Raw genomic sequence first — 63,976 nt, forward strand, 5'->3', positions numbered from 1 at the left:
GGCCAGGCTCAGCTTTCCACCTGGTTCTTTGACTTTGTCTCCATCACTTTAACTCAGCCCAAGGCACACCTCGCCTATCTCTCCCATCCTAGGCCTCCCCCGTTCTGGCGCCACCCTATGGCTAGACTCCACTCTCACCCACAGGTAAATTCTTCCAGTGTACCACCGCGGTGTTCTTTGATCCACATTTCAATTCCACTGGTTCTTTTTCCCCTTTCTTGGGCCCGCCTACCTCCAATCTTCTAACCTAGTAGCCTCACGGGTTTCCTAGGGTCCTACCTCATTTAATTGGCCACGCCCAGACCCGCCCAGTATGGGAGTTGTCCCAGGTCGTCCCACCACCTTTGAGACCTCGCCCCCAGGCCCTACTTACTCCGAGATGTTGTAGTAGAAGTGGCCCTTAGCGCCATGCAAGTCTGGGATGGTGATGGTCTCCAACTCTTGTTCCAGAAAGCGCAGCCCCTCCTGCTTCACTGAGAAACCACGGAGACACTCAGGTCCCGCGCCTGCGGCCAGGACACCGCACCCGGTCCACGGCTCCCGCCGCGCGCCTTACCCAGCTCCAGAGCCGCGGAGGTGACCCGGATCTTGCAGCCCGGGAGCTCGGCGTGGGCACCTGCGAGGAGCGCTAGGAAGAGGGCCTGGAGCAGGGCCATGGCGACCAAGCCTAGGGGCAGGGTGGGGTCAGGTCGCAGGTGTCATCTGGGCTGCTCAAAACCACTCTTTGGACGTGCAACTAGAACCGGGTGCTGGCCCGGACCGTTACTCCCCATAAAACTGTTTGGGACACTCAGAACTAATCATCTTGTCTGTTTGCCTGATGCAAAGCCGAGGATCCGAAGCACGATAAGACTTGCGTTCTGCCTCCAAAGGATTTGGGGCTCGGTTCCCCCCGTGAAACTGACGCGTGACGAGTTTGGATCTCAAGAGGATGAGCTCCCCCCATCCCGCCCCCACCACTTTCCCTTTCTCTTCAGAGGAGGGCGTGTGCTGGCTTGTACGTTGGTATGGCGACGACCACAAGCGCATTCCTACGGAGTGGCTTGAGGTCTCCCAGGCCGCGCGCCGGGATGGCTCCTCTGAGCGCTGTCGCCTGGGTCCCCCGGCTCCCCCAGCTCCTAAGACTCAGTTTTAAGGCATTCGATCTGGTGTCCCATCCCAGCGCCCTCCTTCGTCCACTCTCCTCCCCGCCTGGGTTTAGTGAGCCACGCGGCTCAGGAGGGTCTGGGGATGCCATGGGGACGCGCCCCAACTCACTTAGTAGCGCGGTCACGTGGGGCGACAGGCAGAGCCGGGGATCCGGGCGGCGGGGTCTGGCGGGTAGCGCGGGTCCAGCAGCCTTTATAAGTCTGGGCCTCCGACCCCCCTCCTCGCCGCTGTTCTCCCCTCCTCCCCGGGGGCTGGGAGGGGACGGGGCGGGACGCTGGCAGTCAGGAGGGTGGAGGGGCAGTACCGAGCCTGTGACAAGCCTGGCTGCTGTCTGGACAAGTGGGGGACTCGCTCCTGAAAGAGCGAGAAAAGTGTAGAAAGCGGCTTGCCCGGCCACTGCGGTCGAAGTCCGATCACACAGCTTTTCCTGCACGCTCTTTCAGCAAACTCCTTCACGTGGCTGCGGAGCCTCAGTTTCCTCATCCAGCGCAGAGTGCCTCCTTATGGGACCTCTCACTCGGCTTCCATGCTAGTCCAGCGGAAGCCGATGCCCAAGCCTAATTTCCCTTTTTTTTCCTCTCACAACCATCTCCCACAGACTTTGTTATGAGGCCCCAACCTACTTGAGGATTTTATTTTATTTTATATTTATTTATTTATTTATTTATTTATTTATTTATTTATTTATTTATTTATTTTTGGTTTTTTGGATTTGGGTTTTTCGAGACAGGGTTTCTCTATAGCCCTGGCTGTCCTGGAACTCACTCTGTAGACCAGGATGGCCTCGAACTCAGAAATCCTCCTGCCTCTGCCTCCCAAGTGCTGGGATTACAGGCATGCGCCACCACTGCCCTACTACTTGAGGATTTTAGAGCCCTAGGGACCTTCTTCCCCTGTTGGAGAAGCAATCATTCCAGAGAGAAGTTTGGCTTTCCTAGGGGACTCTGAATTCTTCAGTGAAGCATTGGGGCTGGCTGCTCTGCACAGAGATTTCCCCCCCCCCCATCCCACGCACCGCCCGCCCAGTTTCGAGCATCACTGGAGAAAACCAGACAGTAGACGCTAGCTATCTTCTCGTAGCCATGCAGGCGAAATAGAAAGGGGAAACTGATAAAGATGTTTACTGAGCATATACTTACCACTCAACACTCAGCCAGCTCAGCTTAACCAATAGTCTTGTTTAGTTCTGGACCTTCCCAGATTCAGAACTGCGCACGGAATCCACTCAGTCCCAGGCGAACCTTCAGAATGGCTAATCACTCTAGATCTGGTTTTACCTTCTTATAGTCTGTGAGGCTGGCTCTCTTAAGAAATTCTCTCTGGCAGGAAACTGGAGGTTGAGACAATTCTGTGACTGTTACTGGAGAATTCAAGGATTGCTCCTAAACAGTGCGAGGTAGGGTTGGTAGCCCAGGAAGATAGCTAGACTCTTCTCTCTGAGGGACCAGAGAGACATCCTAGGATGTCAGCCTTAGGACTCTTATTAGCTCAGGGGATTTTCCCCTTCTAAAACTTACCTAAAGTTTTACCTAAACATTAAAGGTGTTTGGGGGGGAAAGGGGGCCTGGAGAGATGGCTCAGCAGTTAAGAGCACTGACTGCTCTTCCAAAGGTCCTGAGTTCAATTAAATTCTATTTTTTTAAGATTTATTTATTTATTATGTTTAAGTACACTGTAGCTGTCTTCAGACACCCCAGAAGAGGATGTCAGATTTCATTATGGATGGTTGTGAACTACCATATGGTTGCTGGGATTTGAACTCAGGACCTTTGGAAGAGCAGACAGTGCTCTTAAGAGCTGAGCCATCTCACCAGTCCAGGTCCTGAGTTCAAATCCCAGCAACCACATGGTGGCTCACAACCATCCATAATGAGATCTGATGCCCTCTTTTGGGGTGTCTGCAGACAGCTACTGTGTACTTACATATGATGAAGGTTTGGGGGAAGGAGTGGGGTTTTCTTTTTCTTTGTGTGTGGAGGGGAACAGGTCCTCATGTAGCCCAGGCTGGCCCTGAATTCTCTATGCAACTAAGGATGGTCTTAAACTTTGGTTTCTCCTGCCTCTATCGTCAGAGGACTGGGATTACAGATGCACACAGCATCACTCCTGGTCTGTCTGGTGCTGGGATACTGCGCACAGGACCTTGTGCATGCTAGGCACTCTACCAAGTGAGCTACATCCCCAGGCTTAGTGTAAGGTTATTGTAAATGAAGATGGCTCCACTCAAGTGCTGTGTATATTCTCTGCCATATCCTTATCAATACTTAAAAATACATATAAAATATTATATGATAGATATTATGTATAATATATTATCTATGTTTTCTTTCTTTTTTACATCCTGACCACAGTTCCCCCTCCTTCCTCTCCTCCCAGCCCCTCCCCCATCTTCCCTCTGCCCACTCCCTATCCACTCCTCCATTTCCCTTCAGAAAGGGGCAGGCCTCCCAGGGAGAGTCTTCAACCATATCAGGTTGCAGTAAGACTAGGTACTTGTATTGAGGCTCTAGGAGGCTAACCAGTAGAAGGAAAAGGTCCCTAAAGCAGGCACAAGAGTCAGAGGCAGCCCTGCTCCCACTGTTAGGAGTCCCACAAGAAGGCCAAGCTACACAACCACAGCACCCACAGCACGGATGCGGAGGACCCAGGTCAGCGTCATTCGGCTCCCTGTCGTCCGCGCAGTCTCTTCTCTGTGAGCCCCTATGCGCACAGGCTGATTGATTTGATTCTGTGGGTTTTCTTGTGGTGTCCTCGACTTTTCTGGCTCCTACAATCCTTTCTCTCCTCTTCCATAGGACTTCCCCATGCTCCACCTAATGTCCGACTGTGGGTCTCTGCAGTGGGAAGTAGTTATTAATAAGTCCGCCCCGCCAGGCCTTCGCACCAAGTCACGGCGGGTCCAGCTCAGGGCAACTCTCACGGTCGCCACTGAACCAATCTTTCAATTTGCTCTCACAGCATCCCAGCTGTGTTTCCTCTCCTCCATAGACTCTGTAAACCGTGGGAGTCCCACGCTTGTGGCCAGCACCCACTCCTTCCGAGTATCCGGTAAAGCGTAACTCTTGCCGGGCGTGGTGGCACACTCCTGTAATCCCAGCACTCGGGAGGCAGAGGCAGGTGGATTTCTGAGTTCGAGGCTAGCCTGGTCTCCAGAGAGAGTTCCAGGACAGCCAGGACTACACAGAGAAACCCTGTCTCAAAAAACAAAAACAAAAAAAAAAAAAAAAAAAAAAAAAAAAAAAAAAAAAAAAAAAAAAAAGCGTAACTCTTAAACTTGAATAGTTAACCAAATATATTTATGTATAAGAAACTCCCAATTTCATAATGCCAGTTTACAATGATAAAGTCTTATCCCGATATTTCTAACCTCTCCAAAACACTAGAAGTAAGTCTGAAGCCATCTGGATATCTACATCACTTTCTCCACTCGGCTCGTGCGGACCTCTCCTCCCTCCCCTCCCCCCACCCCCCACCCCCCCACCCCACCCCCACCCCCGCCTCTCCGTCCCTCACTTCTCTTAGCCCCTCCTCCTCTCTCCTCCAATCACTGGCCTCTCACTGCCTCAATGTGAATGGATAGGAAATGGGTCTCTGTAACAGTTTCCATCGGTTGCTGAAGCGTCTCTGATAGACACCAGTCTATGAGTAGAGCAGAGCCTCAATAGGAAGCCTTTCTTCTGTGTCCCCAGGCTATCTGGTTCCCGGCCCTCCAGGCGTTGTTACGTTGATACGGGTGGAAAGCTGGGCCAGTCTTTGGCTGGCCACTCCTACAATTTCTGTGCTACCTTTACCCCAGAACATCTTGTAGGCAGGACAAACTGTAGGCCAAAGGTTTTGTAGCTGAGTTGGTGTCCCAGTCCCTCCACTGGAAGCCTTGCCTGGTTCCAGGAGACGGCCCGTTCAAGTCTCACGTCCCCCACTGCCAGGAGTCTTAGTCACTCTCATAGATTCCTGGGAGTTTACATTGCACTAGGTTTCTAACTTGTTCCAGAGATGCCCCGCCCGCAATCCAGTTCTCCCAACGTGCTGCTTCGACCTGATCCCTCCGGTTCCCGTACCCGCCCCCTACCCAGACACTCCCGCCCAGATACACCCACCCCCAAGGTCTATTCTATGTCCTTATCATGGGGAGATCCATGTGTTCCCTCCCCCGCCCCTCCTTCTTAGTTTGTCTGGGTCTGTGGATTGTAACACGGTTATTCTTTTTGTTTGTTTGTGTTTTGTTTTGTTTTTTGAAACAGAGTTTCTTTGTGTAGCCCTGGCTGTACTGGAACTCATTCTGTAGACCAGGCTCGTCTCAAACTCAGAAATCCACCTGCCTCCGCAGCCCAAGTGCTGGGATTAAAGGCGTGCGCCACCACTGCTCGGCTGATATCACTGTTTTTAACAGCTGAGTAGTACTCCGTTGTGTAGATGCACCACATTTTCTTTATCCATTCTTTTTGTTGTTGTTGTTGTTGTTGTTTGGATTTGTTTTTTTTTTGTTTTTTTTTTTTGTTTTGTTTTGTTTTGTTTTGTTTTTTTGAGACAGGGTTTCTCTGTGTAGCCCTGGCTGTCCTGGAACTCACTCTGTAGACCAGACTGGCCTTGAACTCAGAAATCTGCCTGCCTCTGCTTCCCAGAGTGCTGGGATTACAGATGTGCGCCACCACCGCCCAGCTTCTTTATCCATTCTTTAGCTGAGGGACATCTAGGCTGGAAGTCACTATCATAACTCAGGCACAGGTGTGACCTGGCAGAGACAAGAGAAGGTGCCTTCCCTCAGCCTGACTCCAGGGGCTCAGCCTCTCTTTTCCTTTGTGTCTCCTTTCCCTCACAGTGTGCTGTGATCTCCCCCTCAGTGACAGAGTGCAGCCCAGGGAGGATTTGGAAATCTCCCTGAATGTCAGAAGCCCCTGCCAAAGCCCTTCATGTTTGCCCATGGCTCTGAGGAAACTGGGGACCTCCTGGAACTCAAAGGGACTCCTCTGTATATCTAGACCAGCCATGTCACTAACACCAGGCTAGCCCATTAGTCAAGTGCTCTCTGAACACAGATCTGGTTCAAGTGTCATCTGATTTTTCTGGGAGAGAGCCAGAAGAAATGTGCTGTAGGCTTTGCTGGGCTCCACCGCTGCAGCCTGAACAGACATGACCAGTGAGTGGATAGGGGCCACACTGTTCTGGAGGAAATAGCAATTCTGATCCTGAGCCTCAGTTTCCACATCTGCAAAATGAGAGTAATTAAGCAGCAGTGAGGACTTATGGGATAAAGTATACAAAGTGCTAAAAAAATGTATACAATGTATATAAAGTATACAAAGTACATGACTCAGTAGAGTTGATCATTACTATTTACTTGTTTGACAGACTGCACTGAGAATGTTCATTCACACTACACAACTTTCTTAGGGTCTCCTATAAACAGGCAACATTGTTTCCACCTCGGTTAGGCATGAGCCCAACCCAGTGTGATCCAGAGGCCACGCTCGCTCAGGTGACTGGTCTTCTCTTTTCGTTCTTTTGGTGTTGGTGGATGGAACACAGGCCCCTGCACACGCTAGGCAAGCCCTGGGACTCCTGAGTTACAGCTCCAGCCTTCTTTTAAAATATTTAGTGTTGGGGCTGGTGAGATGGCTCAGCGGTTAAGAGCACTGCCTACTCTTCCAAAGGTCTCAAGTTCAAATCCCAGCAACCGCATGGTGGCTCACAACCATCCATAGGACAGGACCAACTATCAAAAGTTGTCACTGACCTCTACACATGTGCTGTGGTGTGTACCTACCTGCCTTCAATACACACAGCATACACACACACATACACACCAACAATAAAAGTTTAAAAATTGTTTGTTTTTTTCTTTGGGGGGGGGAAGCAGTGCATGTCACAGTAGGTGTGTGGGGACTGGAGGACAATTGGCTTGAGCTCCTTTTTCTCCTCCCAATGTCTGGTCCCAGGGATGGAACTCAGGACGTCAGGCTTGGCCACATGGAGACACTGTCACTGCCCCGCCCCCAGAACTCTTCCTACTTTTTATTTTAAGATGGAGTCTTACTAAGTTTTCCAGGTTGAGCTTCCACTTAACGCTGCAATGCAGCCAGGCCTTGAGTTTGTCATCCTCCTGCCTCCAGCCCCCAGAGTAGCTAAGATGACTGGAAAGGGCCACTGTGCCCATCTTAATGTCTCTGTGTTAAACGGACTGAGTGACTGAAGTACAGCCGGAGGAAATATCTGGTCCAAGCAAATAAACAGAAGCTCTCCTGGCCACGGGATGCAAAGCTGGATTACTGCCCAAGATGTCAGCATATATAGTCTTCCCCTGACACCGGCTTCCTTTCATCTCCAGCTGTGTTTTCTTTGGATCCCAGCCCAGCTTGGGGAAGCTGAATCAGCCGCTCCCCTCCTGCCCACCCCCCACTCCAGTGCCCACCCAAGTTGCTCCTCAGGAATTGGCACCACCTCCCCCATGCAGGGAGCTGCTGCTCGAGCGGGTGGAGCCCGTGTGGGTCGTCCTAGGCGGGCCTGGGAGCACAGGACCCGAGAGCTGGGGTGGGGGCACATGAGAAAGGGCAGCTGTCTGACCACAAAGACCATGATTACATCTGTTTCCAGAATGCAGCGGACAAAACAGTCCCCGCAGAGGCTGGACAGTCACCAAATAGGGAAAAGGGAAATACAGGCTAGGGCTTTCTGAGTTCAGCCGGGAAGAACTGTTGACTGCCTCTCCGAGATTACCAATGTTTGAAGATGGAGCCTTCTGTGTTCCTCTTTTCTTTCCCATTTCCTCCTTGAAAACCAGTTCCTTTTTCTGTGGAAGAGCCATCTGACTGGTCCCAGGTGGCCTTTCCAGGTTCGAAACTAGCTGGTTTCAAAGTTTTGTTTAAGGTGCCGTCTCTTCAGGTTCTTCCTAAGGTCGTGTACCCACTGACCTGGAGGTGGGTCCTGAGCAGCCTCTGATGTCATGTTATTTATTGCCATTGCTGTTTTCTTGTGGTGGCCCTGGGCCCGGTCTGTAGTAGGCAAGAGCTCTACTCTGCTTCTATCCCCAGGTTTTCTTCCTCTCATTATTTGTTTGTTTGTTTATATATTTATGTAATGTGTGAGGGTTTTACCTACATGTATATATGTGCATCAATTGTGTGACTGGTGTCCAGAGAGGTCAGAAGAGGATAATGAATCCCCTGAAACTGGAGTTACAGCAGCAAGCTGGGAATTGAACCCGGATCATCTGGGAGAACAATCAGTGCTCTTAACCTCCAGCCCCTTACTCATTTGTTTTTGAGACAGGATCTCTCTATGTAGCCATGGCTAACCTGAAACTTGCTAGGAAGACCAGGCTAATTTCAAACGCACAGAGATCTGTCTGCGATAGCCTTCCCGGCCTCCCGAGTGCTGAGATTTAAGGTGGGATAGGCCACCTGCTCCTGGGTCCTTCCTTCTTTTTCTGTTTTAATGTGTTTGTGTGTGTGAGAGGCGAGAAAGAGATGAATGGATGAGTACAGCCATTGTGCCCATCTTAATGTCTCTCTGTTAAACAGATTGAAGGGCCGGGTGTGGTGGCGCACGCCTGTAATCCCAGCTCTTGGGAGGCAGAGGCAGGCGGATTTCTGAGTTCGAGACCAGCCTGGTCTCCAGAGTGAGTTCCAGGACAGCCAGGGCTATACAGACAAACCCTGTCTCGAAAAAAACCAAAAATCCAAAAAAATTAATAAATAAATAAGCAGATTGAAGGACTGAAGTACAGCTGGAGGAAATATCTGGACCAAGCAAATAAACAATCACACACACACACACACACACACACACACATATGCATATATACAAGTGAGAGAGTCAGAGGTAACCAGACAGACAGACAGACAGACAGCAAGCTTGTGAGTGTGCCTGTGGAAGCCAGGGATCAGCGTCAGGTTTCCTGTATCAGGTGCCGGTCTCTCACTCCACCAGGGTCTCACTACTCTTTCCAGCCTAAAACTGTGAGGAGAAGCGGGTGGGGCATCTGTAGCAGGGCAGTCTAGGTGGATGGTTCCACCAGCTGGGGATAAGATACCTAAACTACCAGAGAAAGAGGCAGCAGAGGGACTCTTGAAGGTTTACAGGATCTTCTAATTTTAACATCTCTGGAGCCAGAGAACTAGGGGGCTTCTTCATCTGATGAAGACCAACTCAGCTTCCAGCCCCCTCCCTTCTCCACTGATCTAGATCTATGTTACCCCCTACCTGACTACCCCTCCTCCCCAAGTAAAGTCCACCATCCTCAGCTCCTGCTGTCTGCCCGCATCCACAAATCCAAGTATTTCCTAAAGATGTTGCAATGTTACATACTCTCTGAGTCCTAGCAATGCCAAGCCACCTAGGAAGCCTGCTGGGCCTCACCTGCCTCCCTACAGTCTAGACTCTCTACCAAGCAAAGATTTCTTTTCTTTTCTTCTTTGTTTTTTTGTTTGTTTTTTGTTTTGTTTTGGGTTTTGGGGGTTTTTTTTTGTTTGTTTGTTTTTGTTTTTGTTTTTTTTTTGGTTTTTTGGATTTGGTTTTTTTGAGACATGGTTTCTCTGTATAGCCCTGGCTGTCCTGGACCTCACTCTGTAGACCAGGCTGGCCTCGAACTCAGAAATCCGCCTGCCTCTGCCTCCCAAGTGCTGGGATTAAAGGGGTGCGCCACCACTGCCCGGCTTTCTTTTCTTTTCTTCTTTGTTTTTTTTTTTTTTTTGTTTGTTTGTTTTGTTTTGTTTTGTTTTGTTTTTTGGTTTTTTGAGACATGGTTTCTCTGTATAGCCCTGGCTGTCACAAAGGTTTCTATTAGAGAGTGGAAGAGAAGCTGAGAATGGTGACAAATGCCGACGGTCCCAGGGGAGCAGAGGCAAGAGGATCAGGAGTTCAAGGTCATCCTTGGCTACTTAGTGAATTTGGGGGCCAGCCTGGGCTTTCTTATATTTTGTTTATTTTGTTTTGTTTTTCCCTAAACGGGGTTTCTCTGTGTAGCCTTGGCTATCCTAGAACTCACCCTGTAGACCTGGCTAGCCTCTAACCCAGAGATTAACCTGTCTCTGCCTCCCCAATACTGGGATTAAAGGTGTAAGCCACCACTGCCTCGCTTTTCTTTTCTTCTTCTTCTTTTTTTTTTTTTTTTTTTTTTTTGAGCTGGTCTCATTTGACCCAGACTGACCTTGAACTCACTGTGTAGCTGGAGATGACTCTGAACTTCCTTCTGCCCCCACCTTCCCCCCTCTCAACCGGGTCACGGGCCTGTGCCACCACACCCAGTTGTTTTCTTGGGCCTTTACATCCTGTGTAGTCCAGCCCACGCCAAGCTCCTCCTCGGGGCTAGGCTAGTACGCAAGTTGACACTAACTCCATAAACATTTGTTGAATTCTAGCACAGGTGGATGTCCCCACGGGTGACCCCTCAATGGGAGGAGATTCCGAGGTGGCTGTGTGGGCCTTGGCCTAATTCCCCTCTGAGCCTCTAAGCCCTTTTCTACTTCCTGCTGGCACATCCCTCTCGGGGTTATGTGGGGTTGGTCTGCAGCCAGGAATGTCATACTTCCCTAATCTCTTCTGAGGCCCTGCAGATCCCTATGGTGGCGGAAGGTGCTCCCTTGGGATCTCCGTTAGTTGTGCAGACATCTGCGCTTCTAAATTAAACCGGCTCCCATCCCTTTCCACAGATACGCTGCCCTGGAGCAGGGGCGTGCGTACCTTTGTGTCCTGGTGTGGGAGAGGTCATGTTAAACTCTCTCACTGTCTCCCAAGACAGAACTTCAGGCCTGAGGTTAGACAAACTTTGATCCCAAACAATTTGTAATCGAGCAGCTTTTCTTTCTTTATAAAGATGTCTTATTTATTTATGTTTGTATATGTGTATCTGTGTGAATAGCCTCATGTGAGTGCAATGCCTGTGGGAGCCACAGGGGGGCAGCAGACACCCCAGACATGGAGTTGCAGGCTGTTGAGCTTCTGAACAAGAGTGCTGGGAACCAAATATCTGCCCCCTGAAAGAACAGTGCATAAGCACTGAGCCATCTTTCTAGATCCAACAGCAGCACCCCCTCCCTTCCACCCTTTCTTTCGTTTTTCAAAGGGAACAGCCAAGGAATCGTTCTTTAGTGTCATTATGTGCGTGCCATGTATAGTGGTCATGCCGGGTCACGCATGTGCAGGTGGCCAGAGGATGACTTTGGGGGGTCTCTTCTTTCACCTCTGTGTGGGTTCCAGGGATCGACTCAGCCAATAAGGCTTGTGCAACCGGCACTTTGACCAGCCATCTCAATGGCTTCTGAAACAGATTTTTTTTTTAAGTTTGGGGTGGGTGGCTTGCATTTGTAGAATCTCGGCACTCAGGAGGCTTGAGGCTGAAAGATTGCCATGCGTTCCACACAACCTACACAACGAGACCTTGTCTCAAAACACAACAAAAACAGATAAACAAACAAAAACAGCGAATAAGAGGCCTGGCAGTGGTGGCACATTCCTTTATTTCCAAACACCTGGAAGCCAGGGGCAGGCAGATCTCTGAGTTCGAGGTCAAGCTGGCCTACAGAGTGAGTTCCAGGACAGCCAGGGCTACACAGAGAAACCCCATCTTGAGAGGAGGAGGAGGAGAAAAAGAGGAAAAACAAGGGCCTGGAGATGACGTTCAGTTGCTAGGAGCAACCCGCAAAGCCACAGATCTGTGCTTCGGTGGCAGAGTAGACAATCTGCAACCCCAGAAGGCTGGAGACAGAGGCTGCAAGGTCAGAAGTTCAAAGCCACCCTAGGCTACACAGTGATTTTTGAGGCCAGGCTGGGTTTCATGACACCCTGTCTTAAGCAACAACAACAACAACAAGGCCCAAACTAAACAAACAAGGAAAGAAGGAAGGGGCATGGTAGACAATTTCATCAAGACCAAGATCCTGTCTTTGCTGGATTAGGACAGAGGTAGGCATTTATTTGAGATGTTCTTTCCTTCTTTCTTTCTTTCTTTCTTTCTTTCTTTCTTTCTTTCTTTCTTTCTTTCTTTCTTTCTTTCTTTTTCTTTCTGTCTTTCTTATATGTAAGTACTATGTAGCTGTCTTCAGACACACAAAAAGAGGGTGTCAGATCTTGTTATGGATGGTTGTGAGCCACCATGTGGTTGCTGGGGTTTGAACTCAGGATCTTCGGAAGAGAAGTTAGTGCTCTTAACTGCTGAGCCATCTCTTCAGCACCCTTAAATAATCAGCTGGCCTTGAATTCATCTTGTGATCAATAAACTTCTGATTCTCCTGCCTCCACCTCTGGAAGTAAAGCTGTATCTCCTACACAAAGTCTCCTACACAGAGTCTCCTACACAGAGTCTCCTACACAGGGTCTCCTACACAGGGACTTCTACACAGGGACTCCTACACAGAGACTCCTACACAGGGACTCCTACACAGACACTCCTACACAGAGTCTCCTACACAGAGACTCCTACACAGACTCTCCTACACAGAGTCTCCTACATAGAGACTCCTACACAGACACTCCTACACAGAGTCTCCTACACAGAAACTCCTACACAGGGACTCCTACACAGAGTCTCCTGCACAGAGTCTCCTACACAGAGACTCCTACACAGAGTCTCCTGCACAGAGTCTCCTACACAGAGACTCCTTCTTACTCCTAGGCACTGCTCAGCAGCCAAGGGAACTGTGTGCTCACACAATCGCTTGTGTGAACATTCGCGGCTGCAGTCATGACGCCAAAGTGGGGAACCTGGGTGTGATGGTACAAACCTGTAATCCCAGACTTGGGAGGCAGAGGTAAGAGGACTTAACAGTGACCTGGTCTATGTGGGGCATTTGAGGGCAGCCAGCGCTACACAGCAAGATTCTGTCTTGAAGAGAGTAGACGGGGAAGGACATGAGGAAACGTGGTAGTTCGTTAGTTGGGGTTTCTGTTGCTGAGATGAAACACCATGACCAAAAAGTAAGTTGGGGAGGAAGGCGTTGTTTACATGTTCATGTTACCGTCCATCATCACAGGAAGTCAGGGCAGGAACTGAAACAGGAGTCAGGAGCTGAAGCAGAGGCTATAGAGGGCGTGGCTTACCACTGCTTCCTGGCTGGCTCTGCGCAGTTTGCTCAGCCGGCTTTCGTACAGACCCACGACCCCCAGCCCAGGGTGGCATCGCAGTACCCCAGCCCAGGGTGGCATCGACCACAGTGTGCTGGGTCCTCTCATGTTAATCACCAAATAAGAAAATGCCTTCCAGGATCCCTGCCCCCACTTTTTGGAGACAGGGTTTCTCTGTGTAGCCCTGGCTGCCCTTGAACTCACAGATCCCATTGCCTCTGCCTCCCAGGTGCTGGGATGAAGGTGTGAGCCACCAGCACCCACATGTCTGCTGGATTTTATGGAGGCATCTTCTCAATTGGGGCTCCCTCTTTTCTGGTGACTCTGACTGTGTCAAGTTTACATAAAACTAGCCAGTGTAGTAATACACTCCTGGCATTTGGGAGGCTGAGGCAGGAGGATAAGAAAATCAAAGTCAGATGCCTGTGGTGGTGCTCAACCTTTCATAAGGGCACTCAGGAGGCAGAGACAAGGCAGATTTCTGTATGAGGCCAGCTTAGTGTATACAGTGAGTTTCAGGCCAGCCAGCACAATATTGTGAGGTCCTATCTCAAGAAACAAGGGGGGCCAGGCGGTGGAGGCGCACGCCTGTGATCCTAGGACTCTGGGAGACAGAGGCAGGCGGATTTCTGAGTTCAAGGCCAGCCTGGTCTACAGAGTGAGTTCCAGGACAGTCAGGCTATACAGAGAAACCCTGTCTCAAAAAAACCAAATCTAAAAAACAAACAAACAAAAAAAGAAACAACAAGGGGTACACACACACACACACACACACACACAGGGACATGGCAGGGACACATAGGCAGGCAGACAAAAGAGAACCTTTACATAGTGTTTTGAACACAACAGGAAGGTCCTTGCACCAACAGACCTCCAGAGAAAACCAGGAATGTTAAGTATACAGGATGGTCTTTCCCATGGAAAAGCTGTAAAACCTGTTTTTACATCCCAAAATCTGGCAATTGGAAGTAATAGGTAGCCCGGTAACCTGCATTATCAGCAGGCCAGGCCATACCAAGCAGGACCCTTAGGGCTCCTCAAGCGTCCCTAACCAGGACCAGAAATACCTGAGTCCAAATGATCCTTACGGTATCTGTATAGCCGCAAGCTCCCACAAGCTCCCCTAATCAGGACCCTAGATGGCTAACGGCCCAAACAGCCTCTACACTATCTGTATGACCAAGACCAGTCCAGACCCTTCCTTAGGCCTTTAAGCTAATACAGGTAGCCTATCTCTAGAACCCACCCTCTTGGAAGAAATAACATGTGCCCCGAGTCCAGTTTCAATGTAATTACGCTCCATGTGTACTGGGGTTTGTATTACACCAGGAACCTTTTTTCCCTTCCAAATCGTATTTAAACTTGTTGGGAATAAACTGCCGGGCCTCAGACTCTCTAGGTGCGAGCCAAGTTGGTGAAGTCAGCCTACCAAGTTCTCGTCCTCTCTTCTTTGCTGTTGGCTTTTCTGTCGGAAGCGTTCCCCTCAATATTGGGCCCCCGGCAAAGCCACTCCTTGGCATGTGCCCTAAGGATTCCAAATCAGCACGTCACAGAGAATATCAATTCTTAGTGTAGCTCTAGTCACAAGAGCTAAGCTCTGGGACTGTGCTCAAACTAGAGTCTCTGGGAAAAGGAGCCTCTGTGGAGGGATTGCTGCCGCCGCCATCAAGCTAACCTGTGAGAGTGTCTGCAGGCATTTTATGGATTTGCTAATTGAGGCAGGAGGATGGCCACTGTGGGTGGTGCCACCCCTGGGTCTGTGGTCCTGAGGCAAGCTGGGGCTGGAGAGATGACTAAGTCTTCGAGGGTACTGGCTGCTCCTGTAGAGGACCTGGGTTCAGTTCCCAGCTTCCACATGGAGGCTACTGGACTGCAATGTCCCGTTCAGGCCTCTCAGGCACCAGGCACACATATGGTGCACATAAATAACTGTAGGCAAAATACTCATACATATAAAGTAATCTTGAGAGAGAGAGAGAGAGCGCGTGCTAAGGGGTTGGGGTTGACCTCAGTTGTAGAGTGTTCATCCAGCAAGCACGAGGCTTTGGATTAGTCCTCAGCCCCAGGAGCTGGGGTGCAAAACCAGGCTGAGCAGGTGTGGAAAGCGAGCGTGGCAGAAGGCAGGGTTCCTGTCACTCCCGCCTTCAGCTCCTGCCGGGCTTCCCTCAGTAACGGACTGGCTTTGTCCAAGCTGTCTGTCACAACAACAGAAAAACAAGCTAGGACAACAGTCTCAGCATCTGTCAACAGAAGAATGTTTGGAGAAAACGGGCAGCTTGTAGAAGAATTTTAGTTCAGGGGCTGGTGAGATGGCTTGGAGAATAAGAGCACTCACTGACTACTCTTCTGAAGGTCCCGAGTTCAAATCCCAGCAACCACATGGTGGCTCACAACCATCCCTAATGAGATCTGACGCCCTCTTCTGGGGTGTCTGAAGACAGCTACAGTGTACTTACATATAATAATAAATAATTCTTTAAAAAAAAAAAAGAAAGTGATGTCTAATTGAGTGGCAGACAAAGTGACGAATCAGAGAGATCTGACAGAATAGGATCTGAGAGGAATGGGAAGCTACTGAAGGGAGCAGCTCAGACTAAGGGAGGAGGAGGCAGTTCTACCTAGCCTGGTCTACTGAGTGAGTTCCAGGACAGCCAGGGTTAAACAGAGAAACCTTGTCTGGAAGCCCCACCCCCCGGGGAGAGGGGGATGGAGAGAGAGAGAGAAAGAGAGAGAGAGAGAGAGAGAAAGAGAGAGAGAGAGAGAGAACAACTCAGTCACAGGTGAAGACAGAGTGAGTAAGCTAGAGAATGAGAAGGAGCCAGAAGATTAGAACACATTGCCAAAGTAAGCACGAGGCTAAGCAGAGAAATTCAGGAGAGGGAGGCCACGAGAGCAAAGCCAGATGAGCTGGAGAGGGGTCAGCTAGTCAGAGCTCAGAGCGAACAGTGAGCGCATTCTAGGCCTAGCGAAGACTGTACAGAGGCTAGATAGAAGCTTCCAGGATTAGGCCTAGGTTGGCAGGCTGAGGCAGTCAGCCTCTGTACATCAGGCAAAAATGACTGACTTTTTTTTTTTTTAAAGATTTATTTATTTATTATATGTAAGTACACTGTAGTTGTCTTCAGACACCAGAACAGGGTGTCAGATCTCTTTACAGATGGTTGTGAGCCACCATGTGGGTGCTAGGATTTGAACTCATGACCTTCGGAAGAGCAGTCGGTGCTCTTACCCACTGAGCCATCTCTCCAGCCCAAAATGAGTGACTTTTACAGCAGTCCATGATAGAATGCTTTGAAGCATAAAGAAGAATCTAAGTTGTTTGCAGGGAAAAGGGTGAAACTAAAGATACCAAGCAGAAATCTTTGCTTTGTCTTAGTTATGTGGAGGTAAACATCTAATTCAGCTCGAGAAACAGAAGTATTTAAGGGAAAGGCCAGCCTGGTTTACATTTTGTACAGCTATATAAAATCATGTTTGTGTTTGTGACATCGAAGTAAAACCTACAGGACAGGTAAGGAATGAAACGACTGGGGTGGGGTAGGGGGTGGAGGGGGGAGGGGAGAGAAAGAAAGTGCACTTGAATCTGCCTCCAAGAACAAACGGCTTCTAAGAGAAGGATTCCAGGTTAGACAAGGGAGCATGGGGAAGGTGCTCAATGTTCAATATATATTTGTGCATGTGTGTGTGTGTGTGATTGTGTGTCTGTGTCCTGAGGAGATGGGCCAGTTGGCAAGGTTGTAAAGTTCTTCCCATAAAGGTATATATTTGGGCTGGAGAGATAGCTCAGAGGTTAAGAGCACTGGGTGTTCTTCCTGAGGCCCTGAGTTCAATTCCCAGCAACTACATGGTGACTCACAACCATGTTCTATAATGAGATCTGGTGCCCTCTTTGCAGGCAGAATGATGTATACATAATAAATAAATCTTTAAAAAAAGAAAAAGAGGCGGGCGGTGGTGGCACACACGCCTTTAATCCCAGCACTTGAGAGGCAGTGGCTGGGCAGATTTCTGAGTTCGAGGCCAGACTTGTCTACAGAGTGAGTTCCAGGACAGCCAGGGCTATACAGAGAAACCCTGTCTCGAAAAACAAACAAATAAACCGAAACAAAAAAAAGAAAAAGAAAAATTAAAAAAAAAAAAAAAGAAGGTATCCCTTTGACCCCTAGAACACATCTGTAATCCCAGCCTTCCGGCCTTGGGGAGCCAGAGACAGGCGGGCCCCTGATGCTCACTGGCTACCAGCCCAACCTAAGTGCTAAGCTGCAGGTGGGCCAGTGAGGGGCCTTGTGACAGGAGCTGAGGAATGAGGAATGCTGACCCAGGAGATTGTCCTCTGGCCTCTGCACACTTCTGTGCACACGTGGGCACACAGCAGTGAACTGCCATGGTTGTATAATGCTGACTTGCTGCTACTGAAAGCACTGATGTTTGTATGTTTGGAACAGATAACTATAACGGTGCCTTGGGATGACCTTGAATGAAGGTGTACCCCACCCACCCCACCCCGTATTTTCAATTGCTGGTTGCTGTGCAAACAGAGCTAAGTGCTGGAGGAATGTTAAGTTTTGTCATCTGCATAGCCCATTACAAGCCTCTTAGACGTAAATGCTGTCCTTCCTCACCTGCCCTAAAGATGGTTCTCTGATATTATCATATTAAAAAGCAAGCTGCCCTCAGAGTCAAAAGGCAACTCTCAGAGATGGGCTTTTTGTATAATAAAGAGCCGGTGGACAACACAGGGGCAGGAAGTACTGGCAGAACTTCTGGATGGGCAGAGATGCAAGAGGGAGGCAAATGGGAGATGAGACACAACCGGAAGCAGGCAGTGAGCACCACGCGGAGGGATGCGATGCAGGCAGTGAGCACCACGCGGAGGGATGCGATGGCAGGCAGTGAGCACCACGCGGAGGGATGCGATGCAGCAGTGAGCACCACGCGGAGGGATGCGATGCAGGCAGTGAGCACCACGCGGAGGGATGCGATGCAGGCAGTGAGCACCACGCGGAGGGATGCGATGCAGGCAGTGAGCACCACGCGGAGGGATGCGATGCAGCAGTGAGCACCACGCAGAGGGATGCGATGCAGGCAGTGAGCACCACGCGGAGGGATGCGATGCAGGCAGTGAGCACCACGCGGAGGGATGCGATGGCAGGCAGTGAGCACCACGCGGAGGGATGCGATGCAGGCAGTGAGCACCACGCGGAGGGATGCGATGCAGGCAGTGAGCACCACGATGGCAGGCAGTGAGCACCACGCGGAGGGATGCGATGCAGGCAGTGAGCACCACGCGGAGGGATGCGATGGCAGGCAGTGAGCACCACGCGGAAGGATGCGATGGCAGGTGCCCCGGCAACAGACCAACAGCCTTACATATACAAATGTCTTCTTAAACCTCAAGTGGGGTCCTCAAAAGTCCCAAAACACAGATGTGTGTTTGAAACAAGTGAATCTTGGTGTGTGTAAGGCATGTTCCTTTAAAAATCAGCTTAAGGGTCAGATGCTGGTGACAAACACCTTTAAATCTCAGCCCTCGGGAGGCAGAGGCAGGTGGATCTCTGTCAATTTGAGGCCAGCCTGCTCTACAGAGTGAGTTCCAGGACAGCCAGGGATACATAGAGAAAGCCAGTCTTGACAAATCCTCTGGTCTTTGAACTTGTGATCCAGGGACCCTTCAGCTGTGATTACCCGGCCAGGTGGCCTCTTCTCCCTCTAATGTCAGGTTTTTTTTTTTTTTTTTTTTCTTTATTTTTTGAGCTTAGAGTTTCAGGAGCTCCTAGCGGTCACTGTCTCTTTTAGAGAAGTCTGGAATTTAAATCTGCAGGCTCAGCCCCTCTGGGAGTAAATATGTTGGCTGTTGACTGCAGGACAGAAATGGACATTGTAAGGGATCCGGTGGAGGGTGGAGGGTGGAGAATTGCCACCGGTGTCCTCCATGAACCTGGAACACTATTGCAAATCAAGGCTCTGGTAAGGCCTGCACCATTCCCATTCCTTTTTCTATTTTTTATTTTTGGTTTTTCAAGACAGGGTTTCTCTGTGTAGCCCTGGCTGTCCTGGAACTCACTCTGTAGACCAGGCTGGCCTCCAACTCAGAAAACCACCTGCCTCTGCCTCCTGAGTGCTGGGACTAAAGGCGTGCACCACCACCTATCGCGTTCCTATTCTGTACTCAAACTGGCCTGTTCTTCAAGCTCCCCACCCCCTGCCACACCTCCCAGCCCTGTTACCGGCTATCCTGTTTCTTTGGTTCCCTAGATAGCTTCCCTGTTGTCCTCTCCTTTTAAGGCTCTTTGGCTCAGCCGCTGGCCTGGTATGCCCTTGCAGCCTTATCTCCCAGCACAGAGGGGTAGCTTTTGTACCTGCTTCCCCCACAACTCTGTGGGGCTCCCTGAACACAAAGCCTGCCTTATTTCTTGCTTCTCTCCAAGGCCCCAGTACAAGCACCAACACATATCCTGCTTAACCAAACGAAGAAATGGAAAGGAACCTCCCACCACATCACACAGGGGCCAGGAAGACCCAAGGAGACACGCCTTTCCCTGGTCTATTCTTGGCTCAAAGGGTTTCTCTTGTGTGATCCCAGAATGGCCAGGGAGCCACTCCCTTTAGTAAGCTCACTCCAGGGAGAAGCCTGCCCTCCACTTGCTTTGGAAACTGCTTTAGTGTAATTGAAACCACTGAACAGGGTCTTAGGCAGCTGCAACCATTCCAGGATCCTGTTGGAGCCTCCCTTCCACCATTGCCATGACCTGGGAGGCAGGGAGAGCGATTGCTGTAGTGACAGAGAGCAAGACAAGGGAGCCTGAGCCAAGATGGCTTTTTTCATACAGATTGTTTCTTTTTCTGCACAATGCAGGTGTGGGTCCAGTCCGTGTATAGTTTTGTCAGGTCAGTTCTCTCCTTCCATCTTTTCCATGGGTTCTGGGAATTGGACGAAGGTGCTCGGGCTTGAGCAACAAGCTGTTTTATCTGCTGAGCCATCTCGCCAGCCCTGTGTGTGTTTGAAGCCAATCTGATCTACAAAGTGAAGCCAAAGGCTTTGTAGAGATTGTCTCACAAGACCAAAAAAAGAAAGGGACTGACTCAGCAGTTACACTTGCTGCTTTGCCAGAGGGCCCAGGTTCAAGTCCCACTACGAACAAAGCAGTTCACAGCTACCTGTAACTCTAGTTCCAGGGGATTTGACCCCCTTTTCTGGTCACCGTTGGAACTCAGATCTACCAGCCTTTGCCTCTGAGGAGCGCTTGGGTGACAGAAGTACGCCACCGCACCTGGCTTTTCCTAGGGTTTCAACACTTTTTGTGTGAGAATCTTTGCCTGCAAGTATGTCTGTGCACCAGGTACCCCTAATGCTGGGATTGAAGGCATATGCCACAACAACAGCTCTCAGGGTTTTTCTTTTTTTTTTCCGAGACAGGGTTTCTCTGTATAGCCCTGGCTGTCCTGGAACTCACTCTGTAGACCAGGCTGGCCTCGAACTCAGAAATCCGCCTGCCTCTGCCTCCCAAGTGCTGGGATTAAAGGCATGCGCCACCACCTCCTGGCAGCTCTCAGGTTCTTAAAGCTGTTTTTAGGAGTTGGTCCATCTCATTGACCTTTTTTGAGACAGGATCTCATTTAGACCAGGATGCTCTTCAAACTGCTATGGAGCACAGACTGGCCTTGAACTCCCAATCCTCCTTCCTGTGTGCTGGGTTCACAGGCATGGTCTTTACCAGGCTTTTAAAACGATTAGAAAACCAAAATAAGATTTAGTTCTCTCTCTCTCCCTCTCTCTCTGTGTGTGTATAGAGTGCAGAAGCCAGAGAAGAGGGCATCAGATCCTCTAGAATTGAAGGTACAGGTGTTTGTTGAGCTGCCAGATGTGGGTGCTGGGAACCAAACTCAGATAAAAATAGCCATTATTTCCAAATTGACTATTCTGAAGGCAGTCTTAGTGTCTGAGTGTCTTCCAGGAATATGGGTCCCTAGGTTTGTTCCCCAGCATCTTAGGTCAGGAGTGGGGGTAGTCAGGGAGTGGGGTTATATAGGACAGAATGAAGCCAGACACGGGGCCTTAGCATGTGACTCACAATTTGCTTGGTTTTCCCAAAGACACTGCTTTCATGTTTCCTTTGCAGAAGCCAGCGCCTAGAATAGTAACCAGGATGCCTAACACAGCCACTCAGCTTATTCCACTGTGGTCTATCTCTGGTCATGAAATAATAGTTACTGGGCTGGGCCTGGACCAGGCAGACCGGAAAGTAAGCTCTACTCATCCTTAAGGATTCTAATGGCTGTTGCTAAACTACTCCTGAGAAAGATGTATACAATGGTTACCCCTACTCCTGATGTTCCAAGAGCACCCTAAGGTAGAATCCCATCAGATTTCTCCTGGGCAGCAATGCATTTATTAGGCATACATAAAGATAGGTGAAGTTATAGCCAAAGACAAGCTTGGCACCAAGGAGCTCCTCCGTCATCCTCTTTCATCCATATCCTCTAGCCTTAAGACTTTAGAATTACACAGCTGGCTGGATACTTGAACAGTCCTGAGATCTTCCCTACCTCCTGTGACTGAAGGCAAGTAATCAACAGCCCTAGCTGGGATCTTTCACAAGTTGGTGGACCAAGACTCTTGAACACGGTAGGTTTGGTTTCCTGTGCAGTACAGGCAAAGGAAGTGGACAAATCCTGTAAGTTCAAGACATTATGAAAATACAGAAGCCAGAGATTGAATTGGGAGGTGGGAGGGGCTTTAAGAAGTCAGGGAGGCTTCCTGGACCTCAAGGGTGAGTTATATAGAGCATGGAGAAATTAGCGACACCTTGATTGCTTTTGCCACCCCCCCCAACTCCCCATTTTCCCGTTCTTCTTTGTTGTCCCTTGTGGTCCTGAGGAGGAAAAACAGCTTTGCTATTCTTGAAATGCAGGTGGGAAGGAATGAATCTATGCACAAACCTGTCTACACAGAGGGGCAGACACAGACAGCAGCCAGCTGAATATATCAAGCTGGCCTCCAAAGGGCTCAGCTCAGTCAGGTAGCAGGGCTGTGAAAGCAGGAGTGACTGTAACAAAGGCAGACCATCACCACCTGTGGGAGTGGTGCCTTGGACTGCACGCTGCCTTCATCTGCTTTAGGTAGTTTATGTGGTAAGTTTCTGCAGGTATGTTTGTTTTTCCTTCTTTAGATGCCATCTCCCTGTGTTTTCTCCAGGCTTCTCATTCAGCTTCCCTAGTATCTGGACCTAGAGACAAGGACCACCACGTGCAACTCTTGGGCGCTACTCTGGTCTTGCTTCAGAGTGTTTCATGACACTGACTTAGGAACCCACCACCATCACACCTAGCTAGCTTAAAAAAACAAAACAAGCCAGGCGGTGGTGGCGCGCCTGTAATCCCAGCACTCTGGGAGGCAGAGGCAGGTCTACAGAGTGAGTTCCAGGGCAGCCGCCAGGGCTACACAGAGAAACCCTGTCTCGAAAAAACCAAATCCAAAATACGGAAAACCAAAAAAAAAAAAAAAAAAAAAAAAAAAACCCAAAAAACCAACAACAACAAAACAACCCAAAAACCAAAAATAGAGTCAGAGACTAGGGAAACAACGAGTTACACCCCCAATCAATCTCCCTTTTAAACTTTCGTCTTAAAAGTAAATCTCATATTCCTGCTGACCTCTCAAACTAGTGACCCTTTATCAGTCTCTGTATAAAGACTGTGTAATCCCAAGTACTGGGATTACAGGTGTGAGCCAAAAGGCCCCTGCTAGTGCTTTTATTTAAGTAAAGTCTTTTGTAGCCAAGGATGGCTCCTGATCCTCCACCTCCCTAAGTGCTGGCAGGGCACACCACTACCACCACCCTTTAAAAAAAGCAAAAAATAGATTCGAGAGGTATGATGGTGCATGCTTTTAACTCCAGCACTCAGGAGGCAGACAGATCGCTGAGTTCCAGGCCTGCCAAGGTTATAACAAGACTATCAGAAAAAAACAAAGCTGGGCGGTGGCGGCGTACGCCTTTAGTCCCAGCACTCTGGAGGTAGAGGCAGGCAGATTTCTGAGTTTGACATCAGCCTGGTCTACAGAGTGAGTTCCAGGACAGGCAGGGATACACAGAGAAACAGTCTTGGAAAACCAACCAACAAAACCCCCAAACCATACTAAGACGACTCAGGTGTTTGAGGGCAGACTAAACAAGATCTTGCTAGAACTTTTACTAGTTGATACTGTTGACTACCATTTTTCCTGACCTTGCTGGCAGCCACAGCCCTCAGAGGCTGACCAGCTGGGGCATCTGCTATGCCAGTCCAGCAGCAGGTGGCAAACTTGTCCTCCTTTCAAGTTACCCCACTGGGCAATAGCTTCCTTAGGAGGCCACAAGTGGGTGGAGCTAGTAGCCTAATTCTGGCAGCCAGACTGCGGCCCCTTGCATAAGACTCTCCTACCTACTAAGTTGTGTACCCTTCACAACTTTACAACTGCCCAAAGCCAGCTCTACCCAAACCACCAGGACTCCTCCAAAAGCTACGATTATTCAAGAGCAATTTGTGAACAGGTTGCTAACGCGAAGAGGTTCGATTTGCACGTCATCAAGCCTCTAGGCAGAGAGAGTAAACATTCCAGGACCCTTAGAGGGCGGCGGCGGCACTGAGGGGACGAGACCAGTTAGAAGCAGCAGAGCACAGTGCAGGCTAGGACACTCGGGTGCCTACATCGTGCAGGGCCTACGTCACCACTCCGCCTTTGTCGGCATCTGAGCCAGAGCCCCCAGAAGATTCTAGACCTGCTTCGTGCCCCCTAAAGTGCCCTAGTAAATCTTCGGCCCCTGCGAGTGCGTTCGGCGGGGAAACTGAGGCAGGGCTGTGCGTATAGATTCATTCTTTCCCAGGTGGGAAAAGCATTTCAAGAATAGCAAAGCGGTTTTTCCTCCTCCTCGAGACCACAAGGGACAATAGAGAAGAACGGGAAAATGGGGAGTTGGGGGCGGAGGGCGAAAGCAATCAAGGTCTGGGGAGCCAGCCAACACTGCCACACTCAAGATGGCGGCGCGGCCGTGGCGAGGTCCTTCAGAGGCGGAACCAACGCATGCGCAGCGCGGAGTCCCGGCCTGGGACACAAGATGGCGGCAGCGGCGCTGGGGAGGGCGAGGCGGAGGCGGCAAAACGGGCGGTCGAGCAGAACGTGTGGCCGCATCCCCTCGAGTCCGCTTCGGGCAGGTAAGAACCCCAGGAAGCCATGGTCCCGCCGCGAGCCGCGCCAGGGCCCGGGAGTCCGAAGCAGGACGGCGGAGGCCCCTCCGGCGCTTCCCGCTCGGGGCTGCCGCTCGCTCGGTCTCTTTCGTCGCCGCCATCTTAGACCCGCGGGTGGGCAGCAGGGCCGCTGGCTGGGGTGAGTGCAGTGGGCCCGGACAGCCCGGGCGGAGCGGCCCCAAGGTCCCTTCGCTGCTGCCGCTGCCGCTGTCGCCACCGCCTTTGTGTCGGGCTCCGACTCTGAGTCGCCTCAGCCCGGGGGCGGGAGCGCGCGGCAGGGCGGGGGGCGGAGCCCGGGAGATGGGCCGGCGCGCGCGCGCCAAGCATCCCGCCCCCGCTGGGGTTGGGGGAGGGGTACGCGGGAGCGCGCTGGCGGGGGGAGGTAGGTCTCGTCTGCGCGCCGGCGCACTTTGCACGTCCCGCGGCTCCGCCCACCAGAGCCGTAGAATGATGATTGGTACACGGGGACGGATCCCGCCCCCGTGTCCCTCCAATCCGGGGATCGGATGCGTTTTCTCGCCCGAGTTCCGCTGGTTGCGCAGATACAGTTGTTTGTCTCTAGACTACGCTGCGCTTCTCCGATTTTGGTATGCGTGGGGGTCCGGAAGGCACAGGCTAAGTGAAAACATTAACGTAATGGGAGCAGCAGCTAGAGTACACGGAAGGCTAGACTACGGTGCCGGGGTCAAATGGTTCTGCCGTAGAAGTCGGGATGGCAGCACGGCCTTGAACTTGGGTCTGGCTAACTTCAGAGCTGGTGTTTTGGCCAGAGACCTGCTGCTCCCATCTACGCGAAGTTATCCTATTTTTAAGAGACAGGGTCTCTCTGTGTAACCCTGGTTATCCTGTAACTCACTATGTGGACCAGTCTGCCCTCGAACTCACAGAAATCCTGCGTTTTTAGTGCTGGGATTAAAGTCGTTGGCCACTACACCTGGCTCTGATGTGTGTGTGTGTGGTGGTGGGGGTATAACCCTAGGTTTCACATAACCCCGGGCAGTCAGTGTACTAAATAGCTTTATTACCAGCACTTAACAAATTCTAAGTTAACATTTCAAACTGTGCAAAGTAAAAAAAAAAAAAAAAGGTCATCTTGAGTCCCATTTCCACCTGGGGTGCGTTTGAAAATAACAAAATCTTGTCGAGGTTGATGGCACAGATCTGAACTACTAGCACTTGAGATGGAGGCAGGATAGGGTGACCAAGGGCGATAATCTTAACACTTGGAGATGCTGACAGGATGGTTAGGAGTTAAAGGCCAGTCTCAGCTATGTGAGACCCTGCCCTAAAGTTACAAATTCTTTGGTAGTTCTACCCTTCCCGCTTCTGACTGCTGACAGGTGTCTTGGGTTCAGCTGGTTTGGGATTGCTGTAGTGTCCCATTTAGGTGGCACGGGCCCAGGCTGCTTCTGCCTTCTCTAACAAATGCATCTACCAGGTGCATCCTTCACACTTTCTGGGACACACATTTTTCAATAAAGGTGGATGAGATGTGTTATACGTGTTTGCATGTTTTTATTTTTATTTTTCAAGACATCCAAAGAAGTGTGTCTTTTCCTAGTGGTGGCTTGAGCCAGTGCCCCAGACTTTCCACGTGTGTGCTTTGCTCCCTTTGATTTGGGCTTCAGGCACTTTGATTGGCACAGCAATCAAATCTGTGCAGTGTGTCGGGGCTCTGTTGTACAGAATGAAAACATGATTTCCACTGGCACGTGTCTTATGTTCCACCCAATGGGAAGGCTGAGATGGAAGGATCTCTTGAATCCCGTGGCTGAAGACTGATCTAGGCAACACAGGCAGAGCCAGTTCAAAAAGAAAGCTGATCATAGTGGCTTTCACCTGTAATCCTAACACTTGGGAGGTCAAAGCAGACAGGTGGGATTCAGGGACATGCTAAGCCACAGCGAGTTTAAAGCCGACCTGAGTCCTCATCTCAACCCAAGAACAGAAGAAAGAAAAAGTGAACCCCAGGCTCGCAGGCGGGGTGCTTATGGGAGCACTTACTACATAGGACCCTCAGACTGGCCTTGACAGCCAGTACAGTCTGTAGTCCTGGAGGGACAGCTGTAGTCTCAGCTAATCCCAGAGACCAAAGCAGGAGGACCATATATTCAAATATTTAAGGCCTTCTTGAACTACAGATTAAGTTCAAGGACAATCTTGTCCATTTTTTTAGGACCCTGTCTCAAAAGTTGGAGGTCTGGCGGCTCAGTGGTAGAACATTCATCTACATTAACAAGGACCTAGTACCTCGTTTGTATTTGTCAAGCTGTACCTAATGGTCTTAACCAAGGGCTGGTGATACAGCACATGGAAGAACACTTACCTGCCATGTACAAGACTGAGTTCCATCCCTAGCACAAAGCCAAACCAACCAACTTCAAGGCGATAGGAAAGCCTTAAACCAGGTTTAGAATTCTGTTGATGAGCCAGGTTCAGGTATGCAGACTTGGTTGGTTGGAAACTCAAATACATTGTTTTTTGTTTATCTAAAAAAAAAAAAAAAGCCAGGGGGTGTTGCTGTACACCTTTGATCCCAGCACTCTGTGGAGGCAGAGGCAGAGGCAGGTGAGTCTCTGAGTTCAAGGCTAGCCTGGTCTACAGAGTGAGTTCCAGGACAGCCAGAGCTATAGAGAGAAACCCTGTCTCAGAAAACCAAACTAGACCAGAGAATCCCCCCCTCACCACGACCAAAAGGCGGGATGGTCTGTCTCAGCATTATTTACTTAGACAGGGTCTCCCTTTATAGACTAGGCTGATCTTGAACTCGGAGAACAACTTTGATTCATTGAGCCTCCAGTGTCCTTGTCCCTCTGCTGTTGTCCCTGCCTGGCAAGGTTTCACAGGCCAGTGACTTTCTTCTGTTTGCTCTCCAGCTGCTGATTCACGGAGTCCCCTGGGTCCCTGTCAACTGCACTGCTGACCAGCCCACCCACCTGTGCTGCGCCTTCCTGTGGGCTCCCCCCTCTTCTGTGGGACCCCGTGACGTGGGTTCAGTCCAGCCAGAGAAGAAAACTCTCATGCTAGTGTTGCAGACCCCAGAGGGTGAGAGAAAAGGGGACCTTATTCAGCCTTGCAACCCATGGGCTCAGCCCCTCAAGAATTCATTCCAAACCTTTCTGTAATCAAGGCCCTTGTGTTACATGTCCTGCTGCCTGTGATTTTTATCTGCCAGACTGTACAGATAAAGTAACTATTTGATTTTTCTATTCCAAATTAACAGGCGTCTTTGAGTGTACAATAAAATAAATGTTCAATGATTCCTTTGATGTCCTTAACAACCAGTCAGGGCTCCTGATTAGCATGCAAAGAAAATCTTTGAATCAGCCTTTGTGGTCTTATTGTCGGGGGAGGATTTCTCATGGGTTTTGTAACATACTAAAACAACAAATTCCCCAGTCTGACCTCAGTCTGGTCCCCAGGGGTATAATAGATCCAGACTGGGAAGCACCCGGCCTTTTGGGCCTGTGCTGGGTGCGCTCTGTGGGTGTGCCATGGAGAATACAGATCTGCAGAAGCTGGCTTCCTTGCTGGCCTTAATAGAGTCCATGTTTGCTTGGGGCTTCTGAAGGACTGAACCAGATAGCATTCCTCAGTACACTGCTTCCTTCAGCAACAAACTGCAACCAGTTAGTGTCCACGCACGCTCCTCAGCAGTGGTCCACTGAGACTACCTAGTAGGAGCAGTAAAACTATCTCCTCAAGAGAAGGCACTGGTCCTTGTGGTAATGACTCCTCTCCTGTTGGCTGCTTTGGTGCTTTACAAATGTCTGCAGGATTAGCAGAGCTCTTGGGCCTAGGTGGCACCCTTAGCTCTGGTGAGCAGCGGCACCCAGTCTAACAGACAGTTCCACTGTAGGACTAGCCATCTAGCACTACAATGAATTGTTTTTATGGCACTAGAAGAGCTTTGCCCATCAAACCTGGGCAGGGCCGCAGTAAAAGGGTTTTCTGGAGGGCATAAGCCCAAGGGTGAAGTAGGCAATCTCAGGGGACAACCATGGGTGCTCTATCGTACAGTAAAGGGGCAACTTTAATCTCAGTGCACCTGTGGCGCCAGTCCAGGGCAAGACTGTTGGACTTCTCAAATTTCTAAAGTTACCAGAGCCCTAGGTTGTAACTGGTGGGTGGGATGGAGCTGACACTCTTGGTCCTCTGTGGCAGGTCCCGAGTGGGTGCTGAGATGGCCAATGAGAATCACGGCAGCCCCCGGGAGGAAGCATCCCTTCTAAGTCACTCTCCAGGCACCTCCCATCAGAGCCAGCCCTGTTCTCCAAAGCCAGTTCGCCTGGTACAGGACCTCCCAGGTACTGGAGGGCGTGGTGTGGGCCGGCGAGGAAGCAGGGGCTCAGGGGCTGCAGCAGCCCTGACTGTCTGGGCTGTACTCTTGTTTGCAGAGGAGCTGGTCCATGCAGGCTGGGAGAAGTGCTGGAGCCGGAGGGAGAGCCGTCCCTACTACTTCAACCGATTCACCAATCAGTCCCTGTGGGAGATGCCTGTGCTGGGTCAGCACGATGTGCTTGTGAGTGCCAGCTTGGGGCAAGGTCTCAGAGCAGGCCTCTGGCCTTCCACAAACCTTATCCAGAACAGCTAGGTGTCTAGCCTTGCGCCAATACCTATAGATAAAATGTCAACAAGACAGTCCCTGTCCTCAAAGAACCTGCAGTCAGAGAGGAGAGACTGAGGAGTGATCAGATTACTAGTGTAGCATTCTGAACACCGAACAAATTGCAAATGAGATGAGCTCATTGCAAAAGAGACCAACTTACTCCCTCCCTCTTCCTCCTTCATGATTTGCTTGTTCTGTGGCAGACAGTAGGATTCCAGTTGTGGTATTGAGCCAGGCATGTTGCATGCCTTTAACCCCAGCACTTGGGAGGCAGAGGAATGTGGATCTCTAGGAGTTCCAGGCCAGTTTGATCTACAGAGCAAATCTAGGACAGCCAGGGCTGCACAAACCATCTTGAAAAAAACAAAAAAAATAGGGCTGGAGAGATGGCTCAGCTGTTAAGAGTCTGCTTTTATAGAGGTCCTGAGTTCAGTTCCTAGCAACCATATGGTGGCTTATAACTATCTGTAATGGGATCTGATGCCCTCTTCTGGTGTGTCTGAAGACTGCAACACTGTGCTCACATATATAGAATAAATAAATCTTAAAAAACAAAAACCAAAAAAATAAAAAATGGTATTGAAACTCACTGGGGCACGCCTTTAATCCCAGCACGTGGGAGGCAGAGGCAGGCAGATTTCTGAGTTTGAGGCCAGCCTGGTCTACAGAGTGAGTTCCAAGACAGCCAGGGCTACACAGAGAAACCCTGTCTCGAGGAAAACAAACAAAACAAAAACAAAAACAAAACAAAAAAACAAAAAGAAAGAAAAAGAAAAAAAAACGGAAGAAACTCACTGGGGATCGTGATCTGGGGAGGAAGGAAGAGTTCCTCTGAGAATCAGGGTTTAAAGTAAGGCTGTGTGGAGAGGATGTTCTAATTACCACAGGATGTCAGGTCAGCTTTGAGATCCCTCAGCTGGAACAGGCCCTACTACCCATCAGGCAGGGCGTCTTTATTCTGCAGGAGACAACACAAGTTCGACGTAACCACGCCAAGGCCATATGGCTGCTTACAGGCCAAGGCCATGTGCAGAGATTCTTGATGTCACTCAAGGAGGTCCATGCAGAGCCCCGACTTTCTGACTTCTCTGGGTTCCTGATTTCAGTTTTGTTCTTAAAGCACCAATCTAATGTTAGACATCATAGCACTGACTTGTGTCATAATGTCAGTGGTGAGGTAGGGTTAACATGGCCTTTCTGAAGGTGAGAGAATCAGGAAGTAGGTAGCTCACCCCTGGCTGCGGTTGTAGGCTCTTCATCTGCAGTCCAGGCCTCTGCTTCCTTGAGAGCCAGAGCAGATGGGAAGGCACAGGTCTGACAAAGCCACCGCCCTGCTTACATTTCTGCCTGTCTCCCCTCCTGTAGTCGGACCCTTTGGGACTGAATGCAACCCCACTGCCCCAAGACTCAAGCTTGGTGGAAACTCCCCCAGTAGAAAACAAGCCCAGGAAGCGACAGCTCTCAGAAGAGCAGCCAAGCGGCAACGGAGTCAAGAAGCCCAAGGTGAGTGTGCGCTTCTGGGACCTGGCTGGTGAGTGGTTACCGTGGACATGTGGCCAGCAGGTCCCTGCAAGGGCGGCAGGAGGCATTCATTCCCAAGGGCCGTGGCTGGGCACGATGTGGGGCCTGGCTGCTGAGGCTTCTGGCTTGATGGATGCCTTTTGGATTATCCTCCTTCAGATTGAAATACCTGTGACACCCACAAGCCAGTCGGTGCCCAATTCTCCCAGCATCCCAGGAACTCCGACACTAAAGATTTGGGGTGCATCCACTGAAGATAAACAGGCAGCTCTCCTCCGACCCACTGAGTGAGTCCCTGCTGGTTGGCTTGGATGACGGGCAGTCTGTCCAGGACTGTGGTGGTGGTGGCGGTAGGCAGGCCTTCACCCTAACTCCTGTCTGTGCCCTAGGGTGTACTGGGACCTGGACATCCAGACCAATGCTGTCATCAAGCACAGGGGTCCTTCAGAGGTCCTGCCCCCACATCCCGATGTGGAGCTGCTCCGCTCTCAGCTCATCTTGAAGCTCCGCCAGCACTACCGGGAACTGTGCCAGCAGCGGGAGGGTGAGGCTCTACAGCCTCATTGGCTGTACCACTTGGGCTTGTGTGGGAAGGGGGCCTGGTGGGTCCCAGTGCGTGCCGCTGAGTGTGTGCTCAGCCTGTCTGTAATTTCCACACCCGAAAGCTGGGGACCAAAACTCTTAGAGAACGCATGCTTGGAGCCCACCCCTCCCAGCTCAGGCGGCTCAGGCAGGCTTTTGAATTCCAGACTAGTCTGGGCTGCATCACCAGACCCTGTCTTAAAAAAATAAAGCACTCATGATTCTCTGAATATAATTTGGGAAAATGAAGTCTAGGAAAGAAGCACCTGAAAAACACCAAGTGCTGTGCCTTTTCTGTTTCAGTGGACTCTGCCGACTACTCCAGGCCTGTAACAGCTAGCTCTCTTGTCCCACAGGCATTGAGCCTCCCCGGGAATCTTTCAACCGCTGGATGCTAGAGCGCAAAGTGGTGGACAAAGGATGCGATCCTCTGTTGCCAAGCAACTGTGAGCCAGTTGTGTCTCCGTCCATGTTCCGTGAGATTATGAATGACATTCCCATCAGGTACGGTTCTACCGCTCAGCTGCTGGGCCTTGTGTTGAGTCTCTTGTAGTAGGGCTCTAACTCTCGCCTGTTTTCTGAATCAGGTTATCCCGAATCAAGTTCCGGGAGGAGGCCAAACGCCTGCTCTTTAAATATGCAGAAGCTGCCAGGCGGCTCATTGAGTCCAGGTTTGGTTTTTTCTCCCCCTCACAATGAAAATGGCGCGCGTGTGCGTGTCTGTGTGTGTCTGTGTGTGAGAGAGAGTGTGTGCAAGCATCTGGCTAATGCTTACACAGGTCTGTTAGTGTTGCCAAAGACAGATGGGAGGTAAGCTCCAGGCTAGTGCCTGAGATGGCAGCGAAGCGGGAGGAGAGGAGGAGCAAGACACCTAACGCTGGGCCCCGCAGAACACGGCTGCCGCTTGCTCTCCACCTGCAGGAGTGCATCCCCTGACAGCAGGAAAGTGGTCAAGTGGAATGTGGAAGACACCTTCAGTTGGCTGAGGAAGGAGCACTCCGCCTCGAAGGAGGACTACATGGTGAGAGGGCCCTAGGGAGAGGTCACGCAGCCTGACTGTGACAGCAGCCTGTTGTGTAGTATGGCGGACTTTGATGCCCAGCAGGCCCCAGAATCATGACTACAGCGATGATTAAGGCCCGTGGTTTTCTCCCAGAGTCAAGTCCATTAATACTGTTTCTGTAATCTGGAGCTCAGACACATACAGATGCTGCCTTTTAACCCGATGAGTAGCCAACACATCTCCTCAGTAGATCTTTCCTTGTGCGTGTCCATATTAAAATTAAAAGCTACTTTTAGGGGGCTGGAGAGATGACTCATTAGATAAGAGCACTGACTGCTCCGAATGGATTGGGGTTCAACCCTGCGTCTATTGCTAACTCCCATCACAAGGGATCTGATGGCCCTTCTGGCTTCTGTGGGTACCAGGCATGCTTGTGGCATATAAAGATGAGTGACAGTAAACACTCACATACATACACCAATAAATAGTACAAAACGGCAGCCACCTTCAGATCGGCCCATCCTCCTAAGTGTACCCTCAGCCACCGTGGTCTCTGGCTATGTCTGTCACTCAACCGTCTCTATCAGCTTGAACTGGGCTCTCTCAGGACTGTTTCACAAGAGACAAATGTCAGAGATGACATCAGTAAGTGTACCTGACACTCGATGACTGAGATAGGTACACTCACGGTCCAGAGCACTCAGTGTCACCCTGCGATCCCAGGGCAGGGGGATCTCTGTAAATACTTAAGAGCACAGCCTTGTCAGTATGCACCGAGCAGGCTCCCTGTGCAGTGCAGCACTCCCATCACAGCCAACGCTGGAAGGGGGAGCTTGCCTGCTGCCTCCTGCTCCACCAATCATCTCGGGTTCTGCCAGTGCAGCAGCAACAGAAACTGCAGCCATCCCTGGACTGCTCCATGCCAGGCTGGGATGAGGGGATGACACTGACACTCACGATGTCCTATTTGCTAGTTTGAACTACCTTGATAGGAACAAGATTCAGAGAAGCCAAGGGAATCTGTCTAAGCACCATGGCTAGTAAACAGTAGACCCACTCTCAAAACCGGGACATCTGGGGTTCAATAGCCCTACAAGAGTTCCACCTGGCAGCCCCACCAAGGCCCTTTGCCATCAGTGTCCTGATGAGGGCTTTCCTTCAGGACCGCCTGGAGCACCTTCGGAGGCAGTGTGGGCCCCACGTTTCTGCTGCAGCCAAGGACTCTGTGGAAGGCATCTGCAGCAAGATCTACCACATCTCCCTGGAATACGTTAAACGGATCCGAGAGAAGCACCTTGCTATCCTCAAGGAAAACAACATCCCAGGTAGGGGCGAGATGGAGAGCAAACTGTCACCTACTCTGTGTCCTAGGCCCTAAAAGAACACACAAGGCAGTGCCTCAAAGCAGTGACTGGACTGATTTGGGGGTACTTGATTCTTGAAGTAACCTTGGGTAGGGCCTGCTATGTCCTCTGCCTCTGGGGGTCGGTGCTCCCCTGGAACGGAGGACGGAGGAACCGGGAGCTGACAAGCCGACCTGGGTGTCCATCCTATGACCTGTCCCAGACCCACGTGTGACAACGACCTGCCGTAGGACAGGCTTCACAGGCCCAGGATCCCTACAGACACCAACAACTACCATGTGACTTGTCCGGCAGGCCCAAGCACTGCATAGCTGCCTGTGCTGATGCAGGCCACCAGTTAGTGCCTGGAGGCGCTTTTAACAGTGTTGTTTCCTCTGTTCTGGAAACTGATTTGAGTCTCCTAAGACTGCACCCTGGGTGCTGGAGGCTGTCCACTGTGGACAGTCTTTCACTGTCCTCCCTGTCCACAGAGGAAGTAGAGGCCTCCGAGTTGGAGCCCCGCCTGGTATACTGCTACCCAGTGCGTCTGGCCGTGTCTGCGCCCCCCATGCCCAGTGTGGAGATGCACATGGAGAACAGTGTAGTCTGCATCCGATATAAGGGGGAGATGGTCAAGGTCAGCCGCAGCTACTTCAGCAAACTGGTAAGAACCGGGTGGGCCTTGTGGAACCGGGGAGGCCCTTGTGGGTAAGTGCAGGCTTGGGATCTTCCTGGACCACAGTCCTCCTCAGCGGGCCAGTCAGTGATAAGATCATGAAATCCCTGCTGAATCAATCTCTCTCTCTCTCTCTCTCTCTCTCTCTCTCTCTCTCTCTCTCTCTCTCTCTCTCTCTCTCTCTCTCTCTCTCATCTACAGTGGCTCCTCTACCGCTATAGCTGTGTGGATGACTCTGCCTTTGAGAGGTTCCTGCCTCGAGTCTGGTGTCTTCTCCGCCGATACCAGGTACACAGACCTGGGGCCACGGAGGGCTCCCTTGAAAGGAGCAGGGAGACTGAGCCTCACACTGACTAAGGCTAATTTACAGATGATGTTTGGCGTGGGCCTCTATGAGGGGACTGGCCTGCAGGGCTCACTGCCAGTGCACGTCTTTGAGGCCCTCCACCGACTCTTTGGTGTCAGTTTCGAGTGCTTCGCCTCACCCCTCAACTGCTACTTCCGCCAGTACTGTTCCGCCTTCCCTGACACAGATGGCTACTTTGGCTCCCGAGGGTGAGATCCAGGAGTTCTGGGCCCCTTCTTCCATAAAGATGTCCCCTAGGGCACAGGGCCACCTGAGCTACTTCACGCTTAGGGCTCTGGGATTAGGTAGTTTGGAAGGAAGTGCCCGCTTTTCCTGTTTACCAGCCGTGCGGCTCTGACATGCTGTGTAAGCCCTGGGTGCCTCCACGGGCAGACATATACACACTGCCTAAGCTGGCCCGTGGGCCTCTCCAGGAACTGGCTTAGGATTGGAACAGGAATCTGGGCTCCAGGGAGGTGTGTGAAGAGTAAGACAGATTTCAAAGATAGTGTGAGGAGCACAGATGACCAGGAAAACTGTCCCGTAGGGAGAAAGCGCTTGGAGGAAGGAAAGGCCCACGCTTAGCAGCTGGAGCAGCCCTGGGTGTGGTTTCTGCTGTGGTGGCTTTAGACTCTGTTTCCTAGACTTAGTGGACACAGGCACACACACCTAGCCCTTAGTATCCGATCTCAGGTTAGTTATCTGAGGGACACAATTAAAAGAGAACGTAGGCCTCTGGTCCAGCTGTGGTCATCTCTCGTGAGATGGCCGCCTGTGAGGGAGCAGGTGCTGGTAGGGCTGCAGCGCTCACCTCTCCTAGGCCCTGCCTGGACTTCACCCCGCTGAGCGGATCCTTTGAGGCCAACCCTCCGTTCTGCGAGGAGCTCATGGATGCTATGGTCTCTCACTTCGAGGTGGGTGTGCTGCCAACTGGTGGGGCAGGCAAAATTGCAAGCCTCCTGGGAGCAGTACCTCATGTCCACCCCAAACTGCCCCTCCCACAGAAACTGCTGGAGAGCTCACCAGAACCCCTGTCCTTCATTGTGTTCATCCCGGAGTGGCGGGAGCCCCCAACACCAGCGCTCACCCGGATGGAGCAGAGCCGCTTCAGACGCCACCAGCTGGTCCTGCCTGCCTTTGAGCACGAGTATCGCAGTGGCTCCCAGCACATCTGCAAGAAGTAGGTGCCCGGGCAGCGGGAAGGGAGCCAGGTCTGGCCGGCAGGCTGGGGGAGCAGGCCCATCCGTTCCCTGCCCTGAGCAGCTGCCTTTGCCCACAGGGAGGAAATGCACTACAAGGCCGTCCACAACACGGCAGTGCTCTTCCTGCAGAACGACCCCGGGTTCGCCAAGTGGGGGCCGACGCCAGAGCGGCTGCAGGAGCTCACCGCTGCCTATAAGCAGTCAGGCCGCAGCCACGGCTCCAGCTCCTCCTCCTCCTCCTCCTCCTCTGAGGCCAAGGACCGGGACTCGGGCCGGGAGCAGGGCCCTAGTCGAGAGCCTCACCCCACTTAACACATCCTGCGGGGAGGAGGAGCTCCAGGGTGCTGTTATAGACTGCTGGGACTCAGTCCTTGGGGCTGCATGCCCAGGGCCCTCCCCTGGGGTGGCAGCAGGACTGGAGCTGCCAGGGACATAGGAATATTACGGCTCTGCCAGGGCTCCCCTCCCTGCTCCCACCCTTCCAGATCCACCAAGTCCCTTGTAAATAGGCCCATGCCTCCCCAGCCCCACACTGACCCTGTTGCTGCCTTGTTTCATTTGTAAAAGGAAATACAGAAACTCCCCAAGAGTGTGTGAGGGTCTTGGGGCGGTTGCCTCGGTGACCACTCCCTAGGCGCCCCCTATCAAGGTCCCCGGCCTTCATACCCACCCATAGGTCCTTATAGTACTGAATCCCTAGAGGCGTCTACCTGAGCTCAGGAGGCTGGAGGAGGCCAGGGTACTATAGCTGAGCCTACCCAGATACACCCAGTCCCTGCCTAAAGCAGACTGACAGGCTGCTAAATGTTTTGCATCCAGTCAGGAGGAGGTATTGCTCTTGAGGCGCTGCAGGCCCAGGGTATATAGTACCTGCCCTCTGAGACCCTGAAGACAGGGAGCATGGAGGAAGCAGGTTCTCACTAGCTTAGCTCTCTCCTGAGATGAGGCTGGTTTGGCCTGGACTGCAACCACTGTTCATATAAGGGAGGGTCAGCTGGCTGTAGAGCCAGGTGCCTCTACTTGCTGGGACCTCTGCCTGGTTTCCTGGCCCTTACCTGGTTCAGGTTATTAGCACATATACAAAGAGAGCTGCAAGGGCTGGACTCTGGTCCCTTTATTGAGACAGGAGCCAGTGGGTCCATCAAAACAAAAATAAATTTCTCTCCAAGCCTGCCAGCAGGCTGAGGCACCCAGCATGTCCCAGCTGGAGCCCTTGGTTGCCCCCCCAAGAGCACAGGTCTGGCTCCTTTGGAGTCAAGAGACACTAACTGTCCAGTATCTGGAGGCCCTAGGTCGGACAGGAAAGTCCCTAGTCTGCAGGAGAGCGGGCCTGATATCCACGGTCAGCGTTGGGCCTCTGGAGCTCAGTCATCCGAGAGGGTTATGACGTCGTACTCGATGCCCTGATGCTGCAGCTGCTGAATGTGGTCCGGCACTGCCTCCTCAGGGCCAAACAGGCCCTGGGCCTGGGCCATGGCAGCATCGGCCACCGCTGCCGGGAGGGAGAAGCACAGTAAGCCCGAGGCTCCGAGAGCTAGGCCTCACCTCAGTGTCCTGGCTGCCAGTGTCCAGTCCATACCTGTAACGGCAGAATGTGCTGCAGCTTCAAGCTGAGCCTGGGTGACGAGCTGCTGGCTCGGGGACACGGGTACGTACTGGATCTAGAGAAAGCAGCCAGTCAGAAGAGCCGCCTCCACAGAGGCTGCACTACCCCAGCTCTGCCTGGTCGCCCAGGTACCCTACCTGGGACTCCTGAAGGAATGGAGTACCTTGCTCATACTGGATGTGTGTGATCTGGCCTTCCTGGACCTAGAGATAGGAAGTAGGCCAGTGATCCTATACGGCTGCAGCCTTCCTCCAAACCCCACCTGCCCCAGGCCTGGCCTACCTGGATATGATGGCCATCAGGGACCACAACGTACTCCTGAGGCAGTAAGTGCTGGACACCGTCCTGAGAGATGATGTACTGAACCTAAGAAAGGGGGAGGAGGCAGGTGCTCGCTCTCCACTCAGTGGAAGCTGAGTAAGAGGTAAAGCAGTAGACACAGCTGTGGACAGTGGTGCGGGGGACGGGAGCTTACCTGGTTGTCTGAGGTCACCAGATGCTGTACCGTCTGGCCATCTGCCGTGATTTCCTGGATGTAGGTAGCTTCCTCCTGTCAAGGCCAAGCCAGAGTAGCCTTAGTTCTTTACTGAGCTCAAGCGCTCAAATTAAGTGTTTTTGGTGTGTGTGTGCGTGCGTGCGTGCGTGCGTGCGTGCGTGCATGCCCACCCACCCGCATGTGTCCCAACCTGGCGTGGAGGCCAGGCGCTCAACAGAGCATTGTTCTCCATCACTTCTTGCCTGGCCTCCACCCTTCTCGGAGCATGGCACGCAGACACCTGGCTTGTTATGTGGTTGTGCAAGCACTTCTAACCCTCTGAGCCACCTCTAGCCTCTGCCTGTGTGTCCCACCCTTTCTGCAGGGTCTGCAGACCTTGGTCTTACCTGATTGGTCACTGTCTGTTCCTGAGCCACAATGATGTGCTCCTGGCTCAGTGCTTGCTGTAGCCGTTCTGTACCCAGAACCCCGTGACTGGACTGGAAGGCAGCTGGGCAGAGAGACGGGCACTCATTAGGGGGTTTACGGAAACTGTGACTGATCCATCCTTGGGGTTCCTTTGGGCTGTGGTTCTAGTTTTTGGACCCAAACGGTCCACTCTGTGGCCCAGGAGTAGCTTACTGTGTAGTGTAGCCAGTGTCTCCTCTTCACTATTGAGGATTATGGTCTGGGCTGGGGCTCGGGCTGTAGAAGTCCCCGTCTTTCTCCCATCGCTGCTGTGTAGTCGCTGGATGTGGAATTTGAGGTGTCCATTCCTGTTGAAACTGAGGAGAGGGAAGAGTCGGCATCAAGTAGCTCCCCCAGGGGTATGCACGGAAGTCCCCTGTCCTTAGCCATCCCTAGCCTCACCGCTGCCCACAGACGTGGCATGAGAAAGGCTTCTCGTTGGTATGTGTTAGCATGTGCCGCCTCAGATCCTTCTTGTTCTTGGAGGCGAAGCTGCACTGATTGCACTGGTGGGGCCTTAGGCTTGAGTGCTGTGCCATGTGAGCCTAAACAGGGCAGAGGTCAGGCACCAGTGGTCAGCATGAAAGGCAACCAGTCTCCATGGAAACTAAACCCACGTGCCCATGAGGACCAAAAGCATGGAAATGACAGGGATTGGTCTACCACAAACAGAAAGCCAGAAGCCCCCTTCCCCCAACAGGCTGCACTGTCAATTCTGTCTCAGTTTGTGGCTCTGTTTTGGACTAGAGGTGCTGAGGAGGGACCTCCTGCATGCCAGGGCTCAGCCCTGCTTTACTGGGCCTTAGCTTCCCCACTGGAGGACGGGGCTCTGGGGCCCTGGCCCGGGCAGAACTTGGAAGATGTCGCACTGGGTTGGAGCTGGAGGCTGGACACCCCCTGGCAAGCGGAAGCCGCACAAGAAACGCATCAGAAGTCGTCCTGTCGTCACGTCTCCCTCACTGGCTTGTGTGTCACCCTCTGTGTCTGGCTTCCTGTCACCTGGGGTCTCCCGAGCTCCCCCTCCCATCCTGGCTGCCCCTGGTCTACATCCCCTGCCCTTCACACTGGGAACAGTCTGGCATTAGTCACTTTATATCTGGTTAGTTTCCTGACCAGGCAGCTCCCAGAGCTGGAATCCTACGGAGTCATCTCTGACCCTAGAGGGGACCAGAGGACCAGGCTTGAGGAGATGCTCAATAAAAAGTTGTTATACAAATGAGTGGCCACAGAAATGAGGGCAGAGGCATGGCGGGGAGCACCTACCCGGACCTCGGGCCACTGGCGAGCACTGAACGGGCAGTCAGGGCACTTGAAGGCAGCAGGCCCAGCATGGGCCCGCTTGTGACTCTCCATCTCTGCGCGGCTAGGGAAGGCCTCTGAGCACACCTTGCAGGAGAACTTCTTTGTTGATGAAGCTGCTATAGACGGTGGGGAGGGGGGTACGACCAGGCCTAGGGTGTGGTTGGCAGCAGGGGGCGGGGTGGGAGAGCCCTGGGCGCCTCCCGCATGGTGGGTCTTTGTTGGAGACAGAACCTCGGGACCATCTCTGGGTGGCCCTCCACACTGCAGCAGGGGCCATTTGGTTCCAGGGGCCAGAGTATCTGGGCTTGGGAAGGAGATGGAGCCATCAGCAGTCAACTGTAAGGAAGACAGCATGAGATGCTGAGGAGGGGTGGAGGCAGGACACTGGGTAGGAGGCCACCACCAAGCTCACCTCAATGTGATGCAGCTGGGTTCCATCAGCTGCCATGATGTAGTGGGTGCCAGCCTCCTTGAGGGTGTCGCTCACAACCACAGCCTGGGCTGCCTCCCCTGGAGCTTCTTCCCTGATAGCACAGAGTGGAGGCAGGGGTGGGTTCCAGGAAAGGACCAGGCTACATGAATCCCTCACCAAGCAAGTCAAACTCAACGAGTCTGAGTGAATGCAGGCCTCAAACCTGGCCCCCAGCTGTCTTCCGAAGTGACTGCCAAGAACTCAGAGATTCCCCCTACTTAAAGGATGACCTTCGGTCCCCTTGGTAGGAAGATAGCAGCACTCCAGGAGTTCAGGTCTGGCCAAAAGGGACAGGAGGAGAGGGCCGTGCCAGCAGGGGTGAGCAGGATACATCAGCTACTAGACACCCAAGGAGAGGACGGCACAGGTTAGGGCAGCCTGAGCAGAGGCTGGCTCAGAGCTCTGACCCTCAGCGCAGCACAGGGAAGAGGTCCTCAGACAGCCAGAGTTCAGTGAGTGGAGAAACATGTCACAGATTTGCAGCAGAGGGAAACCAAGCACACGTTCAGGCAGCAGGTCAACAAAGGAGCCCATACTTGTTCAAAATGTTCAGGACATGAGTTGGGGCGGGGGAGGGGGCGCAGCAAGAGCACAGGGTCTGAGAGCTCTGGCTGCTCTCGCACAGGGCCTGAGAGCACTGGCTGCTCTCGCACAGGGCCTGAGAGCACACTGGCTGCTCTCGCACAGGGCCTGAGAGCACACTGGCTGCTCTCGCACAGGGCCTGAGAGCACACTGGCTGCTCTCGCACAGGGTCTGAGAGCACACTGGCTGCTCTCGCACAGGGCCTGAGAGCACACTGGCTGCTCTCGCACAGGGTCTGAGAGCACTGGCTGCTCTCGCACAGGGCCTGAGAGCTCTGGCTGCGCTCGCACAGGGCCTGAGAGCACTGGCTGCGCTCGCACAGGGCCTGAGAGCACTGGCTGAGCTCGCACAGGGCCTGAGAGCACTGGCTGCGCTCGCACAGGGCCTGAGAGCACTGGCTGCGCTCGCACAGGGCCTGAGAGCACTGGCTGCGCTCGCACAGGGCCTGAGAGCACTGGCTGCGCTCGCACAGGGCCTGAGAGCACTGGCTGAGCTCGCACAGGTCCCAGGATTGCTCCCCAGCACCCACATGGTGGCTCACAACCACTGTCACTCTAGGCCCAAGGGATCTAATGCCTTCAGGTCTCATAGCTGCACATAGGGACTTACATTTAAGGTGGGGGGAGGTATATAGCCATCTCACTAGCCTGTTACCTCATTTGTAGAAGCAGGGAACCCTGGGTTTTGTGGGAGCTAGCTATGCAAGACCATTAGTGCCAAGTTCCCAGAACAGCTACTAGCTGAAGAAAGCCAGCTTCTACCTTACACAGGACAGAGTCGTTTACTGTCTGCCACTCTGCAAACCAGGTCTCTGCCTCCTGCTAACTGGGTTGGAGTGGTGAGCCCTAGTGAAGACTGGAAGGGGTGGAGTTACCTGTAAGGTGGGCCTGAGGCTGACGTCCTCCCCTCCACTGAGGGTGCCGTGATGACGCTGTAACTGGCCCCACCAAATGGCCCAGGTGGCAAGGCGATCTGCTGTAGGTCAGATGGGCCTAGCTGGCTCTCAGCTGCCACACTGCTCCCTGACTCTGCCATGTGAAGTGTCACCACCTGTGCAGTGGTGTCTTCAGGGGAGGGCTGCCTACCAGTGGATGTCAGCTCTGCCTCCATGCCCTCAGACTTCACCACGGCCACCTGCAATGACACCAACAGGTGCTTCTAGAACAGAGCTGCTGTCCAAGGTCCTTGGGGCCTTAAAGCTCACCATCCTGCCAGAGCCTCTGCTGTCCCCTCTGATTTACACGTTCCAAGTACTTAAACACACTTGTGCAGCTGGGTGTGGTGATGCATGCCTTTCCCCGAGCACTCAAAAGCAGAAATAGTGGATCTGAGTTTCAGACCAGTGTCTACAGAGTAAGTTCCAGAACAGCCAGGGCTATACAAAGAGACCCTGTCTGCCCTGTCCTCAACAAAACAGCCTAACCTCCCCTTACACCTCCACCCACCAAGACACACACATACACACACACACACACAACACAGGCACTGCAAAGCACACTGCAGACATATGGTCAGGAATGAACCTGGGAGGGAGCATCTACCAGTATCTGCCAAGCTTCTAGGTATGGAGAATGACACTGTCATGTGGTGGTGGTGGTGACCAGGGATGCTACTAAACCCTCACAAAGTACAAAGTGGACTCTGTAACAAGGCCCCAAATAGTAGCACCATGACCATGACACCTTGGGGTAGAGGGCCAAGTGGCAAACCATTCAGAAATCCCATAGCCATGTGTGGTCACACACACACACACACACACACACACACATCTGGAACTCCAACACACGGGCAGAAGCACTAGGATCAGAGTTTAAAGGCATTTAAAGCCACATGAAACATGGTCTCATGTTTAATGGTCTCATGGAAGACATAGGAGATTTGTGTAACCATGACCAACCAAAAGAAGCCATGACACTAAAGAGGACAATAGAACACTGAAGGTGACATCATCAATAATTACATGAGAGGTAGGCACCTTTCATATTCAAAGAATATGCGTCTGCAAAGCAGTAACAAAGGACTAGCAACTTACAGAAAGAGCAGGAGACAAACAGGTGATTCAGACTGACCCTTTAGACCTCCAGCTCTGTACTGTATTTAATTATAAAGTATTATACAGTAGGACCATAAACTATACCTCTATCCTCCTTGAGAAACACAACACGGTTATGAAGAATATCATGTGCACACTGCACACAGCGGCCAAGCTGCGCATCGCCTTCTGCACAGCAGCTCACTGAGGGGCGGGGCAGCGAGCCTGTTCTTAAAGGAACATCTAGGTGTTGGCAACACATGGTCCTCAGCACAGCAATTGTGAGGTGTATGAATATGAATGGCCCCATAGGCTTATATATTTGAACGCAGTTACCGCACTTCTGACTCTCTAAGGCTGCAGATCAGGACAGAGTTCTCAGCTACTACTCAGCGCATGGAATTTTTCTCTGAAACAAGCTCCCAAAGGCTTTCTTTTATAAGAATTGCTTGGTTATGGTGTCTTCACAGCAACAGAAGAGTGCCTAAGACAAATGGTCACTAGTAACTAGAGAGTGCACTGGGAAAGCCTGCCCACCTCGGCCCTCCAGAGCCTGATCCTTCAAGTTCAGAGTCATCTGGCCCTGGCGGGTAGGTGGAGTCCTTACTTTCCTTTGCTCCACGTTCAACAGAGGAGCTGAGGTTCAGCAACTGGGCGCGGGGACGTCCGGGTGCTCACCTGCAAGGCTGTGGCGCCCAGCTCTCGTTGGGCGCTCATGTTCAACAGCAGATCCAAGGCTGTCTGAGTGGCCACTGCAGTGGGTTCCTCGGCTCCTGAGTGGGGTGGGATCTGGGCTTGAGAACAGGCTGGATGCCTGGCACCCAATGCCACCCCCGTCATGTTCCTACCCTAGCCCTGCCCTCTTCAAGGCTTACCTTGCTGGTAGATGATTGTGGCACCACCTAGGGCATCAGGACAGAGTAGCGGGGGAGTCTCAGGTGACTGGAAAGGTGCTGGTTCTTGGGGGGCCTGAAGAGGAGAATGGGTCAGGTCTGAGGGGAACCAGAAGTGCATTTCCCCATACATCCGATGTCATCATTTGCTCCCAGTCCCCTGTTTATCTCACCTACTGTTGTGAAAGGTATTTACCAGCTCAGTGCTGGGGGAATGGTGAGGCTCAGAAGAGTGAAGGGCTGGGACCTGAATCCAAGACTGCCAACCCTAGGGCCCAGGCACTGAGTGTGCACATTCTTCCAGGGCCACTGGGCGCTCCCACGGCAGGACACGAGCTGCTCGTTCCAGTCTGCTTACCCCAGATCCAGTCCACGCCCCTCTGTAACTTTAAATCCACTTTCCTTGTGTGTGTGTGTGTGTGTGTGGTATGTGCGTGTGTACAGGCACAGAACTGCCCCCGCGCACCTATGCATACCAGAGAACAACTCTGAGATCAGGGTTCCACTTCTACCACACAGGACCTGGGGTCCAGGTGGGGCATGACAACCGACCGCTAACGCCACCTCACCAGCACCTTCCCCTGTCACCAATGTCCTCGATTCACTAGGAGGGTGGCACACCCATCGACAAGACTACACTTGGAGGTCTGTCATTTGTGACTCTCAAAGTGTGCTGCCTGACTAAGCAGGGGTTCCAGGCACGTTTGAGGAACACAGGTAGGTGACAGCAGGCATCTTTTGTACCATCTGCCAGTCTTTCCCTTTGCTTCTGGCCTGGAATGTCACTGGGCGGTGTCCTTGCAGCTATGGCGGACCATGAGGTAACCACAAAGACCAGCGTCAGTTCCCTGAACACTGGGCAAACATACTCAAGAGTTGGAGACACAGCAGTTCAGGAGCACAGAGTTTTCTAATTGATTCACAGTTAAGAATAATGAGCTACTGCTATAGGAATGCCTGTTGTCTAGACTAGTGCTGGAAAGCTACCCTCTTCTAATCCTAAAGCTGTACCTGTAACTAGGCTGCTGTCTGCCACCACAACAGAGGTGAATGAGACAGCACCTGTTCCCACTGTGTGCAGTGTCCCAGCCTACCTCGGGTCCTGAGGAGCTGAGGGGAGGGCCAGGGGCCGCACTGTGCTGTTGCTTCAGTTCTTCTATCTGTTGCAGAGAGAAGAAGGGGCGGCGGCGGGACGGGGGCTCCTCCGGGTGGCGCCGTCCCCACTCCTCAAAGCTGTTTGCGTGGCGGCAGCGTACATGTAGGCGCAGGTTCTTCTTGTGGCGAGTGCTGAAGTGGCAGTACTCACAGGCAAAGGGCTTGGCTCCTGCGGACACAGGGAAAGGCTTGCACCCATGCAGTCCTGTAGGAAGCCCCAGGGGTCCCTAGCCATAAGTCATTACCATGCTTGGACAAACATTGCTGTCCCCTCTGGTGGACTAGAGCAGAAAGGAGCAACCCTGCTTCCATATTCAGCCTTCCCACGAGGGCTCACTGTCAAGGTCGCCTTCCTAACTAAGAGTAGATACCTCCATTCCCTCCTTCATAACTAAGTCAGAGAAAGCAAGCTGCCGGCACTGGACTCAGGACAGGAGTCCCTTTACAGCATAAGAAAAAGCCCATCAGTGGTTTGGGCTGTCGAGATGGACAGGGAGCCGAGCTCTGATGAGGGTGTAAGGGCTGGAGGCTGGCCTGACCTGTGTGCTTGACAGCGACATGAGACAGCAGGAAGTCCTCACGGAAGGTGCGATAGGGACAAAAGCTGCATTTGAAGGGCTTGTCGCTCACGTGGGACAGCTGGTGGTTCAACAGTGCCTTCTTGTCCTCACAAACAAATTCGCAGAACTCACACTTGAATCTGGAGGCAATTTGAAGGAGGGGAGCTCAGAAACACAAAGGCTTCCTCCCTCCCTAACCCATGGACCTCCAGTGGGCACGCACCTGCGGTTGGCAACAGCCTGGATGTGTGTGAGCAGGTGCATTTTGAAGGTGTAGCGCTTCTTAAAGGACTTTCCACACTGAGGGCGGGGAAGGTGGTGTTAGATGGGGATGGCCCAGGCGGGGAAGGCGGCATTAGATGGGGATAGCCCAGACAAGGTCCGGCCTCTAGCTGCAGCCTACCCGGCACCCACCTTATCGCACATGTGTGGCTTCTCAGCGCTGTGAGTCTTCATGTGCTGGGTCAGTCTCTTCTGCATGGGGTAAACACGGCCGCACACTGGGCAAGGGAAAGAGCTCAGCTTTGGGGTCTGGGAAGGTATAATGTGAAGTCAGAGAGAGAAAAGGGGAAACAGCAGGGGCGCTCACTTCCCGTCCCCCCCACAACCCCTCAGCAGTCCAGGGCCTTCCCAGGCCAGGGCCCCACACTCACCGGATCCGGCCTCTTCTTTCTAGGAAAGAAGAAAGCATTATACCACAGCTTCCCCATGGGCTGCCCGGGCTCAGGCCTGATCACCACTGCTCATTACCCATGCCCTCCCTCTCTTCTGAACACATGAAAACCGAGTTGGCATCCTCTGGGGAGAATGCTAAGATTCCACAGGTGCCGGCAGCCCTGTGCTGGTTAACCTGGGACACGGGTTTTCTCTCCATTCCCAGGACATTACACTACAGGCTCAAACAAGTTCCACAGGAAACAGCCCCGGGGAACAGGCTTCAACCTGGTGACCAGAATCCTAGGTGGGAACACAACTCCTTCTCTTTAAAGAAACCAGTGACATCCTGGAAAACTGTCACACATCTGGTTCTCAAGGGTCTTTACCACCTATGTTCCTAGGTCATATGCCAAAGAAACCAATTCTTTGCTGCTGAAGCCACAGGCCAAGCTGTCAGTGACTGAGCAGCCCACCCACCAGGCCTGCACACAGTGCAGCCCAGCCCTGATCTGCTTTCGGCACAGGGGAAGGGGGAGCTGCGACTGACCATAAGGCCTTCTGATCATGTGTAAACCCCTGCAGTCACACAATCTTCCTCAGGCCCCTCAACACTGTCTCCATTTCCCAGATGAAGGAGCAGCCTGAACCGGGCCCTCGAGGCTCTGGCCCTGAGGATTCTGGGACATTTGTCAGGGGTGATTTCTCTCCTGGACTCTGAACAACACAGACCCAGAGTGTATGTGCTACATAGGACCTAGCATGGTTTTGGCCACGTTCTCCCTGTCTACCCTCCCTCCACTGCGCCCGCAAAACTCACTGACCGGTCCTGGCTGTGCACCGCCGCGTGTCGAATGACATCCTTACGGTAGACACTGGTGTAGCTACATTCGTCACACTTGTAGGGTTTGCTGCCCACATGGTTGAACATGTGCTCCTGGGAGAGACAGACAGATTGCAGGCTCAGTTTCCCCTCTCTCTCCCTGTCCCCCGTGTTCACAGCCTTGGGGTGAGTGTGGACATCAGAGCCTGCCGCCAGACTGGGAACTGTCCCCAGAGAGCGCACCTGCTGTGCCAGTCCTGTTGCTGGCTTACCATCTGACTAACAGGGAAATAGCGCTCAGTGTCGGGCCCTTGCCATGACAGAGACTGGAGCTGGGCAGTGTGGCTCTGGAGCCCGTGCCTTTCCTTCAGCACGATGGACCGGTCCCCTAAAGAGCCCAGACTCAACTCCAGGCCTGTGTGTTTGTGTGGGAGGAAGCAGCCCAAGGAGAAGCAACAGGACTGTCTGTCAGGGCCTAAAGGACGCACCTGCACTACCACACTCCAACCCCAGTGCAGCCGAGCCGCAGACCTCTTCAGTGAATTGGTCCATACCAAACCTCCCTTACTGGGGCACAAAATGACAGCCTATGGCTTGGACTGCTGTTGGCCACACCTCTCAGGTTACGATGAAAGGAGCCCTTCCTTGAGACAACCACGGCCACCAGCTGGAAGGACTCATTGTGAGAAGCCCGCCCCACCCAGAGCCTGCAGTTAGAGTAAGCATGTCCACATTCTCTCTGATGTGAAGTGAATCCCTGAAGGTGAGGTGTCACTCACTGCACACCCTGTCAGCTGCCTGTGGCAGCCTCCTCAAGACCCCATGTCCCAGCATCCTTCCCAAGCCGGATGGCTGGAGTGCATAAGGGCTCCACTTGGGTGGTCCTCCCAGCCCCGGGAGCGAGCCCCTAAATACCACACCTTGAGTGAGGACCAGCGGCGGGAGCGGTAGCTGCACTGCAGGCACTTGAAGAGCTGTGGGTCACCAGCCTCATGGGAGTTGACGTGGAAGCGAAGGTCTTCGTGGGACAGGAAGCGCGAGCCACATATGCGGCACAGATAAGGCCTGAGCAGTGGCTTGGGAGACTTGTAGTAGTACCTGCCAGGAAGGGGTGGGGTCACTGGCTGGGCTGCAGGCTCAGGGGGCACCCCCATCTCACCCACCCCCGGCCGCCCATCAAGCTCACCTAGGCTCTATTCTACTTACTTTCGGTATTTCTTCCCTAGGAACCTTCTGGAAGGTCTGCCACGGCGGCGGGGCGGGGCATCAGCTTCATCTTGGCAAGATGGGGCTGCGTTCTCAGCATCTGACTGACTCACACCAGATTCCACCAGGCCCCTCCCCACCTTGCCCAGGGCCCTCAGGTCCGAGGAACTGGGAGTCTCAAGATCCTGCAGCTCTGGAGGGCTCTGTGTGCTCTGGGAACTCACTAGAGGCTCTCCTATGCCTGTCATGGACACAAAGAACACAGTCACACATCCTAGGACCAGAGGCCATCAATCCCCAAGCTATCCACCGACAGGACATCAGGTCACAAACACAGCCCATGTTCAGAAAGCAATATAGATTTCACACTACTTCTGACCTGACCTACTCAGCATAGCAAGCCTGAGACACTGATAACATCTCAGCGACAGCTCTGACAGCTAGGTTCGAGATTCAGCATCTCCCTGGGTGGCTGTGTATCCTCGGGCAAAATCCTCCCCTCCCTGAGTCTCATCTGTCCCATCTGCCAACTAATCTAGACCCCACAGTGATACTGTGGGTTCCTAAGACAACAGTGTTGCTGGGTGGTAGTGGCGCAAGCCTGTAATCCCAGCACTCAGGAGGTAGAGACAGGTGGATTTCTGAGTTCAAGGCCAGCCTGAGAGAAACCCTGTCTCGAAAAACACCAGAGAGAGAGAGAGAGAGAGAGAGAGAGAGAGAGAGAGAGAGAGAGAGACAGACAACAGTGTCTTTTGACACTGGCACATCCTTGAGAGGCTGGTGACCCAAGGGAGGGTCCAAGCAAGAGGACCTCCAGGGACAGCTTACAAACTCTTTGAAGTCTAATCTGAATGTGATAGTGTTTCAGTGTTTGAAAATGCTATCTAGGCCAGGTGGTGGTGGCACAGGCCTTTAATCCCAGCACTTGGGAGGCAGAAGCAGGAGGATTTCTGAGTTCCAGGCCAGCCTGGTCTACAAAGTGAGTTCCACGACAGCCAGGGCTACACAGAGAAACCATGTCTTGAAAAAAGAAAAAAAAGAAAATGCTATCTAAAGGGCTGGAGAGAGGGCTCAGTGGTTAGAGTACTAGCTGCTCTTTCAGAGGACTCGGGTTAAATTCCTGCATCCACAAGGCAGCTCATAGCTGTGTATAAGGCCAGTCTCAGGGGATCTGATGCCTCCATAGACACTGTATACATACAGATAAAATACCCAAACATGTAAAAACACACAAAACAAACCCACAACACCTGGTTCAATCCCCAGCATTACCAACAAACAAAGTAGTATTTTAAATATTAAGAGTGGCGTCAACTAGTGTGGTACACACCTTTAATCTCAGAATGTAGAAGACAGGCAGGTGTTTCCTTCTACATAATGAGTTTCAGGCCTGCCAGAACTACACAGTGAGACCCTGGCTCAGAAAACCACCACAACAAAACAAACAGATGGACAAACAGACCAGAGCCAGTGTGAAGGCTTCGTGAATAAACAGCCCTCTACAGCCAAGCCTGTCCACTGAGTTCAATCACCAGTGCCCCCAACACACACACAAATATGAACTACTTTTTGTTTCTTTTCTTTTTTTTTCTTTTTGATTTGTTTTTTTCGAGACAGGGTTTCTCTGTATAGCCCTGGCTGTCCTGGAACTCACTCTGTAGACCAGGCTGGCCTCGAACTCAGAAATTCTCCTGCCTCTGCCTACCAAGTGCTGGGATTAAAGGCATGCGCCACCACCGCCCAGCTACATGTACCAATTCTTACACCAGCAAAAGTGCCCCTCTCTTTGCCTTTCACTTGGGACAGGGCGCCCCCCGAACCCAAAGTTCCACATCTCGCTGGACTTGATGGCAGTGAACTCCCACAATCACCCTGTCTGAACCCCACTGGAACAGAACACGGGGATAACCCTGTCTCTGCACCCCACTGGAACAGAACACGGGGATAACCCTGTCTGCACCCCACTGGAACAGAACACGAGATCACCCTGCCTCTGCACCCCACTGGAACAGAACACAGGATCACCCTGCCTCTGCACCCCACTGTGAACAGAACATGGGGATCACCCTGTCTCTGCACCCCCTTGGAACAGAACGTGGGGATCACCCTGTCTCTGCACCCTGCTGGAACAGGGCGCAGTTCCCCATCGCAGATTCTCATGCTGCTGGCCATGCTCTCACAGCTCCTCCCATCCACGGAGCCACTCCCTTGTCCCCTGAATCAATGCTGCTGTTCTCTTCATGAAGCCTCGGCCTGCGTGGGGTGTGTTTACTTCCCTGTACACAGCAGTTCTTCAGGAGAGACCACGGGATCTACCTCCGCATGCTGCATCCACAGTGCCCCCATTCACTCTAGTAGATGCTCTCTCCCTCCACTCATCAACAAGAGATCCAAAGAGGCGCGCTCCAGCGTGACAGAGCTTGTGCTCACACCCACGCTGAGCATTCTTGTGCCCACTGCAACCTCCCACCACAGTGCCTCACAGACCACTCAACTACCGGCTCCTCTCTCAGTACCATCTTAAGCTTTTACTTGTTCAGTTAGAAAGGCCCAACTCCTTCTCTCACTGTGACAACTTGTCACTAAAAGGCACCTCCAAATGCCTGCATAGTCACCAAGGCTAGGTTTCTCCAGTCGAGGACAGGAGGGCTCCTTTCCTGGGAAGCCTATAGCTAGAAACAGCTGCTTTGCATACACTCAGTCTCTGGAGTACCTAAGATGCACCAGGCAGCAGAGCTACACCTTACCCACACATACAGCCCACCCAATGACCATCTTACCATCATGGAGGTCTGAAGTCTCTAGGCGAGGCAGCTTTCGGGGCCGGCCAGGCCTCCGCCGGGGTCTTGGGGTGCTGGGTGTGGGACGCTGGAGCCTTAGCTGCCGGCCCCGGGGCTCATCTTCAGCAGGATTGTAGTCACTGTCCTCTGTGGCAACAGTAAAGGGCAGTGTGTAGTCCCACACTTCTAGTCCTGCCTCCTTATCCCTCCACCACAGAGGGCGCTCCTACGAGGCCCTCTGTAACTCCCCCCACAGGGGACTGACTATCCTTCCCTTCTCTGCACCTGCCAATAGCTCACCTCAACCAGGAGCACAAAGAAGCATCTGGCTCTAAAGCCACTTAAGCCACCGGTAGTAAGCAGTTGGTCTACAGACTCCTGACTGAACTGTGCCACCAGGCAGACAATGGCCATGCATAACCACTCAACAGTAAAATGAGCCCAGTTCAACTCAGAAAAACTCAAGTTATAAAATGTGTAAAAAGTGAACTTCTATTCTTCCCTTGTAATTGTCTGGGACGCTTCTGCTTCTGCTTCCATCTGCTAACCCCCGCCTAGTCCTGGAAGCTCTGGCGTCCATACGACCTAAACTAGGCCCAGGATGTTCTTCATCTCTGAGTCTGGCTGCTGAGCAAGCTCATGCCTTCCCAGAGCTTTCTGATCTCTGGCTGACCAGCTGACTTATTCAATCTGGCTTTTCTCTCAGCCTCTGAATTGCTCTGCTTTGCCTCAAAATAACTCTAGGAACTTTATCTAATCTTCTGGCTCCTTTTCATCCTCCTTCTGTCTTCCCGTGTCTAGCTTATTCTGTCTACAACCTGTCTCTGTGAAACTGCCTCCTCCGCCCCCTCTGCTGCCCCACTCTCCCTCGCAGCGCTGCTGCATAGCTCTCCAGGACTCTACTGTATCCTGCGCAGTGCGCCTCCTCGGGTCTGTGTCTCCCTAAGTAGCTTCCTCTCTCTTCTGAGAGTTGGGCAGATCCTACTGTCAACTCTTTCTGATTCGTCACTTTGTCTGCCTCTTAATTAGACTTTCAAACACAGTGCTTCCTTCCTTAAACTAACTTTCCCTTCATTGTATGCATTAAAGGTGAGTACTAAGGGCATGTCTGTATTCTAGCCATAGGGATTAAAGGTACATGCTACAGGCTGAACCACACCCTAACTAGAAACAGGTTCAAGCATCCTGTAACAAAAACACAAGCTAGATCTCATAGAACTTAGGGGGAAAGTGAGGCAATTATGGTGGTACACACCTATAATCCCAACCTTCAGGAGGAGCAAGCGTCTGAGACCACCCAGGGCTACACACAAGGTAACTCCATCTCAAAAAGTTAGTGGGAGAAAACGTCTGGAGAGATGGCTGGCTTGCTGCTTCTGCAGAGGAACCCAGCACCCATGTGTGACAGCTCCAACTGCCTAGAACTCTAGCTCCAGGTGAACAGCACCCTCTTCTGGCCTCCATAGGTACTGCTCCCAACAATGCACATACCCACATAGACATACACATAGGCACACATATACAAAACTTGGGCGTGAATCAAGGGGTTGGGGAAGCAGCTCTGTCAATGAAGAACATGCTGCAGAGCGGGAGGGTCTGAGTTAAACCTCCCAGAACCCATGTCAAAAAGTGGAGCATGCTTTTGGAACCGGGACAGCAGAGGGTGTGGTTTACATTAAGATCAAAAACAAGAATTATTAAAATGAAGAAAGAACAGCACAGAATATCATTCACAGAAGTCTGCAATGAATTCATGCTGGATTCCCAGATTGCTCTTTAGGAATCAAATGGGAGGCCAGAACCAAAGTCTTTTCGATAAAGTCTGGTGACCACATACCAGCCTGTTTGGACCACCTGGCTGCCTTCCTTCCCAAGGCACAGATCATTCCAGTATGGAAAGATGGCCAGCCGCTTCCCTCCCTTCCTTTTGACCCATTTTTACTCTTCCACCTCACACCCAATAAAATAAATAAATGAAAAAGAAAAAAAAAAGTGGAGCATGGCAGCCCAGCCCCAACGCTGGGGGTACAGGGGGATCCCCGGCTTCCTGGCTAGCTGTTCTGGCAGAGGAAGCAAGCTCTAGGTGCAGTGAGAAACCTGTCTCAAAACGTGAGGCAGAGAGCCACCGAGGAAGACGCCTGACTGGCCACACATGCACCCACACACAACACATACGGGTGTGGGGCAGGAAAAAAGTGAAATATTTTTGTTTTGGGTTGAATTAGGGTCTCATTTCAGGTTGGCCTCAAATTATGTAGTCTGAGTGCCACCGGGCCCCACATCCCCAGGGCTGGGACTGCCGCAGGTGCCCCCATGGCTGGCTCTACTAACAGTTTCATACGCATACGCTGAGTTATTTTAGACACACAGGTAGGCAATCAAGGAACAATATAATATATATGAGATGTGCATATATATCTTTACTGGCACTCTCTCCCTTCTGTTGTTCTGTCTGCCCCACAGCCTAGCCTCCTGCGGTGCTGTACTAGTGTCTCTATCTTTATGGAGAAGTGTGGTCCTCCGCCTTACCCTCCAGATCGTCAATTGCTCCGGCATCCACAATGTCATCTTCCTCTTCCTCCTCCTCCTCTGGCCCTTCCTCCTCTGTGATCTTGGTGGAAGCGCCCCACTTCCGTACACGGCCCCTTTTACCAGTTGCTGCTGTTGCTGGTGGTGCTGCTAGTGCTGTGAAGAGAATGGAGCGAGCTGCCACACCTGGCTCTGGACTGCGCCTGCGCCCATCAGGCCCATGGCTGCCAGGCCGCACCTGGGCGGAGGTGCCGCTCCCGCATGTGGCGAAGCAGGGTGGCCTTGGTGCTGCTGCGGTACTGGCACATCTTGCACTTGAACTGCTGAACAACCACCACCTCCATCATGGCCTCCAGGCTCTGCAGGTCCAGCTCCTCAGGAACAGGTGCAGGGGGTCGCTGGGCCACAGAGCTGGGCTCTCCCTGGAGCTCCTCAGGAGGCTCGAGGCATGCAGATGTGGATGTGGGACCGTCAGCCAGGGCTTCAATGGCCACCAGACTGTTGGCCAAGGCGGACGCAGACATTGATGACGCCATGGGAGCACCTGACAACAGGAGAGAACACAGAAGGCAAGACTGGCCATGAGCTTCAGCCATTCCTCTCGGGCAGGTCCAAATTGCCCACATAGGCCATCTTGTCAGAGTCAAGGGCAATGGCTAACCCTACAGGGTCATATGGAGCCTTGTCTTCTGCCCCCCCGTCCAGGACAGGCTCCCGGGGACTGGCAAAAGGATGCGTACCATCATCTGGGCCCTGCAGGATCAGGTACTGTGTGGTCTCAGCTCCTCCTTCCTCACCACTGGTCACAGTGATGCAGCCTGGCAGAAAAGGCGGAAGACACACTCTCAGAGGGATCCTGGCATCGGCCCACACCCCTGGACTCTACTTGTCAACTGGAGAGCAGCGGGTGGTACCCTTGCGCCTTGGACACACCCACTGTGGGCTGGAGCGAGGCCTGGTGTAGGTGAGGTGCTAGCCCAGTCACCGGCATGCCAGATTGACAGATGGGCCTAGTCCTCTATCCTCTCTAAACATCCGCAGGACACAGATCCTGCAGTCACTGTGTCTCAGACTATGCCAGAGCTTTGTGGGGTGCTCCTGCTTCCATGCATGTCACTAACCATGAAGACGCAGCACGATACTAAGCAGGTTGAACTAGGGGCCACCTGGCTGGGCTGACTGCCCAGGAGCACCCTCCACTGACCAGTGTCACTGGTTAAGTCATCTTTTGTTTGGTGTCTCTCTCATGTGCCTTATAATCTCATCTGGTCCAGGTTCATGGCAGCCATCTCCTCTGGAGGTCACTGGAAGATCTGCCACCTCCTATATGCCAAGTGTTTAAAACTGCCCCCAACACAAAGCCAGGTACAACTGCTTCTACTTCTTACAGTCAGTTCCTGCTGCATTACTTCATGTGTGTGCGCGGGCATGCATGTGGAAGGCAGATGGCAACTTCTGGGAGTTGGTTCCTCCCTTCTGCTGCTATGCGGGCTCAGCAGCAGGCACCAGGTCTGCCTGACAAGCACTATCACCAGCTGAGCCATCGTACTGGCCCCAGCTACAACTCTCCCTGCTTCTGAGCACCATGACACCCAGGCATCACACGAAGAACTTACTGTGACATCGTAGTTGATACTTGTGTTATCTGCCACCGGGAGACAGTTCTGAGTTCCCCTTACACACTCCACAGTAAGGTAATTCATCTTCACTCATTTACCCACATAGATGGCTATGGGGCTCTACAGGGCCACACTCTCTCCCTACTCACTCTGGATGAGGTCCGGACCAATGGTAGATTCAATGATCTTCTCAATGGCAGAGCCTAGGTCTGAAGAGGAAGCTGTGCAGTCAGACACCAGCATGCTGGGGTCTGGGAGAACACTGGAGTGCACCAGGGCTGGGGGACCACCAGGCACCTCTGCCACTGGTCCCCGGGACACAGAAGATGAGTCAGGGAGGTAGCCATGAGGCAAGGGGTCTGTTGAAATGCTCTCGGATGCCTCCTCCTAGGAGTAGGAAGCAGAGGGTGGTTCAGGAGCCAGGCGTGGGGCAGGACAGAGCAGCCTGGAGATCCTGAGAAACAACAGATAAAGCCCCCCCCCCCCCATACTTCAACCTTACAAAGGACTAGGACAGCTCTCTAGTCAGCGAGAGCCCCAGGGCCCACGGATGTAGTCAGGAACTACCCCAAGGTTAAGGGAAGAACCTCTGCAGACCACACAGCCAGGAGGCACAAGGGTCACTGGGCTTTTGCTTCAGACTGCTGCAAACTCTTCCATGGTCACCATGGAGTCTACACCAGCCTTCTCACAACCATTTAGGCATGGCCCCCTCTAGAGGGCAAGCTAGGACCTTTCTCCTCCAACTCTCTGCAGAGACCACGTCACCTCATCACACAGGAAGGATGACAGGTTGGGTCTACTCTGAGAGGAGAAGCTTTCCTCTATGGACCCAGTTCCTCCGCCCAATCCCAGCCCATCCTTTGCACCGCCACATTTTCCAGACCAGGCTGTGTTCTCTGCAAGGGACGGGACCACACCAGTCCCATCCCTAGCAGTAACCCTGTAATTTAGCGTTAGACTCAGGGTAGGCCCACTTCTGCTGACATAATGAAACCCTAAACTGCACATCCAGAGTCACTGGCTCAGGTCTTCATAAATGGGGTCTAGATACAACCCCTATCTAGCAAGATTATTCATGAAGCTACCAGAGATAAATATATTTCTAATTCTCACTTAACAGAGGAGATGAGGGCTAGAACCTGGGTAGACTGCTCATATCACACAGTAATGGGTCAGAAAGTGATGACTCAGTTTCCCCTTACAGCCTAGCACCCACAGACCCAGGCCCTCCCATTCCATTTGACAGATGGGAAGACTAAGGTAACTGAGATGGATCAACATTTGAACCAGGCTCAAGGAGCCTGAGGGCTCTGGATAAGACGGGTGGATAATGAATTCTGGTTCTGTCGACGGCATGCCCTGCCCCAGTTTCCCTTTCTGCAGATTCTGGAAACAAGTGGTTTAAGTATGTCCCATAACCATGGGGCTTGTGGGACGATAAAACTCGACCATAGCAGTTTGGCATGGCATGGCGTCTGCCTCAAAAACAATTATTTTCTCCAAGTAAGCTTTGCGTACGGTCCCCCTGCCCACACCATCCAAGCTAATCCATACCACAGAGCGGCTGCCACTGTCTGAGCTCTGCCCCACGCCAGAGTCGTCGGCCTCCGTTAATCCTGGGGTGGTTGCAGCGTCGCTGCTGTCCGCGGACACAGCTTCCGAGGTTCCCACACCCAGGCCACTCTCAGAAGGCTCCTCTGGCTGGCCAGGCCGAGGGGCCGCGTCGCTACTGCTCTCCACCTCGTTCTCCTCCATCGGTTCTGGGGACCGACTGACAGCGAAGTGCACGGTATGAGGCTTTCACTCTGCCGGGTGATACGACCATGGTTGCAACAAGTGGTCCACCTTTCGGGCCCGGCCAAGCAGTACCCACCCAGATGCACTGGTGTGCCCATTCCGCAGATGCAAAGACTGAGCCTCGGCCTAGACGGGGCGGGGTTTCTTGGAAAAGGGAACCTTCCAGAAAAGAACAGGGACGCCAGGTCTCCCAGGCTAGGGCCCCTCTAGGAAGGGTGGTCCTGGTGGGTGAGAGCGGCCTTTTGCTCCTCCTAGAGGCGTGAATCGACCCTGGGCGGACACAGCGGTTCAGCCCTCCGGACCCCGCGTCCCCTCGGACTAGGAGCCAGTGGTACAGCCCGCAGGCCCCCGGGGTCAGTGGTTCACTCCCCCTCCCCGGGCTCCCCTGCGGAGGGGGCTGACAGCGACGGTCGCGGGGCCTGGTGACTTGGGGCTGTCCCCGGCGCTGCCTGAGCTCCAGGCCCGACGCCATCTTGTGGCGGCGCTGGGTTTCCGCTCAGGCAAATGCGAGAGCGGCTAAAGGGCCTGGGACCCCGGGGCCCTGTTCGGACAGCCCCGCCGGCCTGGGAGTTCGCCACCCGGCAGCCCCACGGTAGAGCCCCGGTGCACGACAGTGTGCAGTGGGGCGGCCCGCCTCCGGTTGTCGCTAACCTGAGCCTCTGGCTGCTGTGTCGCTCTCCGACTCCGGCATCGACGAGGTCGCCATCCTCTCACCCCCGTCGCGGAGGAACCCATCAGCCGCCCTCGAACCGGAACTACTTCCGCCGCCGTCCCCCAGGGAAAGACAGATTTGCGAAGTTTCAGAAGGTCTCTCAGAGGACTCAGAACCGTAGTCGGGTCCAGAAGAACTCTAGAAGTTTATATGCTGCCTAATGTTAGGGCTGAGATCAGCTGGGGCTGGGGACTACTTTTTCTTATGGCGGATGGCTACACGGGAAGTGGCATGACGTCACGCAGGTCCCATCCAGGGATCGCCGTGCTCTCATGGGCGTGGCTCCCAGCGTCTAGCCACACCTCCAGGGGTCGCTTAGGGAACCGTCTCAGCCTGGGATGACTTGGAAGTGTCCAGAGGGGAGTCATTCATTTTCCTGGCTTTTCACCTATAGCTTAAAGCACCATTCAAGCCGGATCGGGTTCTCCCGGATAGGCTTGCTGTGCCGTGGGGAGGGAGCATATACAGATGGGAAAACCGAGATTTGAGGACAGGAAAGGCTGATCAGGAGTCACAACTAAGGCGATTTGGGGGATGGGGTAACAGCGGAGGTCAGGGATTTTTGATGAAGAGTCAATGCTTGGACCATGGTGCACTTCGCAGCTGTATTTCTCATTATTAGGACGGGAGGTCCAGGCACCAGGTCTTCTGGTCATTGTAGAGAGTAGGTGTGTTTAGAGGTTGGGGAATTGGCTCAGTGGCAAACCTAAGGCCTTCCGTTCGATGCCTAGCATACACACGCGCTCATAGTCGAGCACGCACGCAGGAAGTGTTAGGTATTTTTAGAAAATAAAAATTCCTTGGGCCCAGTGTGGGGGCTCATGCTTTTAATCCGGCACTCCGGAGAGGCAGGCTAACCTCACTTGACTTCACATAGACCAGCTGGAGCTATGTAGTAATTTTTTTCCAGAAACCACATGGTAAAAGGAGAGAACCATCTCTTCCAGATCGCCCTCCCACCTCCACATGCTCTTTGTGTCATGTGTGCCCTCACAGACATAACAATAAATAAATGCTTTTTTTTGTTTGTTTTGTTGTTGTTGTTGTTTTTTAAAGACAGAGTTTCTCTGTATAGCCCTGGCTGTCCTGGAACTCACTCTGTAGACCAGGGCTGCACAAAGATACCTTGCCCAAGGGAGGCTGGAGGGATGGCTCAGTGGTTTAGAGCACTTCCAGAGGTCATCACTTCAGCGCCCACATGGTGGCTCACAACCATCTGTAATGGGATCTGATGCCCTCTTCTGATGTGCCTGAAGACAGCTACAGTGTACTCACATATAATAAATAAATAAATCTTTAAAAAAAAAAAAAGGGGCCGGGCGGTGGCGGCGCACGCCTTTAATCCCAGCACTTGGGAGGCAGAGGCAGGCGGACTTCTGAGTTCGAGGCCAGCCTGGTCTACAGAGTGAGTTCCAGGACAGCCAGGGCTACACAGAGAAACCCTGTCTCAAAACACAAAAAACCAAAACAAAACAAAGAAAGAAAAAGGAGAAGAAAAAAAATCAATGTAGTGAAAAGGACAGGCTGCTTTGAGTTATTACCAGCACCTGGACATGAGAGCGCCTACATCCCTGTCACAGAAAGTGCTTCCTAGTGTTTCTTCTTTGGTAGAAATAGACCGGGAGGTCTGTGGAGAAATCCCTTCCTTGCTTCCCTCCTTCCCACCCAGCATTACCAGGCCTCTGGAACAATCCTTGAGCTTCATGGTAGGTTGGTTTCAACACTTCTTTCTATCCCTCCAATAGCCTACTGGATACCTTCTGTCTCTGCCCAGGTCACCTAGGTCAGGTACCCAGGGGTGGCCCCAGGTCCTGGTATAGACGCTAGCAGCCTCACAATGAAACAGAGAAAAACAGGGCCAAGCCAGGCCCCTCAATTCTTCTTTTTTTTTTTCCTTTCTTTTTCTTTTTCTTTCTTTCTTTTCTTTCTTTTTTTGGAGACAGGGTTTCTTTGTGTAGCCCTGGCTGTCCTGGAACTCACTCTGTAGACCAGGCTGGCCTCGAACTCAGAAATCTGCCTGCCTCTGCCTCCCAAGTGCTGGGATTAAAGGCGTGTGCCACCACCTCCTGGCATTACAGGCATGCGCCACTACTGCCTGTCGAGGCCTCAATTCTCACGGTGGCTGGTTTGGCTTGTTCGCCCTCTGTTCCCTGCTGCTGTTGGTTTGGGTTTGGGGAACTGCATGAGAGGTGGTGCGGTGATTAATGGCATAGCTTGTTCCTGCAGAAGGAGCAAGTTCAGTTCGCAGCAGCCACTGTGGTGGCCACAGCTACCACTAACTCCAGCTCTAGGGGGACCCTCTTCTGGCCCTTCTTGGACAACTGCAGTCACTTGTATTGAAGGGAGTTGGGACTTTAAAGAATCCATAGTTGAGGCAGTAAGCAGACTTAGAGCCCAGGCACGCCGGACAAGCTTGAAGCAAGGTTGTGATTGAGTCATTCCACAAACAGACCGGCCATAAAAGATAAGGGGCATGCCTGGGCAATCTCCTATGGATCATACACCATCTGGACTGGAGTCTCCTGTCCCTTGGATGCAGTTTACTAATGTCAAAGTGACCTTCCTGCTAACAAAAATAAATGCTACATTGCTGACGGTCCGATCTGCATGTATGCCGAAAAGCCCACCCTGCGCACCAGTAACCCCCGCCAATGTTTGAATCAGCAAATCACGTGTAACCGTGCCAAAACCCCCTGACTTTCCCTATATAAACCCCTAACTTTTGAGCCTCAGGGTCGACTCCTCTGTCTCCTGTGTGAGGTGTGAGATACGTGTCGACTCAGAGCTCTGATAATAAACTGCCTCATGCGTTTGCATCAAGTTGATCTCTCCAGTTTCCTTGGGTGTACGCTATCCCGAGAATGGAGTGGGGGTCTCCCCAAAAGGAGGTCCTACAGTACAGACCTCTATACAGACATACATGCATGCACATAATTTAAAAATAAATGTTAAAGAATGGGGATTAAACAAAAAGGTACAAGCACATGCCCACATACACACTGGGTCTAATGAGACCGAGGTGGCCTCGAACTTGCGGTTTAGCCCAAGCTGACCTTGACCTCCTAATACTCCTGCCTCTACTTCCCAAGGACCTGAATCGTAGGCATGAGTCACTAAGGTCAGTCCAAACCCTGGTTTCCTGGCCACCAAGCCAGGGTTCTCAGCAGAGCGTGTTGTTAGAAAAAAATCTGGAAGCAGTGAAGACAGCTGCTCTCACCTGAAGGAAGGTAAAGTGGACAGTTGAGAAAACCAGACGTCAAGAAGGAAGAGGAGGAGCTGCACCAGGCTGAGGGGTGTGTTAAGTGTGTCATTTAAAGCAGCCTCACTGTGTAAGCCACACTCCTGGGACTTCTTGGTGATCATCCTGCTTCTTCTGCCTTCTGAGCATCAGAATTACATCTCACCACGCCCGGCACTTCACGGCATCTTAACCGAGAATGACTTTGTAGGCTCTTAGATTTGAGTGCTTAGTCCCCAGCTGGTGGAACTGTTTGGGAAGAATTAGAGACTGTGGCCTATTTGGAAGAAGTGCGTCATTGAGAAATGGGCTTTAAGGCTCCAAAAGCTCACCCCATTCAGTTAGTGCTTCCTGCCTTCGACTTGTGGATCAGAACCTAAGTTCTTAGCTACTGGGCCAGCTTCCTGCCTTCCTGCCTGCTGTCATGTTCCTGGCCAGGATGATCATGGACTCTTAACCCTCTGGAACCATGATCCTGAATAATTTTGTTTTTCTTTTATAAGTTGCCTTGATCATGGGGTCTCTTTACATCAGTAAAAATGTATCTAAGATAATTGGGTTTTTTTGGCTTTTGTTCTTTTGTTTTTAATGGTTGTTGTTTTACTGGCAAAATATCTGCAGTAACCAAAAGGTTTGGGATTACTGACCCACCCCCACCCCCCAGTGCCCTGTCATATTGCCGTCTGCCTATCTGTTCATTTATATCTCTTCAAGTAAGTTCATTTTACAAAGAAAAATCAATTTCAATATAGCCTTTGAACCCTGCTTTGTGATATCTCTTTGATATGATTAAATATTATGATCAAAAGCAACTTGAGAAGGAAAGGGTTTATTTTGTTTCTCCTCCATTTCAACTTCATCCTCAAAGGAAGTGAGGACAATAACTCAACCAGGGCAGGAACCTGGAGACAGGAGCTGAGGCAGAGGCCATGGAGGGATTCTGCTTACTGGCTTGCACATCCTGGCTTGCTCAGCCTGCTTCTAGAACCCAGGACGACCAGCTCAGGGTGGCATCACCCACAATGGGGCTGAACCCTCCTACAGTAATAACTAAATTGTCCTACTGGCTTACCGACAGCCCAGTTATACAGATGCTCCCTCCTCTCTGACTGTAGTTTTTTATCAAGTTGACATAAAACTAGCCAGCACACAGAGCTGGAGAGCTGGCTCAGCGGTTAAGAGCATCACCTGCTCTTCCAGAAGTCCTGAGTTCAGTTCCCAGCAACCACATGGTGGCTCACAACCATCTGTAATAGGATCTGATGCCCTCTTCTGGTGTGTCTGAAGACAGCCACAGTGTACTAACAAACATGAAATAAATAAATCTTTAAAAACACACACCCCAAATCTGAGCCCTTTCAGTAACAACTGGAGGAGAGGATGATTGCCTTTGGATCATGTCAGAGGTTTCTGTCCACAGTCAGATGTCTCTGCACTGGGGCCTGAGACAAAGGTAAAGAGCCAGTCACATCACGGTGGGTAGGGAGTAGGGGTAGGTCAGGGACAAAGTAATAGTATACCTTCAAAGGCATGCCTCCAGTGACCTTCTTCAAAGAAGGTACCACATAGTAGCCACTCCACTATGAATTCATTGATGAATTTAGCATCTCATAATCCAGTCACTTCTCAATTGTAACACCAGCTGGGGACCAAGCCTTCAGTACAAACCATTTGGGGAGAGACTTTATGCCCAATTCATAGCAAAAGGTTCTCTTCCATGTAGACAGAAAAAAAAAACCTGAGGATAAAAAGACGGCTTCTCACGGGGCAGTGGTGGCGCATGCCTTTAATCCCAGCACTTGGAAGGCAGAGGCAGGTGGATTTATTAGTTTGAGGCCAGCCTGGTCTACATAGTGAGTTCCAGGACAGCCAGGGCTATACAGAGAAACCCTGTTTCAAAAAACCAAACTAAAACAAAACAAAAAACAAAACAAAACAAAGAAACGGAAAAACAAAAGAGGCTTCTCCAGGGCCCGAGAAGAGAGGCAGGGACGGAGCTGTGCTGGTTTGGATGAGAATGGTCCCCAGGGCCTCCTATATTCTAACAGTTTAAGTCACTAGAGTGTGGAATTGTTTGAGAATCAGAGGGATTAGAAAGTGTGGCCTTGTTGGAGAAAGTATGTCACTGGGAGTGGGCACTGAGTTTTCAAAAGTCCAAGCCAGGCCCAGTGCATCTCGTCTCTGCCTCTCTGCCTGGCCTGGGGATACGGCTACGGCTCTCAGACACATCGCCAGAGCTAGGCTCCATACAGTGTTGATAATGGACTAAATCTCTGACACTCTAAGCAAACCCCCAATAAAATGCTTTCTCTTATAATAGTCGCTTTGGACAGTGCTCAGGCCTGTGATGAGCTAACAACATTAGCCTCTGATTTGGCGGGAGACGTGGGAAGAGATGAGGCGCAGTGTTCGTGGCTTTTTCCTTTGGGGTAGGATTTAAGGGAGGGCACACATTAGCCTTTCTTGGGACTCAAAGCTTAAAACAAAACAAAACAAAACAAAAACAAAAAACAAAAAACCGGGAAAACTCAGAGAACAGAGAAGGAGAGAGCGAGGTGGGAATGGTAGATAGTGTCCTGGGGCCGGTAGCCCTGTGCAGAGCAACCGTGAGTCAGCATTTAGCTGACCTGACTAAGGGGCCCAGTGTGGAAAACCAAGAATCCAGAAGTCTTCTCCCTCTGAGCTCTGTGAACTGGGGAAGCTTTTAAAACAAGAGATGAGAGAGCCTCTCAGGATCTGGCTCCCGGCGCTGTAGGATTTGGGGCAGGTGGGATTCGTATGATTGTCATGGGAATGGAAAATAAATAAGTATGCACCTCTCCACTAGACAACGACTGCATAACCTGAGGAAACTCAAGGAAAATCAGTTCCGGGTGGACTGGCCGGTGTGAACCGTGTGGATGCTTGGTCATCACCACCTGAGGTCCCACGAATGTCACTTGAAAGATAAGAGGAAGGACAGACACGCAGCGGGTGATATTTGATGTGTAGTTTGCTTAGCCTGGTAAAGCTGTGTTCACAGGCGAAGGCCTTAAGTTCATTCAACAGGGACTGTGATGTGGAGCCTTCGTGGCCTTGTTGAGCCCAGGGTGGGCATGACCTTTACAAGGTAGGCGGGGCTCTAGCGGGGCTAAATCAATTCTTAAAGTGCTAAAGCAGTCAGGAGGCGGTGAGAGAGTGGGAAGCAGACAGGGGTCTGGCGGTAAGTCAAAAGCACATAGGCAGCAGCATTGGAGGGAGGCTAGAGTTCCAGCCCCACCTCCCACCTCCCCAAAAGGAAGTGAAGTGCGTGTTCCTGAGGCTTTGAAAGCTTCCATGCCTGAGCAACAGTTTACCAGAGAAGGAACGGGCGCTG

At 52.1% G+C, this 63,976-nt stretch overlaps 3 protein-coding genes across 4 annotated transcripts in view; 1 reads left to right on the forward strand and 2 right to left on the reverse strand.

Annotated features, from left to right (window-relative positions):
* The window catches only part of Pltp (phospholipid transfer protein), a 19,625-nt gene extending 17,957 nt beyond the window's left edge, over nt 1-1,668 (reverse strand). Inside the window, exons 1-3 of the mRNA XM_052184260.1 lie at nt 1,258-1,668; nt 557-667; nt 374-473 (exon numbers count right to left, since the gene is read on the reverse strand). Of these exons, the coding sequence (XP_052040220.1) occupies nt 374-473; nt 557-656 (200 nt within the window). The 5' untranslated portion in view covers nt 657-667; nt 1,258-1,668. The remainder of the gene's footprint in view (nt 1-373; nt 474-556; nt 668-1,257) is intronic.
* Nucleotides 1,669-24,231: 22,563 nt separating this feature from the next.
* On the forward strand, nt 24,232-36,303 carry Pcif1 (phosphorylated CTD interacting factor 1). Of its 2 annotated transcripts, XM_052184268.1 has the most exons (17): nt 24,232-24,399; nt 27,309-27,477; nt 28,597-28,739; nt 28,830-28,954; nt 30,407-30,544; nt 30,722-30,849; nt 30,952-31,106; nt 31,501-31,648; nt 31,732-31,815; nt 32,066-32,165; nt 33,310-33,472; nt 33,982-34,154; nt 34,368-34,454; nt 34,537-34,721; nt 35,333-35,426; nt 35,517-35,692; nt 35,792-36,303. In XM_052184268.1, exons 3-17 carry the CDS (start codon nt 28,616-28,618, stop codon nt 36,024-36,026), a joined length of 2,115 nt encoding a protein of 704 aa, XP_052040228.1. In that variant the 5' UTR covers nt 24,232-24,399; nt 27,309-27,477; nt 28,597-28,615; the 3' UTR covers nt 36,027-36,303. The 2 variants fall into 2 exon arrangements, with proteins under 2 accessions (XP_052040228.1, XP_052040227.1); XM_052184267.1 differs by lacking the exons at nt 24,232-24,399; nt 27,309-27,477 and having other exon boundaries at nt 28,565-28,739.
* Nucleotides 36,304-36,813: 510 nt separating this feature from the next.
* On the reverse strand, nt 36,814-57,412 carry Znf335 (zinc finger protein 335). The gene is made up of 28 exons (XM_052184266.1): nt 57,323-57,412; nt 56,429-56,679; nt 55,021-55,258; nt 53,993-54,070; nt 53,491-53,796; nt 53,253-53,408; nt 50,724-50,870; nt 47,944-48,184; nt 47,658-47,835; nt 46,739-46,851; nt 45,914-45,932; nt 45,675-45,791; nt 45,484-45,560; nt 45,240-45,400; nt 44,640-44,869; nt 43,528-43,621; nt 43,331-43,425; nt 41,495-41,754; nt 39,978-40,089; nt 39,527-39,901; nt 38,666-38,808; nt 38,438-38,580; nt 38,203-38,306; nt 37,796-37,870; nt 37,603-37,686; nt 37,458-37,523; nt 37,294-37,375; nt 36,814-37,206 (listed from the first exon to the last, which is right to left on the reverse strand). Exons 2-28 carry the CDS (start codon nt 56,627-56,629, stop codon nt 37,079-37,081), a joined length of 4,023 nt encoding a protein of 1,340 aa, XP_052040226.1. The 5' UTR covers nt 56,630-56,679; nt 57,323-57,412; the 3' UTR covers nt 36,814-37,078.
* Between the last annotated feature and the right edge of the window lie 6,564 nt (nt 57,413-63,976).

This window comes from Apodemus sylvaticus, chromosome 5 (assembly GCF_947179515.1).
Source record: "Apodemus sylvaticus chromosome 5, mApoSyl1.1, whole genome shotgun sequence".
Classification (NCBI taxonomy): Eukaryota; Metazoa; Chordata; class Mammalia; order Rodentia; family Muridae; genus Apodemus; species Apodemus sylvaticus.

Excerpts from the sequence above, each read along its gene's own strand:
- Znf335 (XM_052184266.1), bottom strand. The coding sequence starts at position 56,629 with ATGGAGGAGAACGAGGTGGAGAGCAGTAGCGACGCGGCCCCTCGGCCT. Across the intron at positions 53,797-53,992 it reads CCTGCAGGGCCCAGATGATG|GTGCTCCCATGGCGTCATCA; the intron begins GTACGCATCCTT and ends TCCTGTTGTCAG. Across the intron at positions 40,090-41,494 it reads GCCTCAGGCCCACCTTACAG|GGAAGAAGCTCCAGGGGAGG; the intron begins GTAACTCCACCC and ends CTGTGCTATCAG.
- Pcif1 (XM_052184267.1), top strand. The coding sequence starts at position 28,565 with ATGGAGCTGACACTCTTGGTCCTCTGTGGCAGGTCCCGAGTGGGTGCT. Across the intron at positions 34,455-34,536 it reads GTCTTCTCCGCCGATACCAG|ATGATGTTTGGCGTGGGCCT; the intron begins GTACACAGACCT and ends GCTAATTTACAG. Across the intron at positions 34,722-35,332 it reads GGCTACTTTGGCTCCCGAGG|GCCCTGCCTGGACTTCACCC; the intron begins GTGAGATCCAGG and ends CACCTCTCCTAG.